Below are 69,982 nucleotides of genomic sequence, written 5' to 3' on the forward strand. Positions count from 1 at the left end.
AGGGCAATGCTTTGTGTACGGCCCCCAAGGAAGCCACTGCAGGCTCCCTACCTACAGAGCCACGCAGGCAATGTGCACAGCTGTGGAGGGTGACAAGTTATTGCCATTGCCCCAGTGCAGGAGCGCAGACTGGAGGGGGAGCCTTAGCTACACAATCAGTGAAAGCAGAGCCCACCGGGTCTTCAGTCAAACGCTCCCTGACTCTGGGGCAGCTGAGTGGTCAGCACCCTATGCCCACCTTCCCCCCCTGAACTGATGCACAGGCACTCAGAGAGGCAGCCTTTGTTCAAACACACCATTTATTGACAACTTTGTACAAAGTAAAGCGCCCAGAAGGAATGGACGCTCTCAAAGAGGCGTGGGCAGTCTAGGGGACAGAAAAACACAGCTCTGTGCAAGAGGAGCTCATTCACTGTCCGTAGAAAAGCAGTCTTAAGAGCCGATCTTGCAGTTTGTCGAATTCACGCATTGCCTTGGCGTGGGCAGCCGGGTCCTGCACCAGGTGCTGGAAGAGGTTGATCGGCTCCGCCGTTTGGAAGGCTGGGGGCAAGATGATGTCCTCGGGCATGTTCTCATTGCCAAAGAAGAAGTGGTCGAGGCTTTTCTCCTCCAGACAGTTGCGCAGGTACCAGAGGATATCCTGCAGCCGCATCAGAAATTCCCTCCTGCTCCAGCTTTCCAGGGGTATGGTGTTCAGGAGGTGCATGGCAACCGTCTTCAAGACAGAGGTAGAAAAGCCTGTGCCCCCCAGGATGCCAGCAAAGAGCTGCAGGCATTTGAGGTGTAAGCCTTCATGTGGAGCCTGCATGGCAATATGCCTGAAGAACTTCACCTCTGCCACAGCGTAGCTCTCTGCCCACATCGTGCTCGGAGTAAAGATGGCCTCTGTAAGCTGGCTGCTCAGGAAGATGTCCGAGTCGCCTTGCTGCACCCCAAACACCATCTCAATTAAGAGGCTTCTCCCGGAGGCATTGGTCAGTTGGAGCTTGCAGGAGCGTCTGGAGGGCAGCACATTCATCCCGTAGCGACAGGACTGAAGCATCTCCCCCCAGGCTGACCTCACCAGGTTCTGGAACCACTCGGCAGTTTTATGCACGTCTAGGTAGGAGCCGGTGCAGAGGGTGCCTAGGAGGGTGGCAGCCGGGTTTCTCACCACCTCCTCTGCGGGGTGGTGGAGGAAACACAGCATGTCCTCCACCAGCTGGTCTCCTGCACAGGTACACTCCAGCTCCACACGGACTCGGCAGTCCTTTGCCGGCATGTGCTCCGCAGCACCCAGCTCCGGGTGGAAGGCGTGACCACGGGGGGGCTTCAGGGGCACAAGAAGGCGGTAAACTGTGTCACGCCCATGGTGGCTCCAACCTTCAAAGACGCTGCCCACCCCGATGGCTGGCTGCAGGATGGGGAAGAAACTATTTGACAAGCGCTCTTGGAGGAGAGAGAGGAGGTCGTCCACCAGATGCTCCACCAGTCGCCTCCTGTAGGCCAGGCTCTGCACTGACCACTGGATGCGCTTTGAAAAAATCTTGAACTGACGGCTCACATCATCAGAACCTACTCCTTCACTTTCATGCTCCTCGCTCTCGGTGTTGCTGCTGGAGGTTGTCTCTTCACCGCTGCTGGCTGGTTGACGGCTCCTTTTCCAGAGCTGCCAGCAGAGCCCGAAGAGCAGGACCAGGACTCCAGCAACCGCCCACAACTGCCACTGCTGCAAGGCAGCGAAGAGCAGGTCTCTCCAGGCAGAGGAGCTCTGCTGCAGCTCCTGCAGCAGCCAAGTCACCTCCTGGCTCAGCTGCAGCGCACGCTGCTGCATGCGCTCACGCATGGCCTCATCCAGCTCATAGCCCACCTTCTGTGGGAGCTGGATGATGCTTTGCACAACCAACATGAAGAATTTGATTGCATCCATGACCTGCAGGAGGAGAGAGAGAAGGGGTTCAGTGGGGCTGGGAGGGAGGGAGGGAGATAGATGGCGGTGGGGACAGCGGAGCTGGGGACAGGTAGGAGAGGGGCCGAGGCAGCTGGTGGGCAGCAAGGCCTGCTCCAGCCCTGGCGGCGGTGGCACCGTGCCCGGCCCAAGGCGCTGCCACGAGTGGCAGGGCCCTTAATGCCGGGTGAGAACCCACCCCCCGGGGGCCCGCGATTCTGCCCCGGCCCTGGTCCAGCCCAGCCTCCCCCCGCATGTGTACTCACCTCTGGCTCAGGCCTTACTGGGGCAGCGCTGCCTGCTGGCGCCTTTCCTAGCTGCCCCCATTGTGACACGTCCCCTGTGATGTCACAGGGGTCGGAGCGCATCACAGGCACACCCGCCAACCAGCCCCACGCTGCCTCAGCGCCTCACAGCTGCCCCCGGCAACCAAAGCCCCGACACCCACAAAGTACAGACCCAGAGGGCAGGACAGGGTGCCCAGGGGCTGTCTTTACAAAGCCGACAGAAGCCCCCCCAAACCTTTACCAAGCCGCAAATGGGGCTGATATGACCCATGGATGCTTTGCTTGCTCCTGGAGATCCCATGCCATGAGATGGAAGCCGCTCCCTTGGTGCTGGCCTGTGAGCTTGTGGTCGTGGGCGTGCTCTTGGTGCCTTCATGAGACCCATGGGTGGGTGGTGGTGTATATCCTGGTGGTGGGACGGGGCCTGTCCATGGCAGGATCTCTGTTCCGGCTGTGCCACTGCGAAAGGACATTGCTTCCCAAGAGACATTTCCCAGGGGTGGTGGTGGGGGTGCGGGTGGAGATTTCCCAGTGGGCAACTCCCACTGCTGAGACAGCACCGGCTTCTCCGTGTCCAGCACGTTCTGTTCTGAGGTACCAACTCCCTGGGGAGTGTTTGGGACACAGTGAGCACACGGAGGCCCATCAGTGGTGCCTCTCGCTTGGTCCGTGCCCAGCCAGAGCTGCCAGGGAATGTCTCCACCCATGTCAAGTCGCCACCATGGTCGCGACACTGTGAAGGGAAAGCAGTGCAACAATCATCTCTGTAGCCACCACGGTCTTCACTGGCTGCTGCATTGGGGAGAACGTTGAGAGGAAGACGCTGCCGCTCTCGGCAGAGGGCTGCTGCGTGGGGATTTCCCCTTCCCTTCCCTTCCCTTCCCTTCCCTTCCCTTCCCTTCCCTTCCCTTCCCTTCCCTTCCCTTCCCTTCCCTTCCCTTCCCTTCCCTTCCCTTCCCTTCCCTTCCCTTCCCTTCCCTTCCCTTCCCTTCCCTTCCCTTCCCTTCCCTTCCCTTCCCTTCCCTTCCCTTCCCTTCCCTTCCCTTCCCTTCCCTTCCCCCACATTCTTCTCCTGTTTTTTCCTGCAGTATGGGGTCAGGTGAATGCCATCACCTTGCAACAGGCCCAGCTTCTCCAGGGTCCATCCACAATCACAGAAGCCAAAACCCTGAGTAGCAGCTAGGCAGCCAGGCATTCACCTGTTCAATCCGCCTCCTCCTTCCTGAACCCCTTCTTCTGACTGGGAGGACAGAGGAGAACACCACCTGTGCTCCTCATCCTTAGAACATTGCTGTGAGGAACATGCTGTCTCTTTGGATGGTTCTATGCTGCCTCCTCACAGTATCGTTAGACCCTACATGGCCTATTAGGACTGGATGGTAACCTGCAGGGTTCAGCAGGCTTGGCAGCCTCTCAGTGACCCCACGAGCGTGAGCTCCTGCTGGGCTGCACACTGCTCTCCAGAAATTGTCTCGACAAGAAAGAGGTGCTTTGGTGCCTCTCAGTCAGGAATGTCCAATTGCTAATTCCTTATGTGCTTTCCTGGGGGCACGGGGTCTGACACAGGTGGCTGGGTGGCCCAAGTTTGCCTGCTTGACTTTTCCTGGATCCTGTCCGTTGCTTCCGTGCTCCGAATTCTCCAATGCCGGACTATCTTGTCTGCATCCTAACCCCTCTAACACCCCTGTGTGACCCTCCAATTGAGTGGCACAGACAGGAAGCTGCAGCAAGCCCAACTCAGGGTTGTTCAGATCAAGAAAGAAGCAGATGGTTGGTGACACTACAGAATTATAGCTCCTTTGTAAATTGCAGTGTGTGTGTGTTAAGTGGTGATTGGTCAAATCGTGCTGGTCAAATTTGACGCTAGAGGAAGGTAGAGGAACCTCATGTGAGAGTGGATCCGGGGTGCCCCACTTTCAACAGGACACCTCATGCACGTAAATAAAGAATCACTCTTGTAATTCCGTGCTTTGCATCCTCACCTCTCTCCTGGGTCGGCACGGGCCAGGTGGGAAAGTTTCTGAACACTTGCCATGTTGGAAGTGGCTGCGGGGACAGCCGGGAACGCCCAGCTGCCCCAAGACCTGCCAAGCTGCTCCCAGTCCCTCCCACATACAGCCCAAGGCTGTCAGGGGCACAGAAACCCCTGAGACACACCCCAGGGCTACCTCGCAAGCCTGGTACCTCCCGGCGGCAGAGGGAACCGACTGTGCTGCTCAGAGACCTTTGCGAAGCAGTATGCCAATCGCTGTGGCAGGCTTTCAGTGGCTGAAGCCCGTCTGCGAGATGAGTTGCACGCAACGCGACTGAGTTCCAGCATGAAGCTTCATGGCGATGGCACAGACTGCTGGTTTGGGTGGCTCGTTGGTGCAAGGCAGTTGTGAAGGTGGCCACTTCTCTAGAAGGCCCATTGGCAGTGTAACACGGGCAGCGATGGCTTTGGCAGACACTCAGTGACCCACTGCACCTCTCGCTACAGACTGTAGGGTGCTACTGAGTGGTGGTGGAGCTTTGCTCTTGCATTGGTCTTGGAGGAGAGGTTATTGGCAGCTCAGAGCCCAGTGCCAGGAGAGCCAGAGAGCACGAGCGGCCCCAACTCAGACTGCTGCAAAAAAAGGCAAGAGTCAGTGTTGTAACACCAGCGCCTTTGGAGCGCCCAGAGAAGCCACGTCCCTTGGGCTGATGACGGGCGGTGGGCAACTGCTGGGCTTCTTTAGCACTCAAACACAGGCAGTTCTTTTGACGTGCCAATTATCAAAGATCTGGCAAGTCTTTGCCCATATAGCGTCATTGGATTTCCACTGGAGGTGTCCCAAATAGAGGCCTGAGTGGACCTCTCCTGCCACAGAGCTGCCGCCAGACCACTGCTTCTCATAAAGGTGGCATGGACGGCATACGTGCATGCCTTGAGTTGGAGACATCTCAAAAGCTTTCTTTAAGCTTGCTGCACGTGTTATGTCTACTGTGTTAAGGTGGAGGCAACCTGAGCTTGCAGGTCACGAGAGGGTATGGAGAATGAGTCTTGTGCTCGTACGGAAGCCAGAGCAGCCAGAGCCCCGCTCTGCAGTGGTGGCACTTGTTCCCTGTGCACGGGGCTACCCACTCACGCAGCGTCAGAGCCACCTCACCCAAGGGCAATGCTTTGTGTACGGCCCCCAAGGAAGCCACTGCAGGCTCCCTACCTACAGAGCCACGCAGGCAATGTGCACAGCTGTGGAGGGTGACAAGTTATTGCCATTGCCCCAGTGCAGGAGCGCAGACTGGAGGGGGAGCCTTAGCTACACAATCAGTGAAAGCAGAGCCCACCGGGTCTTCAGTCAAACGCTCCCTGACTCTGGGGCAGCTGAGTGGTCAGCACCCTATGCCCACCTTCCCCCCCTGAACTGATGCACAGGCACTCAGAGAGGCAGCCTTTGTTCAAACACACCATTTATTGACAACTTTGTACAAAGTAAAGCGCCCAGAAGGAATGGACGCTCTCAAAGAGGCGTGGGCAGTCTAGGGGACAGAAAAACACAGCTCTGTGCAAGAGGAGCTCATTCACTGTCCGTAGAAAAGCAGTCTTAAGAGCCGATCTTGCAGTTTGTCGAATTCACGCATTGCCTTGGCGTGGGCAGCCGGGTCCTGCACCAGGTGCTGGAAGAGGTTGATCGGCTCCGCCGTTTGGAAGGCTGGGGGCAAGATGATGTCCTCGGGCATGTTCTCATTGCCAAAGAAGAAGTGGTCGAGGCTTTTCTCCTCCAGACAGTTGCGCAGGTACCAGAGGATATCCTGCAGCCGCATCAGAAATTCCCTCCTGCTCCAGCTTTCCAGGGGTATGGTGTTCAGGAGGTGCATGGCAACCGTCTTCAAGACAGAGGTAGAAAAGCCTGTGCCCCCCAGGATGCCAGCAAAGAGCTGCAGGCATTTGAGGTGTAAGCCTTCATGTGGAGCCTGCATGGCAATATGCCTGAAGAACTTCACCTCTGCCACAGCGTAGCTCTCTGCCCACATCGTGCTCGGAGTAAAGATGGCCTCTGTAAGCTGGCTGCTCAGGAAGATGTCCGAGTCGCCTTGCTGCACCCCAAACACCATCTCAATTAAGAGGCTTCTCCTGGAGGCATTGGTCAGTTGGAGCTTGCAGGAGCGTCTGGAGGGCAGCACATTCATCCCGTAGCGACAGGACTGAAGCATCTCCCCCCAGGCTGACCTCACCAGGTTCTGGAACCACTCGGCAGTTTTATGCACGTCTAGGTAGGAGCCGGTGCAGAGGGTGCCTAGGAGGGTGGCAGCCGGGTTTCTCACCACCTCCTCTGCGGGGTGGTGGAGGAAACACAGCATGTCCTCCACCAGCTGGTCTCCTGCACAGGTACACTCCAGCTCCACACGGACTCGGCAGTCCTTTGCCGGCATGTGCTCCGCAGCACCCAGCTCCGGGTGGAAGGCGTGACCACGGGGGGGCTTCAGGGGCACAAGAAGGCGGTAAACTGTGTCACGCCCATGGTGGCTCCAACCTTCAAAGACGCTGCCCACCCCGATGGCTGGCTGCAGGATGGGGAAGAAACTATTTGACAAGCGCTCTTGGAGGAGAGAGAGGAGGTCGTCCACCAGATGCTCCACCAGTCGCCTCCTGTAGGCCAGGCTCTGCACTGACCACTGGATGCGCTTTGAAAAAATCTTGAACTGACGGCTCACATCATCAGAACCTACTCCTTCACTTTCATGCTCCTCGCTCTCGGTGTTGCTGCTGGAGGTTGTCTCTTCACCGCTGCTGGCTGGTTGACGGCTCCTTTTCCAGAGCTGCCAGCAGAGCCCGAAGAGCAGGACCAGGACTCCAGCAACCGCCCACAACTGCCACTGCTGCAAGGCAGCGAAGAGCAGGTCTCTCCAGGCAGAGGAGCTCTGCTGCAGCTCCTGCAGCAGCCAAGTCACCTCCTGGCTCAGCTGCAGCGCACGCTGCTGCATGCGCTCACGCATGGCCTCATCCAGCTCATAGCCCACCTTCTGTGGGAGCTGGATGATGCTTTGCACAACCAACATGAAGAATTTGATTGCATCCATGACCTGCAGGAGGAGAGAGAGAAGGGGTTCAGTGGGGCTGGGAGGGAGGGAGGGAGATAGATGGCGGTGGGGACAGCGGAGCTGGGGACAGGTAGGAGAGGGGCCGAGGCAGCTGGTGGGCAGCAAGGCCTGCTCCAGCCCTGGCGGCGGTGGCACCGTGCCCGGCCCAAGGCGCTGCCACGAGTGGCAGGGCCCTTAATGCCGGGTGAGAACCCACCCCCCGGGGGCCCGCGATTCTGCCCCGGCCCTGGTCCAGCCCAGCCTCCCCCCGCATGTGTACTCACCTCTGGCTCAGGCCTTACTGGGGCAGCGCTGCCTGCTGGCGCCTTTCCTAGCTGCCCCCATTGTGACACGTCCCCTGTGATGTCACAGGGGTCGGAGCGCATCACAGGCACACCCGCCAACCAGCCCCACGCTGCCTCAGCGCCTCACAGCTGCCCCCGGCAACCAAAGCCCCGACACCCACAAAGTACAGACCCAGAGGGCAGGACAGGGTGCCCAGGGGCTGTCTTTACAAAGCCGACAGAAGCCCCCCCAAACCCTTACCAAGCCGCAAATGGGGCTGATATGACCCATGGATGCTTTGCTTGCTCCTGGAGATCCCATGCCATGAGATGGAAGCCGCTCCCTTGGTGCTGGCCTGTGAGCTTGTGGTCGTGGGCGTGCTCTTGGTGCCTTCATGAGACCCATGGGTGGGTGGTGGTGTATATCCTGGTGGTGGGACGGGGCCTGTCCATGGCAGGATCTCTGTTCCGGCTGTGCCACTGCGAAAGGACATTGCTTCCCAAGAGACATTTCCCAGGGGTGGTGGTGGGGGTGCGGGTGGAGATTTCCCAGTGGGCAACTCCCACTGCTGAGACAGCACCGGCTTCTCCGTGTCCAGCACGTTCTGTTCTGAGGTACCAACTCCCTGGGGAGTGTTTGGGACACAGTGAGCACACGGAGGCCCATCAGTGGTGCCTCTCGCTTGGTCCGTGCCCAGCCAGAGCTGCCAGGGAATGTCTCCACCCATGTCAAGTCGCCACCATGGTCGCGACACTGTGAAGGGAAAGCAGTGCAACAATCATCTCTGTAGCCACCACGGTCTTCACTGGCTGCTGCATTGGGGAGAACGTTGAGAGGAAGACGCTGCCGCTCTCGGCAGAGGGCTGCTGCGTGGGGATTTCCCCTTCCCTTCCCTTCCCTTCCCTTCCCTTCCCTTCCCTTCCCTTCCCTTCCCTTCCCTTCCCTTCCCTTCCCTTCCCTTCCCTTCCCTTCCCTTCCCTTCCCTTCCCTTCCCTTCCCTTCCCTTCCCTTCCCTTCCCTTCCCTTGCCTTCCCTTCCCTTCCCTTCCCTTCCCTTCCCTTCCCTTCCCTTCCCTTCCCTTCCCTTCCCTTCCCTTCCCTTCCCTTCCCTTCCCCCACATTCTTCTCCTGTTTTTTCCTGCAGTATGGGGTCAGGTGAATGCCATCACCTTGCAACAGGCCCAGCTTCTCCAGGGTCCATCCACAATCACAGAAGCCAAAACCCTGAGTAGCAGCTAGGCAGCCAGGCATTCACCTGTTCAATCCGCCTCCTCCTTCCTGAACCCCTTCTTCTGACTGGGAGGACAGAGGAGAACACCACCTGTGCTCCTCATCCTTAGAACATTGCTGTGAGGAACATGCTGTCTCTTTGGATGGTTCTATGCTGCCTCCTCACAGTATCGTTAGACCCTACATGGCCTATTAGGACTGGATGGTAACCTGCAGGGTTCAGCAGGCTTGGCAGCCTCTCAGTGACCCCACGAGCGTGAGCTCCTGCTGGGCTGCACACTGCTCTCCAGAAATTGTCTCGACAAGAAAGAGGTGCTTTGGTGCCTCTCAGTCAGGAATGTCCAATTGCTAATTCCTTATGTGCTTTCCTGGGGGCACGGGGTCTGACACAGGTGGCTGGGTGGCCCAAGTTTGCCTGCTTGACTTTTCCTGGATCCTGTCCGTTGCTTCCGTGCTCCGAATTCTCCAATGCCGGACTATCTTGTCTGCATCCTAACCCCTCTAACACCCCTGTGTGACCCTCCAATTGAGTGGCACAGACAGGAAGCTGCAGCAAGCCCAACTCAGGGTTGTTCAGATCAAGAAAGAAGCAGATGGTTGGTGACACTACAGAATTATAGCTCCTTTGTAAATTGCAGTGTGTGTGTGTTAAGTGGTGATTGGTCAAATCGTGCTGGTCAAATTTGACGCTAGAGGAAGGTAGAGGAACCTCATGTGAAAGTGGATCCGGGGTGCCCCACTTTCAACAGGACACCTCATGCACGTAAATAAAGAATCACTCTTGTAATTCCGTGCTTTGCATCCTCACCTCTCTCCTGGGTCGGCACGGGCCAGGTGGGAAAGTTTCTGAACACTTGCCATGTTGGAAGTGGCTGCGGGGACAGCCGGGAACGCCCAGCTGCCCCAAGACCTGCCAAGCTGCTCCCAGTCCCTCCCACATACAGCCCAAGGCTGTCAGGGGCACAGAAACCCCTGAGACACACCCCAGGGCTACCTCGCAAGCCTGGTACCTCCCGGCGGCAGAGGGAACCGACTGTGCTGCTCAGAGACCTTTGCGAAGCAGTATGCCAATCGCTGTGGCAGGCTTTCAGTGGCTGAAGCCCGTCTGCGAGATGAGTTGCACGCAACGCGACTGAGTTCCAGCATGAAGCTTCATGGCGATGGCACAGACTGCTGGTTTGGGTGGCTCGTTGGTGCAAGGCAGTTGTGAAGGTGGCCACTTCTCTAGAAGGCCCATTGGCAGTGTAACACGGGCAGCGATGGCTTTGGCAGACACTCAGTGACCCACTGCACCTCTCGCTACAGACTGTAGGGTGCTACTGAGTGGTGGTGGAGCTTTGCTCTTGCATTGGTCTTGGAGGAGAGGTTATTGGCAGCTCAGAGCCCAGTGCCAGGAGAGCCAGAGAGCACGAGCGGCCCCAACTCAGACTGCTGCAAAAAAAGGCAAGAGTCAGTGTTGTAACACCAGCGCCTTTGGAGCGCCCAGAGAAGCCACGTCCCTTGGGCTGATGACGGGCGGTGGGCAACTGCTGGGCTTCTTTAGCACTCAAACACAGGCAGTTCTTTTGACGTGCCAATTATCAAAGATCTGGCAAGTCTTTGCCCATATAGCGTCATTGGATTTCCACTGGAGGTGTCCCAAATAGAGGCCTGAGTGGACCTCTCCTGCCACAGAGCTGCCGCCAGACCACTGCTTCTCATAAAGTTGGCATGGACGGCATACGTGCATGCCTTGAGTTGGAGACATCTCAAAAGCTTTCTTTAAGCTTGCTGCACGTGTTATGTCTACTGTGTTAAGGTGGAGGCAACCTGAGCTTGCAGGTCACGAGAGGGTATGGAGAATGAGTCTTGTGCTCGTACGGAAGCCAGAGCAGCCAGAGCCCCGCTCTGCAGTGGTGGCACTTGTTCCCTGTGCACGGGGCTACCCACTCACGCAGCGTCAGAGCCACCTCACCCAAGGGCAATGCTTTGTGTACGGCCCCCAAGGAAGCCACTGCAGGCTCCCTACCTACAGAGCCACGCAGGCAATGTGCACAGCTGTGGAGGGTGACAAGTTATTGCCATTGCCCCAGTGCAGGAGCGCAGACTGGAGGGGGAGCCTTAGCTACACAATCAGTGAAAGCAGAGCCCACCGGGTCTTCAGTCAAACGCTCCCTGACTCTGGGGCAGCTGAGTGGTCAGCACCCTATGCCCACCTTCCCCCCCTGAACTGATGCACAGGCACTCAGAGAGGCAGCCTTTGTTCAAACACACCATTTATTGACAACTTTGTACAAAGTAAAGCGCCCAGAAGGAATGGACGCTCTCAAAGAGGCGTGGGCAGTCTAGGGGACAGAAAAACACAGCTCTGTGCAAGAGGAGCTCATTCACTGTCCGTAGAAAAGCAGTCTTAAGAGCCGATCTTGCAGTTTGTCGAATTCACGCATTGCCTTGGCGTGGGCAGCCGGGTCCTGCACCAGGTGCTGGAAGAGGTTGATCGGCTCCGCCGTTTGGAAGGCTGGGGGCAAGATGATGTCCTCGGGCATGTTCTCATTGCCAAAGAAGAAGTGGTCGAGGCTTTTCTCCTCCAGACAGTTGCGCAGGTACCAGAGGATATCCTGCAGCCGCATCAGAAATTCCCTCCTGCTCCAGCTTTCCAGGGGTATGGTGTTCAGGAGGTGCATGGCAACCGTCTTCAAGACAGAGGTAGAAAAGCCTGTGCCCCCCAGGATGCCAGCAAAGAGCTGCAGGCATTTGAGGTGTAAGCCTTCATGTGGAGCCTGCATGGCAATATGCCTGAAGAACTTCACCTCTGCCACAGCGTAGCTCTCTGCCCACATCGTGCTCGGAGTAAAGATGGCCTCTGTAAGCTGGCTGCTCAGGAAGATGTCCGAGTCGCCTTGCTGCACCCCAAACACCATCTCAATTAAGAGGCTTCTCCTGGAGGCATTGGTCAGTTGGAGCTTGCAGGAGCGTCTGGAGGGCAGCACATTCATCCCGTAGCGACAGGACTGAAGCATCTCCCCCCAGGCTGACCTCACCAGGTTCTGGAACCACTCGGCAGTTTTATGCACGTCTAGGTAGGAGCCGGTGCAGAGGGTGCCTAGGAGGGTGGCAGCCGGGTTTCTCACCACCTCCTCTGCGGGGTGGTGGAGGAAACACAGCATGTCCTCCACCAGCTGGTCTCCTGCACAGGTACACTCCAGCTCCACACGGACTCGGCAGTCCTTTGCCGGCATGTGCTCCGCAGCACCCAGCTCCGGGTGGAAGGCGTGACCACGGGGGGGCTTCAGGGGCACAAGAAGGCGGTAAACTGTGTCACGCCCATGGTGGCTCCAACCTTCAAAGACGCTGCCCACCCCGATGGCTGGCTGCAGGATGGGGAAGAAACTATTTGACAAGCGCTCTTGGAGGAGAGAGAGGAGGTCGTCCACCAGATGCTCCACCAGTCGCCTCCTGTAGGCCAGGCTCTGCACTGACCACTGGATGCGCTTTGAAAAAATCTTGAACTGACGGCTCACATCATCAGAACCTACTCCTTCACTTTCATGCTCCTCGCTCTCGGTGTTGCTGCTGGAGGTTGTCTCTTCACCGCTGCTGGCTGGTTGACGGCTCCTTTTCCAGAGCTGCCAGCAGAGCCCGAAGAGCAGGACCAGGACTCCAGCAACCGCCCACAACTGCCACTGCTGCAAGGCAGCGAAGAGCAGGTCTCTCCAGGCAGAGGAGCTCTGCTGCAGCTCCTGCAGCAGCCAAGTCACCTCCTGGCTCAGCTGCAGCGCACGCTGCTGCATGCGCTCACGCATGGCCTCATCCAGCTCATAGCCCACCTTCTGTGGGAGCTGGATGATGCTTTGCACAACCAACATGAAGAATTTGATTGCATCCATGACCTGCAGGAGGAGAGAGAGAAGGGGTTCAGTGGGGCTGGGAGGGAGGGAGGGAGATAGATGGCGGTGGGGACAGCGGAGCTGGGGACAGGTAGGAGAGGGGCCGAGGCAGCTGGTGGGCAGCAAGGCCTGCTCCAGCCCTGGCGGCGGTGGCACCGTGCCCGGCCCAAGGCGCTGCCACGAGTGGCAGGGCCCTTAATGCCGGGTGAGAACCCACCCCCCGGGGGCCCGCGATTCTGCCCCGGCCCTGGTCCAGCCCAGCCTCCCCCCGCATGTGTACTCACCTCTGGCTCAGGCCTTACTGGGGCAGCGCTGCCTGCTGGCGCCTTTCCTAGCTGCCCCCATTGTGACACGTCCCCTGTGATGTCACAGGGGTCGGAGCACATCACAGGCACACCCGCCAACCAGCCCCACGCTGCCTCAGCGCCTCACAGCTGCCCCCGGCAACCAAAGCCCCGACACCCACAAAGTACAGACCCAGAGGGCAGGACAGGGTGCCCAGGGGCTGTCTTTACAAAGCCGACAGAAGCCCCCCCAAACCCTTACCAAGCCGCAAATGGGGCTGATATGACCCATGGATGCTTTGCTTGCTCCTGGAGATCCCATGCCATGAGATGGAAGCCGCTCCCTTGGTGCTGGCCTGTGAGCTTGTGGTCGTGGGCGTGCTCTTGGTGCCTTCATGAGACCCATGGGTGGGTGGTGGTGTATATCCTGGTGGTGGGACGGGGCCTGTCCATGGCAGGATCTCTGTTCCGGCTGTGCCACTGCGAAAGGACATTGCTTCCCAAGAGACATTTCCCAGGGGTGGTGGTGGGGGTGCGGGTGGAGATTTCCCAGTGGGCAACTCCCACTGCCGAGACAGCACCGGCTTCTCCGTGTCCAGCACGTTCTGTTCTGAGGTACCAACTCCCTGGGGAGTGTTTGGGACACAGTGAGCACACGGAGGCCCATCAGTGGTGCCTCTCGCTTGGTCCGTGCCCAGCCAGAGCTGCCAGGGAATGTCTCCACCCATGTCAAGTCGCCACCATGGTCGCGACACTGTGAAGGGAAAGCAGTGCAACAATCATCTCTGTAGCCACCACGGTCTTCACTGGCTGCTGCATTGGGGAGAACGTTGAGAGGAAGACGCTGCCGCTCTCGGCAGAGGGCTGCTGCGTGGGGATTTCCCCTTCCCTTCCCTTCCCTTCCCTTCCCTTCCCTTCCCTTCCCTTCCCTTCCCTTCCCTTCCCTTCCCTTCCCTTCCCTTCCCTTCCCTTCCCTTCCCTTCCCTTGCCTTCCCTTCCCTTCCCTTCCCTTCCCTTCCCTTCCCTTCCCTTCCCTTCCCTTCCCTTCCCCCACATTCTTCTCCTGTTTTTTCCTGCAGTATGGGGTCAGGTGAATGCCATCACCTTGCAACAGGCCCAGCTTCTCCAGGGTCCATCCACAATCACAGAAGCCAAAACCCTGAGTAGCAGCTAGGCAGCCAGGCATTCACCTGTTCAATCCGCCTCCTCCTTCCTGAACCCCTTCTTCTGACTGGGAGGACAGAGGAGAACACCACCTGTGCTCCTCATCCTTAGAACATTGCTGTGAGGAACATGCTGTCTCTTTGGATGGTTCTATGCTGCCTCCTCACAGTATCGTTAGACCCTACATGGCCTATTAGGACTGGATGGTAACCTGCAGGGTTCAGCAGGCTTGGCAGCCTCTCAGTGACCCCACGAGCGTGAGCTCCTGCTGGGCTGCACACTGCTCTCCAGAAATTGTCTCGACAAGAAAGAGGTGCTTTGGTGCCTCTCAGTCAGGAATGTCCAATTGCTAATTCCTTATGTGCTTTCCTGGGGGCACGGGGTCTGACACAGGTGGCTGGGTGGCCCAAGTTTGCCTGCTTGACTTTTCCTGGATCCTGTCCGTTGCTTCCGTGCTCCGAATTCTCCAATGCCGGACTATCTTGTCTGCATCCTAACCCCTCTAACACCCCTGTGTGACCCTCCAATTGAGTGGCACAGACAGGAAGCTGCAGCAAGCCCAACTCAGGGTTGTTCAGATCAAGAAAGAAGCAGATGGTTGGTGACACTACAGAATTATAGCTCCTTTGTAAATTGCAGTGTGTGTGTGTTAAGTGGTGATTGGTCAAATCGTGCTGGTCAAATTTGACGCTAGAGGAAGGTAGAGGAACCTCATGTGAAAGTGGATCCGGGGTGCCCCACTTTCAACAGGACACCTCATGCACGTAAATAAAGAATCACTCTTGTAATTCCGTGCTTTGCATCCTCACCTCTCTCCTGGGTCGGCACGGGCCAGGTGGGAAAGTTTCTGAACACTTGCCATGTTGGAAGTGGCTGCGGGGACAGCCGGGAACGCCCAGCTGCCCCAAGACCTGCCAAGCTGCTCCCAGTCCCTCCCACATACAGCCCAAGGCTGTCAGGGGCACAGAAACCCCTGAGACACACCCCAGGGCTACCTCGCAAGCCTGGTACCTCCCGGCGGCAGAGGGAACCGACTGTGCTGCTCAGAGACCTTTGCGAAGCAGTATGCCAATCGCTGTGGCAGGCTTTCAGTGGCTGAAGCCCGTCTGCGAGATGAGTTGCACGCAACGCGACTGAGTTCCAGCATGAAGCTTCATGGCGATGGCACAGACTGCTGGTTTGGGTGGCTCGTTGGTGCAAGGCAGTTGTGAAGGTGGCCACTTCTCTAGAAGGCCCATTGGCAGTGTAACACGGGCAGCGATGGCTTTGGCAGACACTCAGTGACCCACTGCACCTCTCGCTACAGACTGTAGGGTGCTACTGAGTGGTGGTGGAGCTTTGCTCTTGCATTGGTCTTGGAGGAGAGGTTATTGGCAGCTCAGAGCCCAGTGCCAGGAGAGCCAGAGAGCACGAGCGGCCCCAACTCAGACTGCTGCAAAAAAAGGCAAGAGTCAGTGTTGTAACACCAGCGCCTTTGGAGCGCCCAGAGAAGCCACGTCCCTTGGGCTGATGACGGGCGGTGGGCAACTGCTGGGCTTCTTTAGCACTCAAACACAGGCAGTTCTTTTGACGTGCCAATTATCAAAGATCTGGCAAGTCTTTGCCCATATAGCGTCATTGGATTTCCACTGGAGGTGTCCCAAATAGAGGCCTGAGTGGACCTCTCCTGCCACAGAGCTGCCGCCAGGCCACTGCTTCTCATAAAGGTGGCATGGACGGCATACGTGCATGCCTTGAGTTGGAGACATCTCAAAAGCTTTCTTTAAGCTTGCTGCACGTGTTATGTCTACTGTGTTAAGGTGGAGGCAACCTGAGCTTGCAGGTCACGAGAGGGTATGGAGAATGAGTCTTGTGCTCGTACGGAAGCCAGAGCAGCCAGAGCCCCGCTCTGCAGTGGTGGCACTTGTTCCCTGTGCACGGGGCTACCCACTCACGCAGCGTCAGAGCCACCTCACCCAAGGGCAATGCTTTGTGTACGGCCCCCAAGGAAGCCACTGCAGGCTCCCTACCTACAGAGCCACGCAGGCAATGTGCACAGCTGTGGAGGGTGACAAGTTATTGCCATTGCCCCAGTGCAGGAGCGCAGACTGGAGGGGGAGCCTTAGCTACACAATCAGTGAAAGCAGAGCCCACCGGGTCTTCAGTCAAACGCTCCCTGACTCTGGGGCAGCTGAGTGGTCAGCACCCTATGCCCACCTTCCCCCCCTGAACTGATGCACAGGCACTCAGAGAGGCAGCCTTTGTTCAAACACACCATTTATTGACAACTTTGTACAAAGTAAAGCGCCCAGAAGGAATGGACGCTCTCAAAGAGGCGTGGGCAGTCTAGGGGACAGAAAAACACAGCTCTGTGCAAGAGGAGCTCATTCACTGTCCGTAGAAGAGCAGTCTTAAGAGCCGATCTTGCAGTTTGTCGAATTCACGCATTGCCTTGGCGTGGGCAGCCGGGTCCTGCACCAGGTGCTGGAAGAGGTTGATCGGCTCCGCCGTTTGGAAGGCTGGGGGCAAGATGATGTCCTCGGGCATGTTCTCATTGCCAAAGAAGAAGTGGTCGAGGCTTTTCTCCTCCAGACAGTTGCGCAGGTACCAGAGGATATCCTGCAGCCGCATCAGAAATTCCCTCCTGCTCCAGCTTTCCAGGGGTATGGTGTTCAGGAGGTGCATGGCAACCGTCTTCAAGACAGAGGTAGAAAAGCCTGTGCCCCCCAGGATGCCAGCAAAGAGCTGCAGGCATTTGAGGTGTAAGCCTTCATGTGGAGCCTGCATGGCAATATGCCTGAAGAACTTCACCTCTGCCACAGCGTAGCTCTCTGCCCACATCGTGCTCGGAGTGAAGATGGCCTCTGTAAGCTGGCTGCTCAGGAAGATGTCCGAGTCGCCTTGCTGCACCCCAAACACCATCTCAATTAAGAGGCTTCTCCCGGAGGCATTGGTCAGTTGGAGCTTGCAGGAGCGTCTGGAGGGCAGCACATTCATCCCGTAGCGACAGGACTGAAGCATCTCCCCCCAGGCTGACCTCACCAGGTTCTGGAACCACTCGGCAGTTTTATGCACGTCTAGGTAGGAGCCGGTGCAGAGGGTGCCTAGGAGGGTGGCAGCCGGGTTTCTCACCACCTCCTCTGCGGGGTGGTGGAGGAAACACAGCATGTCCTCCACCAGCTGGTCTCCTGCACAGGTACACTCCAGCTCCACACGGACTCGGCAGTCCTTTGCCGGCATGTGCTCCGCAGCACCCAGCTCCGGGTGGAAGGCGTGACCACGGGGGGGCTTCAGGGGCACAAGAAGGCGGTAAACTGTGTCACGCCCATGGTGGCTCCAACCTTCAAAGACGCTGCCCACCCCGATGGCTGGCTGCAGGATGGGGAAGAAACTATTTGACAAGCGCTCTTGGAGGAGAGAGAGGAGGTCGTCCACCAGATGCTCCACCAGTCGCCTCCTGTAGGCCAGGCTCTGCACTGACCACTGGATGCGCTTTGAAAAAATCTTGAACTGACGGCTCACATCATCAGAACCTACTCCTTCACTTTCATGCTCCTCGCTCTCGGTGTTGCTGCTGGAGGTTGTCTCTTCACCGCTGCTGGCTGGTTGACGGCTCCTTTTCCAGAGCTGCCAGCAGAGCCCGAAGAGCAGGACCAGGACTCCAGCAACCGCCCACAACTGCCACTGCTGCAAGGCAGCGAAGAGCAGGTCTCTCCAGGCAGAGGAGCTCTGCTGCAGCTCCTGCAGCAGCCAAGTCACCTCCTGGCTCAGCTGCAGCGCACGCTGCTGCATGCGCTCACGCATGGCCTCATCCAGCTCATAGCCCACCTTCTGTGGGAGCTGGATGATGCTTTGCACAACCAACATGAAGAATTTGATTGCATCCATGACCTGCAGGAGGAGAGAGAGAAGGGGTTCAGTGGGGCTGGGAGGGAGGGAGGGAGATAGATGGCGGTGGGGACAGCGGAGCTGGGGACAGGTAGGAGAGGGGCCGAGGCAGCTGGTGGGCAGCAAGGCCTGCTCCAGCCCTGGCGGCGGTGGCACCGTGCCCGGCCCAAGGCGCTGCCACGAGTGGCAGGGCCCTTAATGCCGGGTGAGAACCCACCCCCCGGGGGCCCGCGATTCTGCCCCGGCCCTGGTCCAGCCCAGCCTCCCCCCGCATGTGTACTCACCTCTGGCTCAGGCCTTACTGGGGCAGCGCTGCCTGCTGGCGCCTTTCCTAGCTGCCCCCATTGTGACACGTCCCCTGTGATGTCACAGGGGTCGGAGCGCATCACAGGCACACCCGCCAACCAGCCCCACGCTGCCTCAGCGCCTCACAGCTGCCCCCGGCAACCAAAGCCCCGACACCCACAAAGTACAGACCCAGAGGGCAGGACAGGGTGCCCAGGGGCTGTCTTTACAAAGCCGACAGAAGCCCCCCCAAACCCTTACCAAGCCGCAAATGGGGCTGATATGACCCATGGATGCTTTGCTTGCTCCTGGAGATCCCATGCCATGAGATGGAAGCCGCTCCCTTGGTGCTGGCCTGTGAGCTTGTGGTCGTGGGCGTGCTCTTGGTGCCTTCATGAGACCCATGGGTGGGTGGTGGTGTATATCCTGGTGGTGGGACGGGGCCTGTCCATGGCAGGATCTCTGTTCCGGCTGTGCCACTGCGAAAGGACATTGCTTCCCAAGAGACATTTCCCAGGGGTGGTGGTGGGGGTGCGGGTGGAGATTTCCCAGTGGGCAACTCCCACTGCCGAGACAGCACCGGCTTCTCCGTGTCCAGCACGTTCTGTTCTGAGGTACCAACTCCCTGGGGAGTGTTTGGGACACAGTGAGCACACGGAGGCCCATCAGTGGTGCCTCTCGCTTGGTCCGTGCCCAGCCAGAGCTGCCAGGGAATGTCTCCACCCATGTCAAGTCGCCACCATGGTCGCGACACTGTGAAGGGAAAGCAGTGCAACAATCATCTCTGTAGCCACCACGGTCTTCACTGGCTGCTGCATTGGGGAGAACGTTGAGAGGAAGACGCTGCCGCTCTCGGCAGAGGGCTGCTGCGTGGGGATTTCCCCTTCCCTTCCCTTCCCTTCCCTTCCCTTCCCTTCCCTTCCCTTCCCTTCCCTTCCCTTCCCTTCCCTTCCCTTCCCTTCCCTTCCCTTCCCTTCCCTTCCCTTCCCTTCCCTTCCCTTCCCTTCCCTTCCCTTCCCTTCCCTTCCCTTCCCTTCCCTTCCCTTCCCCCACATTCTTCTCCTGTTTTTTCCTGCAGTATGGGGTCAGGTGAATGCCATCACCTTGCAACAGGCCCAGCTTCTCCAGGGTCCATCCACAATCACAGAAGCCAAAACCCTGAGTAGCAGCTAGGCAGCCAGGCATTCACCTGTTCAATCCGCCTCCTCCTTCCTGATCCCCTTCCTCTGACTGGGAGGACAGAGGAGAACACCACCTGTGCTCCTCATCCTTAGAACATTGCTGTGAGGAACATGCTGTCTCTTTGGATGGTTCTATGCTGCCTCCTCACAGTATCGTTAGACCCTACATGGCCTATTAGGACTGGATGGTAACCTGCAGGGTTCAGCAGGCTTGGCAGCCTCTCAGTGACCCCACGAGCGTGAGCTCCTGCTGGGCTGCACACTGCTCTCCAGAAATTGTCTCGACAAGAAAGAGGTGCTTTGGTGCCTCTCAGTCAGGAATGTCCAATTGCTAATTCCTTATGTGCTTTCCTGGGGGCACGGGGTCTGACACAGGTGGCTGGGTGGCCCAAGTTTGCCTGCTTGACTTTTCCTGGATCCTGTCCGTTGCTTCCGTGCTCCGAATTCTCCAATGCCGGACTATCTTGTCTGCATCCTAACCCCTCTAACACCCCTGTGTGACCCTCCAATTGAGTGGCACAGACAGGAAGCTGCAGCAAGCCCAACTCAGGGTTGTTCAGATCAAGAAAGAAGCAGATGGTTGGTGACACTACAGAATTATAGCTCCTTTGTAAATTGCAGTGTGTGTGTGTTAAGTGGTGATTGGTCAAATCGTGCTGGTCAAATTTGACGCTAGAGGAAGGTAGAGGAACCTCATGTGAGAGTGGATCCGGGGTGCCCCACTTTCAACAGGACACCTCATGCACGTAAATAAAGAATCACTCTTGTAATTCCGTGCTTTGCATCCTCACCTCTCTCCTGGGTCGGCACGGGCCAGGTGGGAAAGTTTCTGAACACTTGCCATGTTGGAAGTGGCTGCGGGGACAGCCGGGAACGCCCAGCTGCCCCAAGACCTGCCAAGCTGCTCCCAGTCCCTCCCACATACAGCCCAAGGCTGTCAGGGGCACAGAAACCCCTGAGACACACCCCAGGGCTACCTCGCAAGCCTGGTACCTCCCGGCGGCAGAGGGAACCGACTGTGCTGCTCAGAGACCTTTGCGAAGCAGTATGCCAATCGCTGTGGCAGGCTTTCAGTGGCTGAAGCCCGTCTGCGAGATGAGTTGCACGCAACGCGACTGAGTTCCAGCATGAAGCTTCATGGCGATGGCACAGACTGCTGGTTTGGGTGGCTCGTTGGTGCAAGGCAGTTGTGAAGGTGGCCACTTCTCTAGAAGGCCCATTGGCAGTGTAACACGGGCAGCGATGGCTTTGGCAGACACTCAGTGACCCACTGCACCTCTCGCTACAGACTGTAGGGTGCTACTGAGTGGTGGTGGAGCTTTGCTCTTGCATTGGTCTTGGAGGAGAGGTTATTGGCAGCTCAGAGCCCAGTGCCAGGAGAGCCAGAGAGCACGAGCGGCCCCAACTCAGACTGCTGCAAAAAAAGGCAAGAGTCAGTGTTGTAACACCAGCGCCTTTGGAGCGCCCAGAGAAGCCACGTCCCTTGGGCTGATGACGGGCGGTGGGCAACTGCTGGGCTTCTTTAGCACTCAAACACAGGCAGTTCTTTTGACGTGCCAATTATCAAAGATCTGGCAAGTCTTTGCCCATATAGCGTCATTGGATTTCCACTGGAGGTGTCCCAAATAGAGGCCTGAGTGGACCTCTCCTGCCACAGAGCTGCCGCCAGGCCACTGCTTCTCATAAAGGTGGCATGGACGGCATACGTGCATGCCTTGAGTTGGAGACATCTCAAAAGCTTTCTTTAAGCTTGCTGCACGTGTTATGTCTACTGTGTTAAGGTGGAGGCAACCTGAGCTTGCAGGTCACGAGAGGGTATGGAGAATGAGTCTTGTGCTCGTACGGAAGCCAGAGCAGCCAGAGCCCCGCTCTGCAGTGGTGGCACTTGTTCCCTGTGCACGGGGCTACCCACTCACGCAGCGTCAGAGCCACCTCACCCAAGGGCAATGCTTTGTGTACGGCCCCCAAGGAAGCCACTGCAGGCTCCCTACCTACAGAGCCACGCAGGCAATGTGCACAGCTGTGGAGGGTGACAAGTTATTGCCATTGCCCCAGTGCAGGAGCACAGACTGGAGGGGGAGCCTTAGCTACACAATCAGTGAAAGCAGAGCCCACCGGGTCTTCAGTCAAACGCTCCCTGACTCTGGGGCAGCTGAGTGGTCAGCACCCTATGCCCACCTTCCCCCCCTGAACTGATGCACAGGCACTCAGAGAGGCAGCCTTTGTTCAAACACACCATTTATTGACAACTTTGTACAAAGTAAAGCGCCCAGAAGGAATGGACGCTCTCAAAGAGGCGTGGGCAGTCTAGGGGACAGAAAAACACAGCTCTGTGCAAGAGGAGCTCATTCACTGTCCGTAGAAGAGCAGTCTTAAGAGCCGATCTTGCAGTTTGTCGAATTCACGCATTGCCTTGGCGTGGGCAGCCGGGTCCTGCACCAGGTGCTGGAAGAGGTTGATCGGCTCCGCCGTTTGGAAGGCTGGGGGCAAGATGATGTCCTCGGGCATGTTCTCATTGCCAAAGAAGAAGTGGTCGAGGCTTTTCTCCTCCAGACAGTTGCGCAGGTACCAGAGGATATCCTGCAGCCGCATCAGAAATTCCCTCCTGCTCCAGCTTTCCAGGGGTATGGTGTTCAGGAGGTGCATGGCAACCGTCTTCAAGACAGAGGTAGAAAAGCCTGTGCCCCCCAGGATGCCAGCAAAGAGCTGCAGGCATTTGAGGTGTAAGCCTTCATGTGGAGCCTGAGTGGCAATATGCCTGAAGAACTTCACCTCTGCCACAGCGTAGCTCTCTGCCCACATCGTGCTCGGAGTAAAGATGGCCTCTGTAAGCTGGCTGCTCAGGAAGATGTCCGAGTCGCCTTGCTGCACCCCAAACACCATCTCAATTAAGAGGCTTCTCCTGGAGGCATTGGTCAGTTGGAGCTTGCAGGAGCGTCTGGAGGGCAGCACATTCATCCCGTAGCGACAGGACTGAAGCATCTCCCCCCAGGCTGACCTCACCAGGTTCTGGAACCACTCGGCAGTTTTATGCACGTCTAGGTAGGAGCCGGTGCAGAGGGTGCCTAGGAGGGTGGCAGCCGGGTTTCTCACCACCTCCTCTGCGGGGTGGTGGAGGAAACACAGCATGTCCTCCACCAGCTGGTCTCCTGCACAGGTACACTCCAGCTCCACACGGACTCGGCAGTCCTTTGCCGGCATGTGCTCCGCAGCACCCAGCTCCGGGTGGAAGGCGTGACCACGGGGGGGCTTCAGGGGCACAAGAAGGCGGTAAACTGTGTCACGCCCATGGTGGCTCCAACCTTCAAAGACGCTGCCCACCCCGATGGCTGGCTGCAGGACGGGGAAGAAACTATTTGACAAGCGCTCTTGGAGGAGAGAGAGGAGGTCGTCCACCAGATGCTCCACCAGTCGCCTCCTGTAGGCCAGGCTCTGCACTGACCACTGGATGCGCTTTGAAAAAATCTTGAACTGACGGCTCACATCATCAGAACCTACTCCTTCACTTTCATGCTCCTCGCTCTCGGTGTTGCTGCTGGAGGTTGTCTCTTCACCGCTGCTGGCTGGTTGACGGCTCCTTTTCCAGAGACACCAGCAGAGCCTGAAGAGCAGGACCAGGACTCCAGCAACCGCCCACAACTGCCACTGCTGCAAGGCAGCGAAGAGCAGGTCTCTCCAGGCAGAGGAGCTCTGCTGCAGCTCCTGCAGCAGCCGAGTCACCTCCTGGCTCAGCTGCAGCGCACGCTGCTGCATGCGCTCACGCATGGCCTCATCCAGCTCATAGCCCACCTTCTGTGGGAGCTGGATGATGCTTTGCACAACCAACATGAAGAATTTGATTGCATCCATGACCTGCAGGAGGAGAGAGAGAAGGGGTTCAGTGGGGCTGGGAGGGAGGGAGGGAGATAGATGGCGGTGGGGACAGCGGAGCTGGGGACAGGTAGGAGAGGGGCCGAGGCAGCTGGTGGGCAGCAAGGCCTGCTCCAGCCCTGGCGGCGGTGGCACCGTGCCCGGCCCAAGGCGCTGCCACGAGTGGCAGGGCCCTTAATGCCGGGTGAGAACCCACCCCCCGGGGGCCCGCGATTCTGCCCCGGCCCTGGTCCAGCCCAGCCTCCCCCCGCATGTGTACTCACCTCTGGCTCAGGCCTTACTGGGGCAGCGCTGCCTGCTGGCGCCTTTCCTAGCTGCCCCCATTGTGACACGTCCCCTGTGATGTCACAGGGGTCGGAGCGCATCACAGGCACACCCGCCAACCAGCCCCACGCTGCCTCAGCGCCTCACAGCTGCCCCCGGCAACCAAAGCCCCGACACCCACAAAGTACAGACCCAGAGGGCAGGACAGGGTGCCCAGGGGCTGTCTTTACAAAGCCGACAGAAGCCCCCCCAAACCCTTACCAAGCCGCAAATGGGGCTGATATGACCCATGGATGCTTTGCTTGCTCCTGGAGATCCCATGCCATGAGATGGAAGCCGCTCCCTTGGTGCTGGCCTGTGAGCTTGTGGTCGTGGGTGTGCTCTTGGTGCCTTCATGAGACCCATGGGTGGGTGGTGGTGTATATCCTGGTGGTGGGACGGGGCCTGTCCATGGCAGGATCTCTGTTCCGGCTGTGCCACTGCGAGAGGACATTGCTTCCCAAGAGACATTTCCCAGGGGTGGTGGTGGGGGTGCGGGTGGAGATTTCCCAGTGGGCAACTCCCACTGCCGAGACAGCACCGGCTTCTCCGTGTCCAGCACGTTCTGTTCTGAGGTACCAACTCCCTGGGGAGTGTTTGGGACACAGTGAGCACACGGAGGCCCATCAGTGGTGCCTCTCGCTTGGTCCGTGCCCAGCCAGAGCTGCCAGGGAATGTCTCCACCCATGTCAAGTCGCCACCATGGTCGCGACACTGTGAAGGGAAAGCAGTGCAACAATCATCTCTGTAGCCACCACGGTCTTCACTGGCTGCTGCATTGGGGAGAACGTTGAGAGGAAGACGCTGCCGCTCTCGGCAGAGGGCTGCTGCGTGGGGATTTCCCCTTCCCTTCCCTTCCCTTCCCTTCCCTTCCCTTCCCTTCCCTTCCCTTCCCTTCCCTTCCCTTCCCTTCCCTTCCCTTCCCTTCCCTTCCCTTCCCTTCCCTTCCCTTCCCTTCCCTTCCCTTCCCTTCCCTTCCCTTCCCTTCCCTTCCCTTCCCTTCCCTTCCCTTCCCTCCCTTCCCTTCCCTTCCCTTCCCCCACATTCTTCTCCTGTTTTTTCCTGCAGTATGGGGTCAGGTGAATGCCATCACCTTGCAACAGGCCCAGCTTCTCCAGGGTCCATCCACAATCACAGAAGCCAAAACCCTGAGTAGCAGCTAGGCAGCCAGGCATTCACCTGTTCAATCCGCCTCCTCCTTCCTGAACCCCTTCCTCTGACTGGGAGGACAGAGGAGAACACCACCTGTGCTCCTCATCCTTAGAACATTGCTGTGAGGAACATGCTGTCTCTTTGGATGGTTCTATGCTGCCTCCTCACAGTATCGTTAGACCCTACATGGCCTATTAGGACTGGATGGTAACCTGCAGGGTTCAGCAGGCTTGGCAGCCTCTCAGTGACCCCACGAGCGTGAGCTCCTGCTGGGCTGCACACTGCTCTCCAGAAATTGTCTCGACAAGAAAGAGGTGCTTTGGTGCCTCTCAGTCAGGAATGTCCAATTGCTAATTCCTTATGTGCTTTCCTGGGGGCACGGGGTCTGACACAGGTGGCTGGGTGGCCCAAGTTTGCCTGCTTGACTTTTCCTGGATCCTGTCCGTTGCTTCCGTGCTCCGAATTCTCCAATGCCGGACTATCTTGTCTGCATCCTAACCCCTCTAACACCCCTGTGTGACCCTCCAATTGAGTGGCACAGACAGGAAGCTGCAGCAAGCCCAACTCAGGGTTGTTCAGATCAAGAAAGAAGCAGATGGTTGGTGACACTACAGAATTATAGCTCCTTTGTAAATTGCAGTGTGTGTGTGTTAAGTGGTGATTGGTCAAATCGTGCTGGTCAAATTTGACGCTAGAGGAAGGTAGAGGAACCTCATGTGAGAGTGGATCCGGGGTGCCCCACTTTCAACAGGACACCTCATGCACGTAAATAAAGAATCACTCTTGTAATTCCGTGCTTTGCATCCTCACCTCTCTCCTGGGTCGGCACGGGCCAGGTGGGAAAGTTTCTGAACACTTGCCATGTTGGAAGTGGCTGCGGGGACAGCCGGGAACGCCCAGCTGCCCCAAGACCTGCCAAGCTGCTCCCAGTCCCTCCCACATACAGCCCAAGGCTGTCAGGGGCACAGAAACCCCTGAGACACACCCCAGGGCTACCTCGCAAGCCTGGTACCTCCCGGCGGCAGAGGGAACCGACTGTGCTGCTCAGAGACCTTTGCGAAGCAGTATGCCAATCGCTGTGGCAGGCTTTCAGTGGCTGAAGCCCGTCTGCGAGATGAGTTGCACGCAACGCGACTGAGTTCCAGCATGAAGCTTCATGGCGATGGCACAGACTGCTGGTTTGGGTGGCTCGTTGGTGCAAGGCAGTTGTGAAGGTGGCCACTTCTCTAGAAGGCCCATTGGCAGTGTAACACGGGCAGCGATGGCTTTGGCAGACACTCAGTGACCCACTGCACCTCTCGCTACAGACTGTAGGGTGCTACTGAGTGGTGGTGGAGCTTTGCTCTTGCATTGGTCTTGGAGGAGAGGTTATTGGCAGCTCAGAGCCCAGTGCCAGGAGAGCCAGAGAGCACGAGCGGCCCCAACTCAGACTGCTGCAAAAAAAGGCAAGAGTCAGTGTTGTAACACCAGCGCCTTTGGAGCGCCCAGAGAAGCCACGTCCCTTGGGCTGATGACGGGCGGTGGGCAACTGCTGGGCTTCTTTAGCACTCAAACACAGGCAGTTCTTTTGACGTGCCAATTATCAAAGATCTGGCAAGTCTTTGCCCATATAGCGTCATTGGATTTCCACTGGAGGTGTCCCAAATAGAGGCCTGAGTGGACGTCTCCTGCCACAGAGCTGCCGCCAGGCCACTGCTTCTCATAAAGGTGGCATGGACGGCATACGTGCATGCCTTGAGTTGGAGACATCTCAAAAGCTTTCTTTAAGCTTGCTGCACGTGTTATGTCTACTGTGTTAAGGTGGAGGCAACCTGAGCTTGCAGGTCACGAGAGGGTATGGAGAATGAGTCTTGTGCTCGTACGGAAGCCAGAGCAGCCAGAGCCCCGCTCTGCAGTGGTGGCACTTGTTCCCTGTGCACGGGGCTACCCACTCACGCAGCGTCAGAGCCACCTCACCCAAGGGCAATGCTTTGTGTACGGCCCCCAAGGAAGCCACTGCAGGCTCCCTACCTACAGAGCCACGCAGGCAATGTGCACAGCTGTGGAGGGTGACAAGTTATTGCCATTGCCCCAGTGCAGGAGCACAGACTGGAGGGGGAGCCTTAGCTACACAATCAGTGAAAGCAGAGCCCACCGGGTCTTCAGTCAAACGCTCCCTGACTCTGGGGCAGCTGAGTGGTCAGCACCCTATGCCCACCTTCCCCCCCTGAACTGATGCACAGGCACTCAGAGAGGCAGCCTTTGTTCAAACACACCATTTATTGACAACTTTGTACAAAGTAAAGCGCCCAGAAGGAATGGACGCTCTCAAAGAGGCGTGGGCAGTCTAGGGGACAGAAAAACACAGCTCTGTGCAAGAGGAGCTCATTCACTGTCCGTAGAAGAGCAGTCTTAAGAGCCGATCTTGCAGTTTGTCGAATTCACGCATTGCCTTGGCGTGGGCAGCCGGGTCCTGCACCAGGTGCTGGAAGAGGTTGATCGGCTCCGCCGTTTGGAAGGCTGGGGGCAAGATGATGTCCTCGGGCATGTTCTCATTGCCAAAGAAGAAGTGGTCGAGGCTTTTCTCCTCCAGACAGTTGCGCAGGTACCAGAGGATATCCTGCAGCCGCATCAGAAATTCCCTCCTGCTCCAGCTTTCCAGGGGTATGGTGTTCAGGAGGTGCATGGCAACCGTCTTCAAGACAGAGGTAGAAAAGCCTGTGCCCCCCAGGATGCCAGCAAAGAGCTGCAGGCATTTGAGGTGTAAGCCTTCATGTGGAGCCTGCATGGCAATATGCCTGAAGAACTTCACCTCTGCCACAGCGTAGCTCTCTGCCCACATCGTGCTCGGAGTGAAGATGGCCTCTGTAAGCTGGCTGCTCAGGAAGATGTCCGAGTCGCCTTGCTGCACCCCAAACACCATCTCAATTAAGAGGCTTCTCCCGGAGGCATTGGTCAGTTGGAGCTTGCAGGAGCGTCTGGAGGGCAGCACATTCATCCCGTAGCGACAGGACTGAAGCATCTCCCCCCAGGCTGACCTCACCAGGTTCTGGAACCACTCGGCAGTTTTATGCACGTCTAGGTAGGAGCCGGTGCAGAGGGTGCCTAGGAGGGTGGCAGCCGGGTTTCTCACCACCTCCTCTGCGGGGTGGTGGAGGAAACACAGCATGTCCTCCACCAGCTGGTCTCCTGCACAGGTACACTCCAGCTCCACACGGACTCGGCAGTCCTTTGCCGGCATGTGCTCCGCAGCACCCAGCTCCGGGTGGAAGGCGTGACCACGGGGGGGCTTCAGGGGCACAAGAAGGCGGTAAACTGTGTCACGCCCATGGTGGCTCCAACCTTCAAAGACACTGCCCACCCCGATGGCTGGCTGCAGGATGGGGAAGAAACTATTTGACAAGCGCTCTTGGAGGAGAGAGAGGAGGTCGTCCACCAGATGCTCCACCAGTCGCCTCCTGTAGGCCAGGCTCTGCACTGACCACTGGATGCGCTTTGAAAAAATCTTGAACTGACGGCTCACATCATCAGAACCTACTCCTTCACTTTCATGCTCCTCGCTCTCGGTGTTGCTGCTGGAGGTTGTCTCTTCACCGCTGCTGGCTGGTTGACGGCTCCTTTTCCAGAGCTGCCAGCAGAGCCCGAAGAGCAGGACCAGGACTCCAGCAACCGCCCACAACTGCCACTGCTGCAAGGCAGCGAAGAGCAGGTCTCTCCAGGCAGAGGAGCTCTGCTGCAGCTCCTGCAGCAGCCAAGTCACCTCCTGGCTCAGCTGCAGCGCACGCTGCTGCATGCGCTCACGCATGGCCTCATCCAGCTCATAGCCCACCTTCTGTGGGAGCTGGATGATGCTTTGCACAACCAACATGAAGAATTTGATTGCATCCATGACCTGCAGGAGGAGAGAGAGAAGGGGTTCAGTGGGGCTGGGAGGGAGGGAGGGAGATAGATGGCGGTGGGGACAGCGGAGCTGGGGACAGGTAGGAGAGGGGCCGAGGCAGCTGGTGGGCAGCAAGGCTTGCTCCAGCCCTGGCGGCGGTGGCACCGTGCCCGGCCCAAGGCGCTGCCACGAGTGGCAGGGCCCTTAATGCCGGGTGAGAACCCACCCCCCGGGGGCCCGCGATTCTGCCCCGGCCCTGGTCCAGCCCAGCCTCCCCCCGCATGTGTACTCACCTCTGGCTCAGGCCTTACTGGGGCAGCGCTGCCTGCTGGCGCCTTTCCTAGCTGCCCCCATTGTGACACGTCCCCTGTGATGTCACAGGGGTCGGAGCGCATCACAGGCACACCCGCCAACCAGCCCCACGCTGCCTCAGCGCCTCACAGCTGCCCCCGGCAACCAAAGCCCCGACACCCACAAAGTACAGACCCAGAGGGCAGGACAGGGTGCCCAGGGGCTGTCTTTACAAAGCCGACAGAAGCCCCCCCAAACCCTTACCAAGCCGCAAATGGGGCTGATATGACCCATGGATGCTTTGCTTGCTCCTGGAGATCCCATGCCATGAGATGGAAGCCGCTCCCTTGGTGCTGGCCTGTGAGCTTGTGGTCGTGGGTGTGCTCTTGGTGCCTTCATGAGACCCATGGGTGGGTGGTGGTGTATATCCTGGTGGTGGGACGGGGCCTGTCCATGGCAGGATCTCTGTTCCGGCTGTGCCACTGCGAGAGGACATTGCTTCCCAAGAGACATTTCCCAGGGGTGGTGGTGGGGGTGCGGGTGGAGATTTCCCAGTGGGCAACTCCCACTGCCGAGACAGCACCGGCTTCTCCGTGTCCAGCACGTTCTGTTCTGAGGTACCAACTCCCTGGGGAGTGTTTGGGACACAGTGAGCACACGGAGGCCCATCAGTGGTGCCTCTCGCTTGGTCCGTGCCCAGCCAGAGCTGCCAGGGAATGTCTCCACCCATGTCAAGTCGCCACCATGGTCGCGACACTGTGAAGGGAAAGCAGTGCAACAATCATCTCTGTAGCCACCACGGTCTTCACTGGCTGCTGCATTGGGGAGAACGTTGAGAGGAAGACGCTGCCGCTCTCGGCAGAGGGCTGCTGCGTGGGGATTTCCCCTTCCCTTCCCTTCCCTTCCCTTCCCTTCCCTTCCCTTCCCTTCCCTTCCCTTCCCTTCCCTTCCCTTCCCTTCCCTTCCCTTCCCTTCCCTTCCCTTCCCTTCCCTTCCCTTCCCTTCCCTTCCCTTCCCTTCCCTTCCCTTCCCTTCCCTTCCCTTCCCTTCCCTTCCCCCACATTCTTCTCCTGTTTTTTCCTGCAGTATGGGGTCAGGTGAATGCCATCACCTTGCAACAGGCCCAGCTTCTCCAGGGTCCATCCACAATCACAGAAGCCAAAACCCTGAGTAGCAGCTAGGCAGCCAGGCATTCACCTGTTCAATCCGCCTCCTCCTTCCTGATCCCCTTCCTCTGACTGGGAGGACAGAGGAGAACACCACCTGTGCTCCTCATCCTTAGAACATTGCTGTGAGGAACATGCTGTCTCTTTGGATGGTTCTATGCTGCCTCCTCACAGTATCGTTAGACCCTACATGGCCTATTAGGACTGGATGGTAACCTGCAGGGTTCAGCAGGCTTGGCAGCCTCTCAGTGACCCCACGAGCGTGAGCTCCTGCTGGGCTGCACACTGCTCTCCAGAAATTGTCTCGACAAGAAAGAGGTGCTTTGGTGCCTCTCAGTCAGGAATGTCCAATTGCTAATTCCTTATGTGCTTTCCTGGGGGCACGGGGTCTGACACAGGTGGCTGGGTGGCCCAAGTTTGCCTGCTTGACTTTTCCTGGATCCTGTCCGTTGCTTCCGTGCTCCGAATTCTCCAATGCCGGACTATCTTGTCTGCATCCTAACCCCTCTAACACCCCTGTGTGACCCTCCAATTGAGTGGCACAGACAGGAAGCTGCAGCAAGCCCAACTCAGGGTTGTTCAGATCAAGAAAGAAGCAGATGGTTGGTGACACTACAGAATTATAGCTCCTTTGTAAATTGCAGTGTGTGTGTGTTAAGTGGTGATTGGTCAAATCGTGCTGGTCAAATTTGACGCTAGAGGAAGGTAGAGGAACCTCATGTGAGAGTGGATCCGGGGTGCCCCACTTTCAACAGGACACCTCATGCACGTAAATAAAGAATCACTCTTGTAATTCCGTGCTTTGCATCCTCACCTCTCTCCTGGGTCGGCACGGGCCAGGTGGGAAAGTTTCTGAACACTTGCCATGTTGGAAGTGGCTGCGGGGACAGCCGGGAACGCCCAGCTGCCCCAAGACCTGCCAAGCTGCTCCCAGTCCCTCCCACATACAGCCCAAGGCTGTCAGGGGCACAGAAACCCCTGAGACACACCCCAGGGCTACCTCACAAGCCTGGTACCTCCCGGCGGCAGAGGGAACCGACTGTGCTGCTCAGAGACCTTTGCGAAGCAGTATGCCAATCGCTGTGGCAGGCTTTCAGTGGCTGAAGCCCGTCTGCGAGATGAGTTGCACGCAACGCGACTGAGTTCCAGCATGAAGCTTCATGGCGATGGCACAGACTGCTGGTTTGGGTGGCTCGTTGGTGCAAGGCAGTTGTGAAGGTGGCCACTTCTCTAGAAGGCCCATTGGCAGTGTAACACGGGCAGCGATGGCTTTGGCAGACACTCAGTGACCCACTGCACCTCTCGCTACAGACTGTAGGGTGCTACTGAGTGGTGGTGGAGCTTTGCTCTTGCATTGGTCTTGGAGGAGAGGTTATTGGCAGCTCAGAGCCCAGTGCCAGGAGAGCCAGAGAGCACGAGCGGCCCCAACTCAGACTGCTGCAAAAAAAGGCAAGAGTCAGTGTTGTAACACCAGCGCCTTTGGAGCGCCCAGAGAAGCCACGTCCCTTGGGCTGATGACGGGCGGTGGGCAACTGCTGGGCTTCTTTAGCACTCAAACACAGGCAGTTCTTTTGACGTGCCAATTATCAAAGATCTGGCAAGTCTTTGCCCATATAGCGTCATTGGATTTCCACTGGAGGTGTCCCAAATAGAGGCCTGAGTGGACGTCTCCTGCCACAGAGCTGCCGCCAGGCCACTGCTTCTCATAAAGGTGGCATGGACGGCATACGTGCATGCCTTGAGTTGGAGACATCTCAAAAGCTTTCTTTAAGCTTGCTGCACGTGTTATGTCTACTGTGTTAAGGTGGAGGCAACCTGAGCTTGCAGGTCACGAGAGGGTATGGAGAATGAGTCTTGTGCTCGTACGGAAGCCAGAGCAGCCAGAGCCCCGCTCTGCAGTGGTGGCACTTGTTCCCTGTGCACGGGGCTACCCACTCACGCAGCGTCAGAGCCACCTCACCCAAGGGCAATGCTTTGTGTACGGCCCCCAAGGAAGCCACTGCAGGCTCCCTACCTACAGAGCCACGCAGGCAATGTGCACAGCTGTGGAGGGTGACAAGTTATTGCCATTGCCCCAGTGCAGGAGCGCAGACTGGAGGGGGAGCCTTAGCTACACAATCAGTGAAAGCAGAGCCCACCGGGTCTTCAGTCAAACGCTCCCTGACTCTGGGGCAGCTGAGTGGTCAGCACCCTATGCCCACCTTCCCCCCCTGAACTGATGCACAGGCACTCAGAGAGGCAGCCTTTGTTCAAACACACCATTTATTGACAACTTTGTACAAAGTAAAGCGCCCAGAAGGAATGGACGCTCTCAAAGAGGCGTGGGCAGTCTAGGGGACAGAAAAACACAGCTCTGTGCAAGAGGAGCTCATTCACTGTCCGTAGAAGAGCAGTCTTAAGAGCCGATCTTGCAGTTTGTCGAATTCACGCATTGCCTTGGCGTGGGCAGCCGGGTCCTGCACCAGGTGCTGGAAGAGGTTGATCGGCTCCGCCGTTTGGAAGGCTGGGGGCAAGATGATGTCCTCGGGCATGTTCTCATTGCCAAAGAAGAAGTGGTCGAGGCTTTTCTCCTCCAGACAGTTGCGCAGGTACCAGAGGATATCCTGCAGCCGCATCAGAAATTCCCTCCTGCTCCAGCTTTCCAGGGGTATGGTGTTCAGGAGGTGCATGGCAACCGTCTTCAAGACAGAGGTAGAAAAGCCTGTGTCCCCCAGGATGCCAGCAAAGAGCTGCAGGCATTTGAGGTGTAAGCCTTCATGTGGAGCCTGCATGGCAATATGCCTGAAGAACTTCACCTCTGCCACAGCGTAGCTCTCTGCCCACATCGTGCTCGGAGTGAAGATGGCCTCTGTAAGCTGGCTGCTCAGGAAGATGTCCGAGTCGCCTTGCTGCACCCCAAACACCATCTCAATTAAGAGGCTTCTCCCGGAGGCATTGGTCAGTTGGAGCTTGCAGGAGCGTCTGGAGGGCAGCACATTCATCCCGTAGCGACAGGACTGAAGCATCTCCCCCCAGGCTGACCTCACCAGGTTCTGGAACCACTCGGCAGTTTTATGCACGTCTAGGTAGGAGCCGGTGCAGAGGGTGCCTAGGAGGGTGGCAGCCGGGTTTCTCACCACCTCCTCTGCGGGGTGGTGGAGGAAACACAGCATGTCCTCCACCAGCTGGTCTCCTGCACAGGTACACTCCAGCTCCACACGGACTCGGCAGTCCTTTGCCGGCATGTGCTCCGCAGCACCCAGCTCCGGGTGGAAGGCGTGACCACGGGGGGGCTTCAGGGGCACAAGCAGGCGGTAAACCGTGTCATGCCCACGGTGGCTCCAACCTTCAAAGGCGCTGCCCACCCCGATGGCTGGCTGCAGGACGGGGAAGAAACTATTTGACAAGCGCTCTTGGAGGAGAGAGAGGAGGTCGTCCACCAGATGCTCCACCAGTCGCCTCCTGTAGGCCAGGCTCTGCACTGACCACTGGATGCGCTTTGAAAAAATCTTGAACTGACGGCTCACATCATCAGAACCTACTCCTTCACTTTCATGCTCCTCGCTCTCGGTGTTGCTGCTGGAGGTTGTCTCTTCACCGCTGCTGCCAGTTGTCTCTTCACCACTTCTGGCTGGTTGACGGCTCCTTTTCCAGAGCTGCCAGCAGAGCCCGAAGAGCAGGACTAGGACTCCAGCAACCGCCCACAACTGCCACTGCTGCAAGGCAGCGAAGAGCAGGTCTCCCCAGGCAGAGGAGCTCTGCTGCAGCTCCTGCAGCAGCCGAGTCATCTCCCGGCTCAGCTGCAGCGCACGCTGCTGCATGCGCTCACGCATGGCCTCATCCAGCTCATAGCCCACCTTCTGTGGGAGCTGGATGATGCTTTGCACAACCAACATGAAGAATTTGATTGCATCCATGACCTGCAGGAGGAGAGAGAGAAGGGGTTCAGTGGGCCTGGGAGGGAGGGAGGGAGATAGATGGCGGTGGGGACAGCGGAGCTGGGGACAGGTAGGAGAGGGGCCGAGGCAGCTGGTGGGCAGCAAGGCCTGCTCCAGCCCTGGCGGCGGTGGCACCGTGCCCGGCCCAAGGCGCTGCCACGAGTGGCAGGGCCCTTAATGCCGGGTGAGAACCCACCCCCCGGGGGCCCGCGATTCTGCCCCGGCCCTGGTCCAGCCCAGCCTCCCCCCGCATGTGTACTCACCTCTGGCTCAGGCCTTACTGGGGCAGCGCTGCCTGCTGGCGCCTTTCCTAGCTGCCCCCATTGTGACACGTCCCCTGTGATGTCACAGGGGTCGGAGCGCATCACAGGCACACCCGCCAACCAGCCCCACGCTGCCTCAGCGCCTCACAGCTGCCCCCGGCAACCAAAGCCCCGACACCCACAAAGTACAGACCCAGAGGGCAGGACAGGGTGCCCAGGGGCTGTCTTTACAAAGCCGACAGAAGCCCCCCCAAACCCTTACCAAGCCGCAAATGGGGCTGATATGACCCATGGATGCTTTGCTTGCTCCTGGAGATCCCATGCCATGAGATGGAAGCCGCTCCCTTGGTGCTGGCCTGTGAGCTTGTGGTCGTGGGTGTGCTCTTGGTGCCTTCATGAGACCCATGGGTGGGTGGTGGTGTATATCCTGGTGGTGGGACGGGGCCTGTCCATGGCAGGATCTCTGTTCCGGCTGTGCCACTGCGAGAGGACATTGCTTCCCAAGAGACATTTCCCAGGGGTGGTGGTGGGGGTGCGGGTGGAGATTTCCCAGTGGGCAACTCCCACTGCCGAGACAGCACCGGCTTCTCCGTGTCCAGCACGTTCTGTTCTGAGGTACCAACTCCCTGGGGAGTGTTTGGGACACAGTGAGCACACGGAGGCCCATCAGTGGTGCCTCTCGCTTGGTCCGTGCCCAGCCAGAGCTGCCAGGGAATGTCTCCACCCATGTCAAGTCGCCACCATGGTCGCGACACTGTGAAGGGAAAGCAGTGCAACAATCATCTCTGTAGCCACCACGGTCTTCACTGGCTGCTGCATTGGGGAGAACGTTGAGAGGAAGACGCTGCCGCTCTCGGCAGAGGGCTGCTGCGTGGGGATTTCCCCTTCCCTTCCCTTCCCTTCCCTTCCCTTCCCTTCCTTTCCCTTCCCTTCCCTTCCCTTCCCTTCCCTTCCCTTCCCTTCCCTTCCCTTCCCTTCCCTTCCCTTCCCTTCCCTTCCCTTCCCTTCCCTTCCCTTCCCTTCCCTTCCCTTCCCTTCCCTTCCCTTCCCTTCCCTTCCCTTCCCTTCCCCCACATTCTTCTCCTGTTTTTTCCTGCAGTATGGGGTCAGGTGAATGCCATCACCTTGCAACAGGCCCAGCTTCTCCAGGGTCCATCCACAATCACAGAAGCCAAAACCCTGAGTAGCAGCTAGGCAGCCAGGCATTCACCTGTTCAATCCGCCTCCTCCTTCCTGAACCCCTTCTTCTGACTGGGAGGACAGAGGAGAACACCACCTGTGCTCCTCATCCTTAGAACATTGCTGTGAGGAACATGCTGTCTCTTTGGATGGTTCTATGCTGCCTCCTCACAGTATCGTTAGACCCTACATGGCCTATTAGGACTGGATGGTAACCTGCAGGGTTCAGCAGGCTTGGCAGCCTCTCAGTGACCTCACGAGCGTGAGCTCCTGCTGGGCTGCGCACTGCTCTCAAGAAATTGTCTGGATGGCAAACAAACCTTTCCATGAATTATAGCAGCTTGGGCAGCACCTTGCAATATTTCCAGGTATGTCAATCCAGGGACCAGTTTTTTTTTAGTTTTCTGTGAACTGGAAATGAGGGTCCTTTTGACCAGAATGCGAAGTTTTCTGAGCTCTTGGTGGTGTGTGTAGCCACATCTCAATCGCAACCCTAAAATCATAGAGGGAAACTACAGGAATAGAGAAGCAGTATGATTGTAGCTGTAGAAGTTGTTTTTTTGGCAGAAACCATTACCCTTAACAGTGTTAACGTGAAAAGTCGGGCACACAAAGTAGCGTCCCAGGGGGACAGCGAGGTCATAATCTACAGGAAAACAGCATGAGCTCAGCAATCCTATCCATGATCTAAGGAGTTGCACACATTAACTTCCAGACACTGCATTTTATATCACCTTTTCAGCAAAAAATGTCTATTTGCCAGAGACAGGAGCCATCCAACTGACAAAGATTAGCACATCCTGCAAGGAATGCCTGCTTTAATGATGAGAATCACAGTATTTAATGCCAACACCTCTACAGCTAGGATCTCAGTTATCGACGGGAAAATCTCAGCGCTGAAGACAGCGCTAAAGTTTCCAGGCTTGGTAGCTGCTGGGGAAAGCATGGAAATACATCCCCTCAAAACCTGAAAAGAATGAAATAATCCAATTTCAAAATAAATGTAAAACTTGTGATCACCTGGTTTTTTGGGTCCTCCGTATGTCGTGTTCTGAGTGATTCTAGTTTGTAATACTATCTGCCGAGTTTTGTAATTTATATTTGTGCATAATCTCCATGCACATGTATGCCAGAGGGAGAGAGCTTTGTTCTCTCTGCTTCTTCCCACGGGATGATTCCAAGTTTCACAGTCAAGGATGAAAAGTAAATTAACAGGACGTTCTATGATTTGCCATAAAAAATGCAGTGTGGTGATATTTGAAGCACAGCAGGCTTGTTCTTCACAGAGATGCTATGTGGGGTATCTAAGGTAGCACAGGGTGGTAATTGTAGAGAAAAGTTAACTTGCTAATAGCAATCATTTTATCTTGTTTGTCAGTGATTAGTTATGTAAATTTGTTCTCCCCTTCAATTCCATAGCAGTGTGTCAAGGTGACATGCCACATGTGCATAATTACTGCCAGTGTTATTTCCGGACCTTGATCTACAAAATGGAAAGTGCCACTTATTAGAAAGTCCACACAATAAAAGCGGCTTCTTTCATTTCTCTACATGTGTTTGCTGTTCTCTTTTGATAGGCATAGTATGTAAGAAGCCAGTGGGAAGCAAACATTGCATTCACAATGTGGCTTCTCCTTTGTTAATTAGCTAAATCAGGTGCATAACATTGTCTGTGTAACTCAGAGTCTGGGACGTTATTGCTCTTACAACACAGAAATGCTGCTTCATTGAAGTCTGTAAGGCAATAAAAATTAAAAGGAAAATGAAACTTTATTTATTATTTATACAGTACCATGGCACTTCACAGGCGAATGATATGAGATCTCAACCCCTGAGAAATCAATAATCCATGGGCCAAATTCAAGCTGTGTCACTCTTTACACCTTGTGTTGCCCCTCTGACTCCGGATGGATTCAACAGAAGTAACACATCAGGATCTGGCTTTATTTAAAGAAAACTTCAGAGACTAATAACCAGGATTAAATAAAATGATGTCGCCTCAGCCCTAACTAATTTAAATGAGAATGAAAAAAACCCACAAAACAACAAAACCCAAAATCATCAAAGAGCTTTTAGCTGCAGCCATGTTTTAGTCCTTGATATGCAGAGTCTTCATGGCTGGGACCATCTTGCAGAGTTAGGCAATGAGTTTGGTGCCCACCATGTCTAGCTATAATAAATCCGAGCTGCTGATGACTTAAAATCTCATATTAGCATACACTTCTGAAGAACCACATGCCATTGCTGATACTCAGTAACAGGATTGAGAGTCCCATCCAGCTCACAGAAAGAGATGGACTTCATCCAAAAACATTCCAGTATTTGCTCTCCAGCCCTTTGTCTCATCATGTATCAGCTCCTACTTCCAGAATCCACAGACAAGGCAGCAGCAGTCCCGGCTCTTCTCTCTACCAACAGCCCACTGGAGAGGCCACCCTTGACCCTGTGCAGCAAGGTTTGGCCAGGAGGAACACAGTCTCCACGACTGGCAGTGGACAAGGTGCTGTAGACCAGCACCAGCTGTTGCTGTATTATGCAAGGACCCAAATTCCAGCTGGGATCTGTTTGTTGAAGTCAAGCAGGAGACAGCAGCTGAACCCATAGGGTTGGGACTGTCTCCTTTAGACCGGGTCCAAGTGCATATACATTTCAAGCCAGAAAGAGCTTCTTTGGAAAAGTTACTCAACAGCAAGATTATTTAATCGGAGCCACAGTTCTGCCACAGTTGACGCTACGTGTGGCAGAGAGGAGCAGCTTTGGGGGAAGTCCATTCTAATTTGATTTAAAAAATGGTGTGTGCACAGAGATTTAGAGCTCAGCCCCACACCATATTGCAGCGTAAGAAAGCAAGAGGCAGAAAAGTTAGCGTGGTAACAATAACATTGCACTAGTCTAAACAAAGGCAGCCTCACAAATAAAGTGGCCTTACTCTAAAAAAAGCTAGAGACAGGGCAGAGACAGGGAAGGGGCAATAAGCTTATTTAAGAAAACACACGGTGTGCTCTGTCCTAATCCAGGCAATCTGGGGCATGTCTGAGTCCCTTAGTGCTTTTATTTGCAAAAAAAATGCTGAAGAGGAAGGAAAGTGCTATTAATCCAAGGAGGGAAATGAGGCATGGTGCAGCTGACTGACCCCCCATCAGTGATACCTCCTGCCTCTGAAGGATCTGAAGTTAAGATAAGAAAGTGTTTTACTAAAACAAGTGCACAGGGCCATGTGGCCCTCAGCTGCTTGGTCAAGTGTCCAGTTTGGTGCAGGGAGGGACAACAGACTAATTGGCAAGGTGGCTGGTACTTGTCTCCCCCTCAGCTCTGCCTGGCTGGGGAGGAGCAGCATCTTGCCTAGCATGCTAACATCAGTGGAGAAAAAAAGTCCCCCCTCTTTTCTTCCTTAGCTGCTCTGCCAGGCAGACCCCCCACTCCAGAGCAGTGAGCCAGAGGAGGCTGTTGGTGTCGAGAGCTGCCAAGGGCTGGGGAGCTGCAGGGCAGCAGAGCAAGGGGCTGCGTAGGCAGCTATTGACCGCCACATTCTGCCTCTCTCCCTGAGCAGGGGGAAAGGGGCAATTGAGGGCAAGGAGCAAATGAGACAGGCCAAAGGCTTCAGTGAAGAAGTTGCCTTCCTCTTACAGACCGATTCAATTAGAAACATCTTAATGGAGATCCGTTTTGTAACTCCCACTCAGCCAGACAGGACTAAAGGGGCATATACGACTTGCTGCCACATTACAAGTTAGGGGTCTTCACCCTGGTTGCCAGCAGGTCTCCAGTCGAAAGCAAGAGTGAAAGCTGAATAAATGGGCTGCTGCCAAAAGGATGGTTTAATAACTGATTTGGAGAGACGGCAAACCTTTGCTCCGACCTGGTACACCTTCTAACCCCAATTCCACTCTGTCCCTACTAACAGAACTAATTGAAATATCAGGAGACGATCAGAGCCCTGAAGGGTAACACAGCAAAAACGCCTCTCCTTTTAGATGTGAACTTCTCCTGCCCCTATGTGCATCATCAGGGAAATACATACATGTTTGCGAGCTTTAGAGAGTGTATGCTTTTCCCTGTTTAAAGCCCTACAGAAATGCTCCAGTTGAGATAAGGAATGCCTTGGAGAAAGAGGATTTTTGGCCTGTTGAATACATTCTAGTTTTTTTTCCCAAAGACTATTATTAGGCTGTAATTAAAAAAAAAAATACAGTAAACCCCTTAAGGTGGTTTGATAGCAAGCAAAGACATATAAGAGCTGAGCAAACTGTCTTGTCCAAACTTTTTCACCCTTCTCTAGATGAATGCTTTTATTGTTCTCTGCAAAGTGCTTGCAGACAAAGTTGCAGCGGAGCTGGGAAGTATTATTAGTAAGGTTTAATATAGCATCTCTCCTTGAATGGCTGCAGTGAGGGAATCCCCACTGGGTGACCCAGGGTGCAGATGAGTATAGAAGCTGTGTGATTCATTGTGCACAGCGCAGCGTGAAATACTCAGAGCAAATCATTTGCCTGGGGAAGAACTGGGCCTTTTTCTGTCTTAGGGGACCTGTAATCTAGCTGGAGTTTCCTGGGGTTTGTTGCTCAAATTACACTTCATGACCCTGTTTCCCAAACATATTTTTACCTTTTAAAAGTGTGTGTGGTGAGATGACCTAACACCCCAGGCTCAAGCTTTAAACTGAATTGCTTAATAGGGAAGGTAGGTCAGGTAGCACTATTTTTGTTCCTCAACTACATAATCAAGTACTTCTAGGACATAGAGTACATCTAGAGCATTCATTCATGTAAATGCGTTTTCAAATACTTTTCTAAGAATTTTTACATTTTTCCATTTGTAGTGTCTTCAGGAGTGATTTAAAACTGGGTAGACTGTATCCTTTCTCTGATGGACAGAGCTTGCACCAAACCTGCTGTATTTGCTCAGAGCTAAAGCCAGTCATTTAACTGCTCAAAAAGTCAGGCCCACTGAGATTACTTGCTCACTAAGTTGGTGTATTAGCGGAGAGTAATTGTTATCACCTCTAGTTTAAAAATATAAGGCCCAGATAAGGGGTAGACTGCAATCTGATCAGTTTTATCAAGACTGAGGTGCTTCTGAATATATCACAAGAATAAAGTTTAGGCACCTTTGAAATGTTAATGTCAAAAACAATGGTAGTTTTGGAAAATGGGCACCTCCAGAGACAAGCAGTAAGAAGGAAGGGGTTTCAAGGTCTGATTTTGATCTTAGAGGCACTAATTCCAGAGTTAGCTTCTCAGTCCGCTTCAGAACATGGCCACAGGAGCCTTTCCAGAGAATCATGTGTGCTTTAAAGCTGACCCTAAAATACATCTGAAGAAATGACAACGGGTAGGAATTGCCAGTGGCAGTGTGGAAAGGAAAATAGAAAGGAGCAAATTTAAAGAAAAATAGAGCAAAGCATAAAACTATTCTGGAAAGGAAGGTCTTTCTTTCCATGGTCCTGCCTTTCACAAAGCTTATCTGGGCAAAGTTACTGGTCCTCCAGCCAACAATGCAAGGCAAGGCCTGTGAGGGATGTGTACATCAGCTTGAGTGGATTTGTTCTCACATTGCGTGTTGTCTGTAAGGAGAAATCAAGCTCTCAGTGGAAGGGGAAGAAGTCACTGGTGCTTCATCACTTTGATTGAGGTTATGGAGTCTTCCCATGAGCTCACAGGCTGGCTGGAAGGAGGAGGGAAGAAAGAATACCTTAGAAGACAGGAAAGTACTGTAGGCTGGGTGTAAGTGGGCAAAGGTGTTGGTCATGTTGGGTGGTCCATTGAGGGCTTCTTGTGTCACTGATAATTTCAGGCTTTGAGATGAGAAAGTAAAGAAAAATTTTGCTTAGGACAGGACTTACATCATTGCAATGGCTTCCGCTTACGTGACACAGGGCTAGATCTGTTGCCTACCACATAGAATATGAAGGGACAAATCGAGGACTGTAAAGTAACACTCCCCCATCCTAAAAAACACTAGGGGCAACCCCGAGGGCATTGATGGCTGAGAAATATACCCCTCAACTCACATGCAACCACCTATCAGTACCTAGTGCAATGTCCCAAAAGTACAAGAGAGATAGAGGCACCCTGGAGGCACTCAGCCTGTGAAAGAACCCTTCTCCTAACGTGGCCTTCCCAAACTACTACCTGTATCAGCCAAAAGGGCAAACCTTTGGGGCCCCAGAGATGCTCCTGAGCAGGTTCTGCATTTCCTCCTGACCACAGTGCATTCAAGGTGTGTGGACTAGACTCTTGCTGTCTCCATGAGAGACAACAGCACAATCAATGCCACCCCCACCAAGTTTCTTTCCTTTATGGAGAAATAGATGCCAAAGTTGTCCATAATTACCATGTAGGCAGTTCAGTCATTGCAGGAGTTGTTTTCCTCTCCTATCAGGTAAAAATACCTAAAATTGGCTATAACTGGCTCTGTCTTTCCTAACACTAAAAATCATTAAAGAAAGGGACCAAAGCAAGAATGACATCCTGAGAGCAGAGCAAAACACCCAGACAGTCCTTTCCTTTTTTCTGCGACCTCCCTGTCTGCTCGTAAGCTTTATTGCAACTACTTGTCTCAGGTTGAAGTGCTCCATTTCCTTCCTAAAATCTCTTTCTTGAGCTAGTAATCAGGGCAATATAAAATGTTCCTTTTAGACCATCTGGAAGCCACAGGAAACATCAATTAACTGCATATATTTGAATCATAAGTACATTAGGCTAGAAATTTCTACATATTCTGAAAATTAAATCCTATAAGGATTTTAAGCTGTGCAATATTTAATTGAATGATGGCCCCAGAGCATGGGGATCAGAATCACGTTCCTGGACTATGGTGCAGAGTTTACCACAAATCCATACAAGCCAGTCCCCACCAGAAGTATAACTGTAAAGTTTTTTTCACATAGTGAGCTCCCTGTCTAGGGGGTGCAGCCACATCACAAGCATTTCATTTATAGCCTCTTTTGAAATGCAGAGGAGTTTATTTGGTATGTCCAGCAGAGCTGCTGAAAAAATAAAGGAAGCATGTTCCCTACTGACTAGAAAACCCCAAAGCAGAACCTGACAGTTTGATTCAAGCACACTGGTCTAAAATACCAGCAACAGTATAAAATTTAAGGCAACTCCTTTATTTTTATGCCTGCAACATGCCAGGATGTGTATGCACCGCAGCCTAGCTCTCAGCTGGAGTAACCCAGTTGCAGTCAACCCAACCACACCTCATGGTGCAGTCCTTGGGTGGCCTCACTTTGCAGTGAGAAGGTGTAGGAGAAGGAAGCCTGCCATTCCCACTCTTTCTGTAGGGAGCACTGGCTTTAGCTTTGATTCTTGCCTTTGTTTGATGACCTCAAGCAAGTATCTCACTTTCCCCTCCTTTGGGATCAAAGCAGGACTTGAATGCTGTTACTAGTGCACGATACCGTAATCACTCCTGAAACTCTGACTGTACATGAGCAAAGAGATTTCCCTGCCAGTGAGGGTAGCACAGGGCCCAGCACATTAGTTACTGGCTGCTGCATTTCCTGGCTCTCAGGAGAGCAGTGGGGAGCTGGGAAGGAAGGGTTGACCACTCCACCATCACTTCCCTGGCAAAGCCCTTCAGAGCTCTGACCTGCTCTGCTTGGAGGGCAACTGTGGTAACAGCATAAATTGCACAGAAAACAAAATGGTTTCCTGGAATGGCTCTGGCCACTTTTAAACTGGCACCAGGCCTGTCACTCCATAGGGCATCCAGCAGATATTACCTCCTGGCAGCCAAGGTCCCTGGTCCCAGAGCAGAGAGGTGTGAGGCATGCAGTCCTGCGGCAGCTGAGAAGCTGCTCATGCACCACAGCAGAGGAGAGACACTGCTATTTTTCCAGCTATCCTCTTAGGGAGCACCAAATAAATCAGAAAAACCTAACGGTGTGGTTGAGGGCCAGCCTTGGATACCTGAGTGCGCTCTCTATTCTGGGCATTAGTGCAGTTTCCACCACCTAGCCAGGAACAGAATGAGGGCAACTTCACTCTGCGGGCAGTTTCATCCTGGGCAATCCCAGCCCAGGGCTCTCCTGTGGATGCTCCTTCTGGGATTTCAAATAAATGAATAATGAAAGACACTAAAGTGGAGACTGGATTTGCTGAGTGTAGGTCCTGGCAAATTCACCTGACACTGGCCTAGTCAAAAGTGGGGTGGCAGGTCACCTCTTTTTCACTTAATTTCTTTTGGGAGCGAGCCACAAGAGACTCTAACAGTAGGGAACTGTATGGTAGATCAGGAGTTGGCTAAGGGGATGTGGCAATTGCTGATGTTAAGGTGGGAAATACCTATAGAGTATTTCTCTAAATAGAGAACAGTTGTTAATGGAGACCATCAGAGATGGTAGTGATTAATGTTTGCATTAGTGATAGGAAATAAATATTAAGGGCATTATTAATGGCATCTGTTGATGACACAAAGGTAGTACTCATCATCCATAGAGAAAAGAATTGGCAATGCAGTCTCAGAAGAGCTAAGTGAGCTTGAGGATTGGAGTATTCATAAAAATATGATGAAATTCAGTAGTACAATGTTCAGGGTCTTGCAATAAGGAACTGATGACAAAACGTTTTCTATAAGCTGGGAACTCATCTGCTAGAATTGAGCGAAGCAGAGAAAGACCTGTGCATATGAGGTGATTATGGGATGATTATATGCTGCCAAAGTGATGTAGCTGTGTAAAAAGACAATGCGGTCTTAAGCAGTGTCAGGAGAGATAGTAACTGTTGTACAAAGTGACAGTGAAACGTCATCCCTGTGGTATACAACAGTCCCTGTTGAAGACAGATGAACTGCACTGGGAAGGAGGCAGCGATCAAGGGGGAGGAAAGGCTGTCTTCTCAGGGGAGGCTCTGAACATTTTGCCTTGTACAGCCTGGCACAATGAAGGGAATACAACTCTATCTGTACGTAACACAGGCACACAATACCAAATATGGAGAGGAGCTATTTAGGCCCATGCAAAATGTTGTTTCAAGAGAGAACGGGTGCAAAATGGCCATTAATAAAGTGAAACTGGAAGTTAGGAGGTCAGAGCTCTCAGAATGAGCTGATGGTGCAGATGTGTGTGCGTGGCAGCAGAAAGAGAGGAAAGGCGATGCTGGAGTGCCATCATCTGCCCGTTTACAGCATTTCAAGGATCTCAGGAGGAGGATCAGCGCTGCAAGGATCAAGCAGGACTTCTTTTGGAATTGGTTAAAAAAATCCCCATGTGTGTCCTATGTTTTGTACCAAACCAGTGCAATAAGTCCTGACTCTCCCCTGACAGAACACCTGGACGTGCAGGTCTCCCAGGCAAACACACTGTTACATGCCAAAGAAGCAGAGGGACAATGCACGCAGCCTCCTCTGCTGGATGGAAGAGTCCACATCACAGTCCAAATGCAGCAGAGAAATAATAGCAGAATAGGTACAACCTCCCCGAGAAGAAATCTAGGAAAAAAAGGGATAAATAAGCCAAACTCACTTATGAACTCTAACATGAACTTAAAAAACATGTAGTGTCTGAGTTGGTTGTTTTGCAGCAGACCATCACACCAACTGTGTTACCTTTTGTAGTGATAGTGGGGTTAGTGCAGACTGAATGTCTTTCTGCCACTCATCCCTTTTGTAGCTATCTTACACAAGGCTCTGTGACATGTTAAAGAAAAACTGCAAACATTTTCACTTGAAGTACATGCTTTGGCTCATTAGTCCTCAACAGTATTGATTTTCTGTCTTGTTTTCTCAGTTAATTGTTCCAAACAGAGAGGGGCTGCCAAGGCTGTAGTACTGATACGTATCCTCCTAATCGCACACCTCAGAAGAGGGTGGAATGACCATTTTTAAGCTACTGAGTGTAACTGCGACACAACTCAAAACCAGATGTCTCTGCAAAAAATATTTTGCAGTGCAGGTTGGTGTCAGGGCCTGCCATCATCTGCAGCAATGCTGCCAGCCAGCCAGCTTATTAACAGGCCCATTGTCTATGCAGTGGTTACACCAGAGCCTAGATGGCTCTGCAATTAGAGCATCCATTTTCAACATCCTTTGCATATATTTATATTTCCTACTTATAAAGTGCTCTGCTACTCTTCTGTTAAATGCTGCATCAACCATTTGGTGGAGAAAAGCATTGAGGATTAAGAGAACTGTCACTCAGTACCACATTTCTGAAAGGAAACCCGTATGTGATTGATTCTTACTTAGCACTGCCACCAAGTTTGTGTGAAAGGAGTGCACATCCCAGGCAGAGCTTTGTGGGATGTGCCAGGTGAGGAGATCAAAACCCCCTGAGACCTCCGGTCCTCTCACACTGCATACAGCACTGACAGCCTTGGCAAGGATGAGGTGGGCAACCTGGTCTAGTGGGAGGTGTCCCTGTCTATGGCAGGGGGGTTGGAACTCGATGATCTTCAAGGTCCTTTCCAACCTAAACCATTCTATGATTCTATGATATGTCCCTTCTTGCAGAAATCATGGGAAGACTGGGATGTTAAAGAGCTCACAACAGCATGCAGGACCAGCCCAGAAAAAGGATGGTGTGTGAGGTCCTCCTACAGCGAGTGGCCAGCTGGCAGGAGCAGTGGAAGTGCTCAGACGCATCTGTATGCTTTTGATACCTCATACCAACAGTACCTCAGAGTTCCTGGGCCTCACTGCAGCTGGCAAATGAGTGCTGTTGTTCAGAGCAGCAGTGCTATCCAGCAGGTCTGCAGGAGAGAAGCCAGACCGTTTCATAGCGTTTGGTCTGCATTCATGGCCAGGGCTCACTTTGAATGTTACTATCTCCCTCTGAGCACAGGCAGTGCCTCTACTCCTGCCTGTCCACTGTCCCTGCATGCTGATGCTGCTTCTCCTCACCTCTACAGCCTCTCCTGCCCTGCTGTCATGGTTTTGCCTGGAGCGAAGTTGACTTTCTTACTTGCAGCTGGTATAGTGCTATGTTTTGGGTTTGGGATGAAAATAGTGTTGGTAAAATCCTGATGGTTTGGGTTGTTGCTAAGCAATCAAGGCCTTTTCTGCTCCTCATATTGTCCCACCAGTGAGCAGGCTGGGGGTGCACGAGAAGATGGGAGAGGACACAGCCGGGACAGCTGACTCCAACTGACCAAAGGGATATCCCATACCATGTGATGTCATGCTCAGTATATAAAGCTGTGGGAAGAAGGGGGGGTGGGGTGGGGGGGTGGGTGTTTAGAGTAATGGTGTTTGGCTTCCCAAGTAACCATTACGTGTGGTGGAGCCCTGCTTTCCTGGAGATGGCTGAACACCTGCCTGCCAATGGGAAGCAGTGAATGAAGTCCTTGTGTTGTGTTTGCATGCGCAGTTTTGCTTTACCTAATAAACTGTCATTTTCTCAACCCACAAGTTTTTCCTCACTTTTACTCTTCCAGTTCTCTCCCCCATCCAAACTGAGGGGGAGTGAGCAAGCGGATGAATGGTTCTAGCTGCCAGGCGGGATTAAACCACAACACCCGCCCATCAGGCAAGCACCAGCAACAGCAGCAGAACCTGCATGAGCACCTAGGCAGACTTCTGGGGCTAGTGTCAAAAAGTGTGATTTAAAAAAAAACAAAACCACAAACCCCATGAAGTGGCCACCTCATGCTGATGGCACCTAGACCCCCTGAGCGTGAGAGGAGCTGGGCTGCAGCCGGGCTGAGGGGGACACCCCGGTGCTGCAGACCATCGGTAAAGTGACATCCCCAACACCGACCCCCCCAGCTCTGCAGTGAGCTGCCTGCAGTGCCATGCCCACCTCCCCTCCGTGAGACAAGGGAGAACAGCCCCGGCTGACCTGACAGGAGGGACAGATGTCTCCATGAGAAGCACACGCCTCCCTTGGACATTTTAAATATTGCCTCCTGCGCTGCATGCTACAGACAATTCCCCTTAATTTCACATGTTTTTGCAAAGGAGAAGTAATAATGCCAGTGCCTTTATTACCTGCCAAGAGCCTTATTACTGTCATGGGATGTGGCCCTGCATGTCGGTCGGGGAGTGAGGAGAGGCAGCAAGGCCTGTGGTGCAGGGGCAGGCTGCCGGGACAGGCAATACGGCCTTACCTCTGCACGCCCTCCCCTTTCTCCATGGCTGTCGGCTTGTGGGGACCAACTGTGTCAAATCACCCACACAGGGCTGTCCTGAGGTACCCCTGGGCCAGCAGCCCTGCAAAGATGGCAAAGGTTTTGCCACCAGGCCTGTGCCTGGAGCCACCAGCGCAGGAGCGGGCCGTGTTTTCAGTCAGTAAACTGAGGACTTTCTCCAAAGCATCAAAACTGAACAACTTCTGATGGTGTAGGAAAGAGTGCTGTAGGACATCCCTTCCAAGTGTGTGCACAGGAGAAGGGCTCCACATGTTTGTTCACAGTGCTGAAGATGTACGAGCATACACAGTGGCCCCTTTATCTCACCTGAATGCAAATACCCCACAGGCGTGAATCTAAAGACATCAGTGCTGTTCCACACACCTCGTTCCTTCTGGATCCCGCATAAGAGGTACAGGGTTTTGTGCCCCTCAGCACATAAAGAAATGAGAGGAATTCAGATTTTCCACAGTTCTTAAATCTTTTTCTCCATCTGTTACTCACCTTTTACACCAATCCATCCTCTCCAACCTACTAAGCATTCCTGTTGATCTCTTCCCTCCACAACAGCCCCACACTCTCTTCCAACTCTTACTCCCGGTTCTTTGCCTGTTAATCTGCTTTCTGTTCTCTCACCTTCTCATCCATGACAGTTCAGGTCATGATAGATGTGAACAAAATGCGGGAACCTTTAATTATTCTTTGGCCATCAGAATGGATCAGCAAACAGGAAGCCAAAAATGTTCCACAGGTACTTTTCTCGATCTTAGTTTCATTGCTTGAGATAGAATGACCAGCCATTACTATATTCCCGGCTGACCTGAATTGTATCTCCACTGAGGAGAAGCTACACAGGATTGCATCTTGCTTTCCTGTGACCTCAGTCTACCTGAAGCTTCCCCAGCAGAAAATGGCCTGCACTGGAGGAAAACTACTGAGCAAAACTAAATATGTGTTTCTTGATGGTCACCACCAACAGCCCATACTATTGCAGAGTATGTAGAGTTCACCCAACAGCAGTGTGGATATAAACAAATGCATTTTACTAATTCTGCTATGGCTACTGAAGGGGATACACACACACACACACACACACACACACACTCTCTCACTTACTTTCCAAGTTAAATTTCTGTAGTTCACTCCTGATGACTTCACTGAACTAAATGTCCCTAGGGCTTTACAGGTCTTTTTCCTTGCTTCCTGGCTCTTACAGGACATCTGTCTCTAAACTAATTAACATAACCGTACCAGAAAAAACATAAATACAGTCTTACCATGGCCACCCAAAGCTCTGTCTTGCCTGGTGCCCTCTTCCAATAGGCAATGTTTAGGGAAGGGCGAAAAACAGATCAAGCATGCAGTGATCCTTCCCTGGAGACTGTCCTACTCTGCACTTGTCTATGGTGGCTGAGATACTTCCTGAGTCAGAGATGGTTTCTTTGTGGTAGGACTCAGCTGCCAAGGAGGTAGTTGTACCGAGTCCTGTTTCTTACATTAATTACTCTGCGCTTTAAGTAGAACAGGCATGTCACCTCCATTTTAGTTTTTTAACTGTGTTCCAAAAAATATGTTGATTACAATAAGTTAACATTTTCCAGAATTTGTCCTCTTTGCTTGACCTTGGTTACACTTTCAGGTATGTATCATTTCTGGAAAAACCTAGCTTTAGATCAGCTGGAACATTTAGCAACTTTACATCAACTGGAGTTAACTGTTTTATCAAAACCAGTGTATAATTAATTGCTAATACATAGACAGTCTCTAGGTGGGGCCTGATCTCTGCAGACAGCACACATAGCTCCATTGACATCATACAGCTGAGGGTATGTGAACCACGCTTGAGCAGGATTATCAGGCAATAAGCAGGGGATACAGTCAGCTTCACAAATCCTGTGGTACCTACTGCCCTGCAGTACAGTCTACAAGAAGCGCTGTAGGATGCCACGCACAGGCATGCAGTCATGTCATATGTGAGCACTGCCAAATGTTCAATGTTTGATATTCCTGCTCAGAAAATTAAAACAACTAAGATTCATTCACATTGCTAATACTGTGTAACAGTATGACCAATCAAAAGGAAAGATGGGTAACAGATGTGCCAACCTACGTAAAGTGCTGTCATGCAGAGAATACATTTCCACTGTATTGGGTGGCTCAGTTTTTCTGATTGTTCATGATCATTAGTGACATTACTCTCCAAACTTGATGTTTCCCATTCTATATAAGAAGGCATCTTTTTACAAGAGGGATACCTATTTTTCTTTCCATTGTTAAAACAGTTTTTTCACCAATTGAAAAATGTGATGTTTTGCTGCAAGCTGGCTGAAAAAGAATACTTATTGAAAGGACGCGTCAAAGATTCCAAATAATTTTCCAAATATATTTGTGTATGGTGGTGCATGCTCTGCACTTAGAGGACTTGGCAGTCTATCAGACCTTTTTATTGTTAATGTTGAGACTGGATAAGAGTACTTCTAAGCTGTGGAAAACAGTTCTCTGCTGTCTCTGACAACTTTAAGATTCTTTCTAGTAACAAGTGAATAAAGTATTCTCTCATTATTTTGAGTTCAATGACAGTCACTTATTTGCTAATGTTGTGAGAGAGTGGCAAAAGAGGTTAAAAATACAGTGAAACTACTCTTTAATATGCTTTTTTATTATCTTTTGTCTGAAGGTGTATCATATTATGCATGTTAGGAGATACTTGGGTCTTACCTGCCATGAATAACAGAAAAAACCTCAATCGCAAGGTGAAAAAATACACTGAAATTGGCAACCAGACATGTTCACTACACAAGGGATCCAGTGTTGCAATATCTGGACAAAGAATTGGGGTCTTTATGTAGCCTGTGTTTACCGCTCAGCCCAACAAGTTGCTGAGATCTGTGGCTCTGATCCAGCAAAGCACATGTTTAACTCTAAGCATGTGAGTAATCCCATTCACTTCATTTGTACTACTTACACACTTCAAGATAAACAAATATTTGTGTGACTTGTTGGATGTGGCTTTTACTGAGCCAGAAGGAAAGAAAGATAGGTGGTTATGCAATTCCATGGGGAAGAATGCTTTAATCTTTTTTTTCCTTGTTCCTTCCAAAGGATGCCGCATGAATGACAACCCCAATAAATGCTCACTTAGTGTTTGTGGATACTGCCACTGAGTCTCTTTTGGATGACAGTGACAGCAGGCTTTAGGGATTGTCTCATCTGTTTTTCTGAATGTTTGCAGCGTTGTGTTTCCTTTAGTTTAATAGATAGCAAGACTGGAAGAAGTTTCCATGGATGCTTTTTATGGTGCTCTGTCACTCTTATAATTAAGGAAGCCCTTCTTGTGCCTTTATGCTGAGCTGGTCCTTATATAATGAGGCATTTTTTTCCCATTAATATGGTGTCTGTGTCCATATGCAATACAGCTGTAGCTGGTGTGTGTGTGTGTTTATGCACATAGGTATTTTGAGCTGGGAGAAGCTTCTGTTGAGTGCACACTTGATCTCGCCACTGAAATGAATGATGTGAGGTGCTGTAAGCCACATTATTCCCATTCTTGCAGCAGGGTGAGCTTGCCAACGTTCATATTACAGGGATACCACTTGACCCATCTCCACTTACAACGTGCAAACAAAATACATTTCATGATTTTACTACAGAGTGTCTGATTGCCTCCATGGGTCAACATATCATCTTTCATGAATTCTAAAAAGAACAACACCTTCTGGGCAGCAGCCAAAATAAGGACTGCTGAGGAATCTGATATTTGTTTCATGTTTATATCAGGAGGAATCAAGCAGTGATAGATCTTCTGTCACTTCACTCAAGTTTCTTACCCTGGGTTATGAGACGAGAAGTCAGTTGCTCTGAGCAAAGCTGTGTAAACTTGTAGAAGACAGTAAAGATAGAACATACCAGAATATAAAGCATTTTTAGACATCTCCTTCTGCAATTGGTCTTTATGCTTAAAACTGGATAGTATCTCTTTCATTTGTCTATCTGCTTATTTCAGGGAAAACCAAAAATTCATAAAACCAGATTTTAACATTTTTTGTGTTCAATTCTATGTAACAGAGTTCATTGCAGAGACTTGTTGGGGTCTCCTGACTTCTGTGTTTCTTGTGAAAAGGTTCTTTACACTCTGCAATTTACAATTAACTTTTTCTCCATAGATACACCATGTTTCAGTGTTTGCCCTAAAGACTAAGGAAGACTGCAAGACAGCTGTATCCTGATAATAGCTTTGCTACCTACTGCAGCTGCAGCTGGCGTAATAAGAAATTATTTCTTCTGGGGTATAAAAGATAATTTTTCTATAAGAGCTCAGTGATGTACAATTAAACACATGGTTTAATGACACAGAGAAGGTGGTAAGAAATGTCATATCATTCCCATGAATTAGAAAGGTATAAAGCACTTCCCAACAGGCCAAGTCAAACTTATGAAATTTTAAATTAACTGTCATTATACTGCAGAACTTATCATGGATTGTCCTTCTAAGACCTGTTAAAACTAAGATTTAAAAGATCACATAAATAAGATCATGTGCACAGTTTTAATCCCTAAATTTTAGGCCAATAGAAGGCCCCAGATGAAATTTAATTAGATGCATGGGTTGCAAGGAAAATGCAAAACCCAAGTCATTTCAGTGGAGTCAAAATTCCAGTTAGAAACTCAGACACTTTGGTCCTTATAAAAAACCCCTCATTTTATTTAAAAAATTTCTTCATTTATTCATGGTCTAGTCTAACTGTCTTATATAACCTGGACCGTTCTGTTACGCAAACATGCCTAATGGCCATGATCATGCCAGGTTCTTGATTGAAGAATATCTGGTACAGTAAGTACCACAGGCCAATCATATAGTGCATAAAAAATATTTTTACCAACTTGGAACATCTGATCAAGTGAAATTTTGCTTATAAAATGTCTTCTGTGTTAATTTGAAATTGTTTGAGCCTCTACATAGAAAGCATAATTGACATATTAACTGCCAAAGTAGGTAAGAAGAATGGTCATAACAGGGTTTTTTTGTTATTTCATAGAGATTTGTTTGCATTACTCATACATCAATTTCCTTTTCATGTCTTCTAACAACTTATTAATCTATTGTTAGTCTTCAGATCTCGTAAACACTCTTTGTAATGCTTTTGTTCAAAGGCAGCCCTACATCAGTCAGTGTATTTCAGTTCACCCTAACCATCACCAAAAACTCTGTGGACAATATTGACTTTTAGCTCTTTTCATAGCTGGATAGATATTATCATCATATTACAGATGGGAAAACTAAGTCTCTGGCATTTTTCTTTGTCTTTTTGCTTTGCTTTAATCTACGATTTGTTGCCCAGAGAGGTTGTTGAGGCCCCATCCCCGGAGGTGTTCAAGGCCAGGCTGGACATGGCCTTGGGCAACCTGGTCTAGTGAGAGGTGTCCCTGCCTATGGCAGGGGGGTTGGAACTCGATGATCTTCAAGGTCCTTTCCAAACTAAACCATCTATGATTCTATGTTTTCACATGTACAATCTGCAGTTTTGCTGCCAAAAATGTAATTATTTCAGGAGCAGTGAGAGTTAAATATTGAGTACTATAAGTGGAAATAGGCAACTAAGATGATTAAGAGCTTGGAGCATCTGCCTTATGAGGAAAGGCTGAGAGAGCTGGGACTCTTTAGCCTGGAGAAAAGAAGGCTGAGGGGAGACCTTATTATGGCGTACAAGTATCTAAAGGGTGGGTTGAAGGAGGATGGAGCCAGGCTGTTCTCAATGGTTCCAAGCAACAGGACGAGGGGCAATGGGCACAAGTTAGAACACAGGAAGTTCCGTTCAAATACACGGAAAAACTTCTTTACGGTGAGGGTGACAGAGCACTGGCACAGGCTGCCCAGAGGGGTTGTGGAGTCCCCTTCTCTGGAGATTTTCAAGCCCCGCCTGGATGCAGTCCTGAGTAATGTGCTCTGGGCAATCCTGCTTTAGCAGGGGAGTTGGACTAGATGATCTCTAGAGGTCCCTTCCAACTCTGAAAATTCTGTGATTCTGTGATTCTGTGAAACTTAACCTAGAGCCTTCTTCCTTGACATCCCACCAGTCTCTGCTTCTCACATGAACTGCTGCTTCTCTCCTGTTATCCCAACATTACTCATCTCTGACCTGTTCCCACCCCAGATTCCTTCAGCAGGTAGTTTCCACCATGACCCGGGGAATTTGTGGGCTATGCAACCACCCCATGATAGAGAGAGTGAGTCAGCTGAGAAGTATCTGAGGGAAAATTAATTTTCAAGATACAGTACTTCTCAAAGGATAGATACGGGTTATCTGAATCATAGGTTATACCTATAAAAATATGGCATCAAAGAAGCTCCCTTAACAAACATTGTCTCCACCTCTGCTTGAACCCTTTATCTGACTGAGAAGTAAATTAAGTTGTAGCAGCAAGAACAAGCAAGAGAGCTGTTAGCACAACACTGAGCACCCCTGAATCATGATGAGCCGAAAGCCCTGAGGACCACTGCAGTGTAAATGCTCAACAGGAACAGTAAAAATTCCAGATGAGATGTGCTGTGTTTCCCTTTTTGGAGCCTGCATAGGAGATCTTCAACAGTCTCTTAAGATCTCTGGGCTAACAAATTCCCTGGACCAGATCTGTCGTTGGTGTAATGTGGATCAGCTTTCCTCACATTAATGGAGATTAGGCACATAGGAATAATCAGACCTCCTAGGTTACTTATTCCATTTCCTTGCCATTACTGGTAACCTTGTCATCCAATAACCGACATAAGCTTATCACAATCCATTTTAAAAGTACTTACTTCATTTGGGAGAATATTCCAATTCTTTAAAGAAACTGGATTTTTTTTTTCTTTTATAAATTCCCACTATCTCAATTCTTCCCTTCTGAGAGATCCCCTACATGCAGATTACGGTTTCTTAAAATGTTTTCCAACCACTTTCCTTTTTTTTTTTTAATTTAGGAAACATTATCCCTAGCTCTTTAATTAACCACACTGCCCATCTGCTCTGAGCTCTCATCAAATAACACCATTCTTTCGGCTGTGCTCTTCATCTAGTGTTCAGGGCTATCACACTATCTGGCCTCCACGATAGCCAACCTTCTGTTCCAGGCCAAGGAATCATCTCTGCTTCCATTCCCATGACTGTATTACTCGCAGACGCTTTGCTATTAAAAGCCTGCTTTCTATATCGAATCATTATTTTCCTCATTAGCACAGTCAGGATGCAGCCTGGTTCTGAGGACTCTTCAGAAGCAGAGGCAGGTAAATTAATGTAATAATAGCTGCGAGTCAGTAGATGGCTCTATTACAAGCCATTGCAACAGCTTTGGGTCTGTGTAGCAGGGGTGATATTTGCAGTCCTGCATCTTCCGTTTTGGAAACTGGGCTCATACCCGAATCAGTTTCTCCTCTGCATGTGTTAGCTGTAGATAAGATGTCCAAAGAATACAGCCCATCAAATCCAAAACAAATCGAATATGTCAAAATGTGACGATCTCCATATACTTTTAAGTCAAATGCTAAGAAAAAGTGTTGTGGCACCCCTGATAATTTGGTCATCAAGATGACACAATTAACATTAATTACCTCCAGTTTCCCTCAGCTTGTCCTTGCTGATGTTGCTTAGAGTTTGAAGGTGTTAGGAGAGGCCACAGCTTTTTAGTATCAAACTGGAGCCACTGATCTGCCTTTGTTGCATAATAATGTTGAATTGCACTTAACCATAAGAATGGCCATAGCGGATTAGATCCAGTATACTGTTTCCAACAGTGACCAACAGTGAATGCTAAGGAGGACTATAGGAACATGTCAAGTAACTATGAGATCCCGTGGGTATCCCAGCCCTCAGCCACTCATAGTTCAGCGATATTCTAAATTGAGGTAGTGTTTACATATTCAGTGATCTTCAACAGGTTTCTCTTGCATGACCTTGTACAGCTTCATCCTGCACCCATTTATAGCTTTCACACCAACAATATCCCACATCAAGAAGTTCCATAGCTTGTCTACACAGCCTGAGGTGTGCCTCCTTTCATTTCTTCAGAGCCTTTCCCTGCTGTTTTTGTATGACATTCCTAGCTCCTGGATTAGAAAACCGAGTGAACAGAAAGACCCTGCTCCCCTTCTTTTTGTAGCTCATCATTTAAGAGGCTTCTATTGCCTTTTCTTAAGTCAATGTACTCTCTGTTCATGTCCAGGTTCAGTATTATGGCTAGTGACATACCCTGGCCAGGCAATTTACATCCCCATGTGCCTTGCTCACTTCATGCAGCTCAGTAATCAGGATGTGCTACAGCTTTGCCAAAAGGCTAAGGGGAAGTGTGGTGCAGTTCATGACATGTCTGATGAACCCACTCCCGACAGCACTACTGCACTGTCTAGCCCTAATAATGTTTTTTTCTCATTTTCTGTCTCAAGCACTTGTTCAATTTAATTTTGGCCCATCAGCAAGAACAACTTTCACCACAAGCAGGAAGCGGGTCTTGGACTATATTTCTTTTTAGACCTAAATGACATTTAGTGCCATCAAAAGGCAATGGTAGTTCAGGGAGTTCCCGCTGAGTAATCATAGGCATCAGGCACTCGGCTGTCTCTTGTACCGTTGGAAATGTCTCACTAATAGTAACATGGGGAAGGAAGGGTGTTGTCTGCAGACCCTGGTCCATCGCTAATACAAGTATGATTAAGTCCACCTGTCCATCCGAGCCCCGTTCCCTGCTCTGTGTCCTTCTCACTCCTCTGGCTTTGCCTGCTCCTTCCCGTCTTTGGGTTTGTGCTTGACTCTGCTCCTGGCTGTCGTTCTGCCCTTTGAGACACATGCATCTTTCCTACCTCAAGCCCTCTGGATTTCTTTCCATGGTGTATTGATAAATTACCCAGTAACTGTCCTAGATCTGCCTTTAGTAAGAGAGATAGTTAGCTCCGTGAAGCTAATCTTCTGGATGGTAAAAAGCTTATCCAAACAGATACGGTTCCTTCAAAATCACTCCATGAAGTGGTCAAACTAATACTTAAATACCTGGAAGGAGGGGACATGGGCATTGGGCACATTGTATGTGTTTCAGTTCTTGTCATTTACATGGGAAACATGCAAAAGCTGGCAAGAGACCTTCATTAAAAACTGTTTCAGCTCCTCTGGATGTTTTGTTATGTGGACAAAACCTGTGAGGCTTTGTGCTGAACTGCAATAAACAGGAAGCGTTAACAATAGCTCTGAGACAAGAAATCTCCCCTGAAAGTCTGTGGCCCAGATCTTTGGCTGGTGCTAATCAGAGTCATTCAACGGGGTTTCAGGGAACTGCATTGGTTACATCAAAACTAGTCCCAGCTCACATGTCTGTTGTGGAAAGAGCAAGTGACAGCAATAGAAAATGGTTGAGAAGTATTTTATTGTCCAGATGAGTGTTTCTCATAGGTCAGAAAAGATCTCGCTCTCCAATGTCTTTTCAGTCTACACAGTAAATATCCCCTGTTTTGTTGGCATTTTTGGATCACCCAGAGGAGATGCTAGCCTGGTGTATCCTCTGAAAGGCTGGATCACCCAAATAGTCATTTTACCACAGGAAAATTATTCTCTTCTGTGACAGTTCCCCCAAAACATCTGATTCATAGTCTGCAAAACAAACCAAAGTAGCCTGGTACCCACGGACAGCTTTGGACAGGAGTATGAGTGCAAAAGTGCAAGGCAGAAAAAAAACTAATTACTAAAGTAGGGTGAATAAACATACGTTTCCACTTCCCATGTGTCACCTTGCTCAGTTCAGCCACCGCTTGTCCCCACATCTTCGTTTTATTTTCCATCTACTCGTCTTAGAGGCCAGGGATATTTTTTCTTTAGGTAAGTGCTGGTACCTGTCACAGACTGGCTCAGGCTCTTGGCTGCCCTTAGGTGCCGCTACAGCACAAGCAAATATATCTGGGTTTAGCTTGGTCGTCTTCCTCATGTGTGAAACCTCCCCTTTGCACAAGCTGTCCTGCACGTTAGAGTTATGGGTGGAAAGCACTGAGTTCATCACAATTACACCAAACAAGAGTCATAAAATTCTCACAGCTCCCCATGGAACAGGCTGCCGTTTTGGGGTTCCAAATTGTTAAATACAAGTGCCTCCGTATTCCTCAGTCTGATAATTTCCAAGCTATTCCTATACTAGGTGCTTCCATACTTAAGACATTTTGATTGTCTCTCCTTCCTAGAAAGGGGCCCTCCCAATTCATCTGTCCTGTTCCTTGTACGGACAGCCATATAGACATCCAGTTGCTTGATCAAACGCTTCCTTACCTCCAGCTTTGCAGGCGCTGCAGGTTACAGCTTACTCTTTCAGAGAAGTGCAAAAGTGCAGAATACTCCTGACTTTATAAAGGATGCTAAATGTAGTTGCCCTTCACTTTCACTAGTGCAAGAAACACACAGATCAAGGTGAAACAGTAAAAGAAGCAGTACAGAGCTTCATGCCAAAGTTCACCGCCCCTGAGTCTTCTGTGGGTTTTGGTCAGTGATCCCGAGATGGCTCTCACTGCAGCTTACAGCTTCTACTGTGGATCAGGGGATCTCACTTTCTCCATCCTGCACAGCCAGCTTTCTCTGATCCTCAGATGTGAAAATAGCTCCTTTGCTATAAAAGTTTGCCCTCCTGATTCTGTCTTCTGCCCCAGTTTCCTCTCCCTTTTTACATTTTTTAAGGTGAGAACATCCTGGTTTCTTTGTTTCCCCATCTGAGAATTCTCTTCAGCCCACAGAGTTTCAGATCCCAGGCTAGATTCATCCTCTGAAGCACTGGTGTCCAAGCAGACACCAGAATAACAGCTTATTTTCCATGCTGTGTGGCATTTTGCAGCATTATGGGCAGGAAGAGTGAAAGTGTCTCAAGGATGCTTCCAGACTGCAACAGGCTCAACTGCAGCATTCAGTGATGCAGCAATTTCATGTAAATAACCCAAATTCATCAGTTACGCAGAGCATCTTCACAGCACTCCAGTGACTAAATTAATGAGGTTAAACCAGAACAAAACTCTGTCCCTGGGATAGGCAGTGACTTGCCCACAGCACCGGAAAAACAGAGCTAGATTTGTTTCATGCCCAAGGATATGCAATTTCTGCCTTTGAAATCATTTCCTAGAAGGAAAGAGATAAATTAGAGGCCCTGCTTTCCTCTCACTATGGGAAAAATTCTGATCTTGTTTTGCCTGAGGCACGCTTGTGAGCTAGGTTAAAATTGTTTACGTGGGCATCTCCTGCTTGCCTGTGGGACCACTCCAGATCATAGGAGCTGCCAACTAGGACCAGGCCAGGACAATCTAGGTAGCAGCAGTGGCCAGAGCCAGACACCTCAGTACATAAGACCGTGCCAGACACGTATGGCAGAAACCGACCCTATGTAGTGCTTTTTCCTATGTGTTCAGTCCTCTGGGTTTATCCCCATGCAACTGATGCCAGAACTATGGCAATAGGACCTGTGGGCGTGGAAGGAGCCTCTCTAGGGATCCAAGTACGAAGTCTTGGTGCCTAATGTTGTGCATCCAACTCTGTAAACTGTGGCCAAAGTATTTTAACTAGGCTGGGTAAGGGCTTGCTTCTCATATTGCTTCCTGTGCTTTTGTGCATTGTTACTTCTAAAGTTATTCAAAACATCTAAAGGAGGCTGAAGCAATTACATTGCAACTAAAATAAAGTCCTAATTTTGTAATCCACTTCCCCCCTCACCCACACAGAAAAAATCCACAATGAAATATAGTGCATGAGAAAATACAGAATATTCCACCCACCCTTCAACAGCGCATGTATGAGCACAGCCCTATCACAGCCAGCACCGGGGTAGAGTGCTTTTCATTAACTCAAAATATATATGGGCAGAAGCTTGATAAGCAAATAGTAGCGTTCCCAGCACACCAGCCAAGCCCTATGAAAACTAAAAACAATAAATTTATTGAAAGCTTTTTTAAAATAGGAGGAAATTATTACTCATTTGAATTCTGTTCATGTTAAGGTCAATGGTCTTTTTTTCAGATTCTGATTGTTAATATTAGATGAAAGGACATTTCCTTTACATTGTATTTATGAACTCTAATGGCACAAGGAGGATAACAGCCACATACATTACACACCAGAAACATTTCTGAATTTTGCATTGTTTAAGAATTAGTTCATTACTCATTTTCCTTTGACCTTTAAGTTAAAGCCAGGGTTATTTAAATACATTGGGTCTGATTCTGTTTTGGGATGCAAAAAGAAATGATACTTTTTTACCTTCTAGAAGTTTAGTGTGTGAGAATATGTGGTTACCATTCAGTCAACGTGTCCTTAGGCTATTCACATGGATAAGAATATGGTTTGAAAAACATCGGTCTGAGGGGATTCAGTTCTCTCACATTCTGTGTGATGGAGACAAAATTTTCAACAGGTTGTAGGATGGGGACAGAACTTCCATATCATCTGTTGATTTTAACAGAAAAATCCCTGGTTATGCCCCCAAGGTTGAGCACCACAGCATTCAGCTGAATGTGCCTAGCTTTGCATGCTAAAAGATACCTGTGTTACATAATTTTGTGGGTATTCAGAAGTAAATTTTGATTGCTCAGGTGAGAGCTTCAAAACGTTGCACAAGCACAAAATTATGGTCTTAGATTTGCTGTGGCTTTCTGCTAACAGCAAACATTATTTGACAACCGAAGGTAGCCCCAGAGTCATTTATGTGGTCTATATTATGGAGTATCCTTGGTGGTATTTCCATTGCCCAATAAATTGCCACCTTTCACTCTGCTGATGTTGCTGTCATTTCATATCCTCATTAATGACATTCAAAACCTTTCTGTTCCTGTGGAGGAAAAAAAGAAGCAGAACCCTCAGATTTGCCTGTATTGGATGTCGGTCAAAATACATCGTTGCACTAGGTGATTGCTAACAGGGACCAAAGGGTTATAAACCGTGTCAAACCTTCATTCAGCTGTGGAGTCATTTGAGATTTACCCTTACCCTGGTGTCTGTGAGAACAGGGCTTGGCTGTGGGTATTCCCAAACACTCCTTCCCTTTGCACCAGCTGCCAACGCTATATCTTTGTCAGCGAGATAATCCAACCGTGTGCTTCACTCCAACATTGCCGTCAGCTCTGCGACTTCCACAAAACACCTGTGAGCTGGTAGCTTCCTACGTGAGGTTGTGCCCATCTTTTCTTGGGCTTGCAGCACACCCACTCCAGACTAGGGAAGGGTAGAGGGGCGGCCAAGGCCTTGGAGCTAGCAGCCCCTGCTTCATCCCCTCACTGGTGCTTATCTCTGCCTTCCACCCCATCCTCATGGCTGGTGCCTGATGCAGTTGCACTGTTTGCTCCAGCATTGGTTGTACCTCTTTTCCGGGCTGCTGAGACATTGCTCTTATTTTTCTGCTGAGGGTGATACCAGAGTATGTCCTCTTCCTCCTGAAGGCACAACAGCCTGCAAGCAGCACGGCTGCAACTCCGTGAAATGAGAATCCAACTCCTTGTCCCTCTGTCTTTTCCTTTACTTGTAATGACAGGATAAACTGTGGCCTTCTCTTGCCATGAAGGGCAAGCTAGATCCTGGCAGGGTGTTCTCATTCTCACTCACCTCCACCAGAGCCTTTGTGGTTCTGATGAAAATAGACAATATTTTGACGTTTGTAAGTGGTTTAGAAAGATTTAGAAGTTTCAGAACCATTTTCCATCATAGCTGATATCAACACAGTAGCAGTTCAGTTTATATCCTCCTGCAGTACTTGTTCAAGGCTTCCAGAAAATACATGAAATTAGTAAAGGCATTTTCAGGTTAGATTCAAAAAACTTTTTTATTCTCAGATTCAGAGTTGAGCAATTAAGTCTATGTCCAGGTATCACTGAGAAACCTTAAAATATGCAAAAAAAAATAATTACCAGCACTCTAACAGAATGAGACAACCTCCTCCTTTCACTTTCTAATCCCCTCTGCTCACACATGATGTACAACAGCAAAGCTGCACAGCAGTTTTTTGAACAATTCTAGTTCATGGAGAACTCCACTAAAGTTTTAGTTTCAAGTAAAGTTTTAGGACAGATTTTAGAGTTTTGCACTAAAGAAAACATGGGCTGATACATTATTAGTGATGTTCTAGATACCCACAGCTCATTTCAAACTAGTAATACTATATCCTTTGTGGTAAACAGTCATAGATTTTGTTTAATTTAAAATTCTCAGAAAAGACATTTGAGGGATGCTTTGCAGCCTTTTGAAACAGGGCAAAGAACACTATTTTTCCCGTTAGTGTTCCAAACTCACATATCTAAGGGCAGCTTAAAGTGAAAGATGTTGTGAGGGTGTCACAAGGCTGCCCCTGCTCCAAAATAACAATAATACACAAATAGTTCAGCCTACTGAATAGGATTGGGTAATCCTTTGTACTTTTAGTATTTCACCATCTGCCATGTCTAAAAAGAAGTACATGTAGCCAGAAGCACTGTGAAAGATAGGCAGGCGAGGGATCATGACCCCTGCTTTTGACCTTGATGCTGAGAACTCACATCTCAAAAGAGATCTAGGACTGCAAACCTGTCACTAGTCCTGCCCTTCAGAGGTAGACAATTGGCAGGGCACAGATTCATCTCTGTAAAAATGAGAAACTGTTGTGGGGGGCTTAAGGGGGATGGGAGAACAACAGAAAACAACAACTGCATTTCAAAGTACCCAACTTACTCCTCTCAACCCTCCTATCAGCATTTCCCTTCTCTCATTTCCATACCGAAGGCAGATATAAAGCTGTGTAACATGTTCAAGATGTGGCATCCATTTGGAAACTTCCCAGGCAGTTGTACTAACATGTTTTTAAAGACTGCCTGTAGGTCTTTCATCTGGATTAGCTGCACATTCTTTCCTTGGCTCTTTTTTTTTTTTTGTACTGAAGAGCTCACTAGCTTTTATCCGCTGCAGGACAAAGTTCCCCTTAAATCCCCACCTTAGAACTAGCTAATTTACACAATAGAAGAGACTTGCTTACCACTGCTTTTGCATCTGTATTTACACACGAAGGGCACCTGGATCCAAGTGAAGCTTCTTTTGGGGACTGACTTCCCTTTGCAAATCAGGAATACATTCCAGAGCTTCACTCACTTTAAGTTCACACCAAATATGCAAGTTCAGCTGGCTTATTCTCAGGAGTAAAGCAAGCAAGAGCTGGCCTCCTACTTGACTTCACATATGAGTAAGGTCTGTCTTTTTTTTTTTTTTTCTTTCCCTTTTTTAAGTGTTAGAACAAGTAAGCAGAGGTTTCTGCTTTCAAAGAAAGGACTGGTGGATGCATCACATCAATCTTGTTGTCCTGGGCTACATCTCTTTCATTAGGTTGGGGTTTTTTTTATTATTGAAGAGGAAAATAACACTGATGGTAAAAAATTCAGGAAGACCTATGCCAAACACATAAAGCTGGGGTGTTTGTGTTTTGCAAATTGTTTCTTCTCCTGTCTGCTGGTTGATAATGGAGATTTTGACACTGGGCCACAGAAAAACAAAACCCCCTTTGTCTGCCTTGGCCAATTTACTGAAATAAATCATCCCCTCTTTCCAGTCCCCTCATTAATCCTTCTTTCCTGCCCAGCTTTACTCTCCCATCCTGTTGTCTTTACTCAGTGATGTTTCACCCAAGACAAGGGTGATGCCTACCATACTCAATTCCTCCAAGACACCTGGCAAAAAGAGAACATGACAAGAATCTGCAGGTAGACAGAAACCTGAATGACTGGCCTTAAGCAATATTGATATTTCTGTAGTGATATATAAAGGAACTGCAATAAAAAGCTAGACCTTTGGCTCAGTAGGGCCAGTTACTTGTTTTTAGATGTGGCTGCTAATTAGTCTTTCAAAGGAAGATGAAAAGTCACTGTATTACACTGAGCCACAGTGTAATGCTACACAGAGGAAATTTTTCCTCGACCTCACAAAATAAGCAAGATATGTCATGCTTATTCTGGTATTGTCTTAATCCAAATACCTACAAATGTTATCAATCAACATCAAATAACTGAGTCCTACTCCAGGTCAACAAATCTGTGTATGAGACTATGTAATTGTGTCATTGGTCATGATATGTTGCCCTTTAAAAATGTTAATTTCCCTTCATTTTGGAAAGGTTGAAATAATTGATCCGATTGTCTTTGACCTAGCAAAGGGAAATGAAATATGAACAGCTGGGTAGGTCAAGAAGGAGATGAGTCATATAAGAGTCAACTCATCAGGAAGGGCCAGAGATCTGGACTACAGGAATTAGGACAGCTGAGTGGGAGTAAAGCAATTGCAAGTGTATTAGACTCTTATCCAAATTGCTAAAATGGGCTTTGGTTCTCACAAAGACAGACCAAATAGAAGTCAGCAGAAAACTGGTAAAATTTTGTTGGAAACATTTGACCGAAGTGGAAAAGAAATTGCTTTTAACACAATGTTCAATGGAAAATGTCAATCCTTTATTGGAAAATATGGGCTGTGGTCTGAAAACCTGGGAAATTGTTGCAGCAAAGTCCAAACTAATTTAGGTGAAATCAACAATCTATTAGAAACATTCTCAAAAGATTTCCTACCCTGACTTGATGCTAACTTTTTGGATTTTTTTATTCCTGAAGTATGTTATACAGACCTAAATCAATACACTGAAATACTGGCAGATATTACAAATAATACATATGCTTTCATTTAACTATTAATGGTATTAATGCTAAAAAGAGCAAACTCTGCTCTTTTACATGTATCTTCCACTTTGCTTTAGAGTGATCTTCTAGAACAGGACACACCCTTGAATGCTTCACACTTTTCCCCCTATAAATCATGTGTAAACTCTTTCCCCTGGCCAAAATCATCTCTCTAATACACTGCTCCTGATCGCTTCCACCATTTCTGCTTCTTATCCACTCACTTGATACTACAGTGTCCACAAGTAATGTCCTAGTGATGTCTCAAACCAAAACAAAGACATCGTGGATGAGCGAAAAAAGCTCTGAGTCCACAGGACCTCAGATAACGCTCTAAATACAAAGGTTCAGCATGCCAGTGGAATAACTGAAAACTCTTCAGGTCAATGAAGATCAGGTAAAATTGGAGGCAAGCAAAGGCAGGCAAACAGTCTTTGGATTAAGCACACAGTTTTTTTGCTCTACGATTTTGCCTCAGGTTCATTTTGAAGTTTTTAAGTTTTTTTAATTATAGCTCCAGTGTTTAAGGTTTTATTGGGACTTTTGGGGTTTCTTTTTTTTCTGGGTAAAACGAATATCGAAATATGATAAATGCTCAGACAAACTGGCAGGAAATATTTCCTGAAACCAAGAGAATCAAAGATGAAGATGAAAGTACCAGCAACTCACGTTGCCCTTACTAGTCACTCCAGTGCTGAGAGTAATTTTTTTTTTTTTTTCACGAGGAACAAGAAAGAATGTACATGCAGCAGCAACATCTCCGAAGGACCAAGGACTAGCGCTGTATTGCCCAGTGCATGAACTCCCATTAGCTCACTGCTAAATAGCTGCATGGTGGGATGTATTTAAGTATCACACAGCTTAAAGAGAGCAATGAGTGCTTCAGATCATTCACTGTTGTGGAGTCTTCATCCTTGGAGATACTCCAGACTCAGCTGGATATGACCCTGAGCAACCTGATCTGACTTTGAAGTTGCATCTGACTTTGAAGTTGGCTCTGCTGTGAGTGGGTGGTGGACCAGGTGACACTGAGAGGTCCCTTCCAGCCTAAGTTGTTCTATGATCCTCTCTAAAGCTGCTCAAATTAGTTACTTGTATCACTAGAGTGACATAAAGACAGTGATAATGCTTTAGTACAGAAGCCATAGGCAGCAAAGTCTCTCTTTCCAAAGGTGAAGGCAAGATGTGAGTTGCTAAAGTCCTGATGAACTAACGATATAAACTAGGCAGTTGTTTGGAAGGTAAGATAGTATCTTTTTATTAAGCCAACTGATAAGGGTGGAAAAACAAAGATAAGGTTTGGGGCATGTAAGCCTTTTTCAGGTCTGCTTTTCATGTCAGGTCATCTTCAGTTGATCTTGTAAATAATCATAATTACTGCAGTGCTAAACTATGGAGAGACAGTGACTCTATGCATATAATTACTGAAGAAAATGAAGAATGTAAGATTAAGTTTTAAAATGTATATTAAGGAGATGTACAGCCTGAAGCAAAAGGAACACTTTTTTTTTGAACACAGTTTGTTTTGAAACAAAATACAGTGTAAAGGTAAATTCTACAAGTTAGATTTCAAAAGTCTTTTTAATTTACAGGTTTATGTTTAATTTCCTTGGCATACTCTGTTTTGCACACTGTAAAACTACTGTTCAGTTCACTGAAAATGGTGGTGTCTGCTGCAGAGAAGCCCTTGTCTGTGACAGCAGAGGACATTTCAGGTCAGAAGTAGAAAAGCTCCTTGCTAGCTGTGATGGCCTTCAAAGAGCTTCTTAGAGTTGTGCTTACCTTGTGCCAGCCCTGTGAGTCACCCTTTTACACAAGCAATAAATGTATCTAGATTATATATACTCAAAGCAAGAAGCCACGCTTTATACCTTGTTTTTTTTAGAGATGTCTTATTTCTTCAACTGTTCAACAGTAAGACATCTCCCAAGTGCTGTGTGACAGCTGTGTATATCCTACATTCAGAGAGCTGTCTGACCTGGTCAGGACAGGTCTGCAGCTTGGAAAAATCCGAACCTCCTTTATTTTTGCCCTGAGACTACCCTCTAGATTATTTGTCAAAAAAGTCCCTGCTATTCAGCAGTAGAATTAGTTACTTGTTTAGAGTCTGAGAAGAACCCTAAAACCCCCTTTCTTCTGGTTCCTGACTGTCTCCAACTCCACGCAGCTCAGCACCCGCCTTCTGCTGCCTCTCACCCTGTGTGGATTAACTAAGGGTGAAGTTATCTTGGTGGGGGGTGTGGGGCCCCTCTTGGGACTTGCATCCAAGTGCTGGCATTTTTAAATAATCCAAGGTTATACGAGGGGTGGGCTATACATGTCCAAAGTAAGGTAGCAATTCTGAGAAAAGTCACAACGTGCTGGTTGGAAAAGGTACAAAGGACCCACATCCAAAGCCCACCGGATCAATGGAAGGATGTGCAACAACCTAATCTGATGAAGCACAGGGCAATGAGACGTTCAGAAGCTGAAGCCTTTGATACATGAGCCCTGTAGCAAAGATTCCCTGGATGCCATGAAGGTGAATTGAGGTTAGCAGGGAGCAGATAAACACAGAAGGGCTCAGACTTCCATCCACCTGATGAGGGAGCACAGTTTGCTTTCATCTAAGTGGGGCCCTGTGTTTTCTAAACATTTCAGATGCTGCATTCTTGTTTTGGTTTGGTTTTCATTATTAAAAATGCAGCAAATGAAACCCCCAGAAAAAAAGCGGGAGGGAGAGCTGCTCCCACATTTTCACCTCTAGGTGGTTTGCTTGACCCTGCCCACAGCCCCACCTCGAGTGACTAACAAAAACATAAATCCCTGAGGGACACGGGAAGATACTGTTTTTATGTACCAGCAGAGCGTGCCTCAGGAAAAGGTATGAAATCATCGCCAAGGAATCTCAGCATTTGTATGCAGCTCCAAAGTAATCGCCATCTTCTGTTTATTGCCTGGGTAAAACACTTTATTTCTTGGGTGCTGCATATTTGAGTTCCTACCTATCGCAGACAAAACAGACATTTTGTTCTTCTTGCAGCTGCATCCTGTATACTCAGATGTGCCCCACGCTCTCTCAGATTTTCCCTTCTTTTCTCTTTATTGGCATCATTTTCCTTATTGAAGAACTACAGCAATATTTTGTTTGTGCAGGAAACAATGACATATACCAGAGCTACCATGAACATCCTGTTATCTGTAAGCAATGCTCCCTACCCTTATTTTTCACAAAGAACATTTCAAAATGTCCAGACAAAAAAGGCTTGAAAACTCATTAGTTAACATGAAACTTTCCAGTCTTTAGCAGGCCTGATATTTCTCCGAGTACGATAAGGGTCTGAAATCCACCTTGAGTGGATTATGTCTACAGGGCATCAAGGGGCCTATAGGGAGGGAGACAAGTTCCCCATACCTCGCAGCTCATGATTTAGGCAGGGACACCTGTACCAGGTGCTCTGCCTGGAGAGCAGAGGCCACTCAGGCAGCATAAACCACTCCATTCCATGTGTATATCTATTACATGCATAGTTGCTTTAGTGATGGACCGGGTTCAGCACATGTTTTCTGCAAAGCAACAGCTGATGGAGAAGAACACCCTTTTGACACCTACAGAACCTTTAAAAACATGGTCTTTTCAGTATGAGATGAGAAACAGCATCTTAACTGACATATGACTTGTGCCTAGCTTCTTGTGATTATCAATCCTGGGATGCCAAGGCAAGACACACACAGGTTAGGAAGATGTGTCCATGTCCAGATGCTGCAGACACCCTCAGTCCGGGCAATGACAGATTAACTGAGTTGAGGACATCGCAGGGAGAGTATCTATTCCTGGGAACTACCCAAGGCAGACCTGAGCAGGGGTCGGCACAAAATACAATCGACCTTGGAGGTTTACCTGAGCAACAAACCCTGGTCTTATCACAAGCAAGTTTTGTCCCAGACGGTGCTTTAAGAAACTCAGATCCACCCATGAGGCTAGTGCCTCCTGAACAGCTTAGGTAAAGTCCATTCACACGTGGGCTTATACACACTGTTGTCATGACTCAAGCTGCTCAAGAAGTTTGTTGACGAATTTCTGCGTGCCAGCTGATAACAAACCACTGGCTGGGTGCAGGTGATGGGTGCATTTGCTCAGACTCTAGCACTCCGAGGGTGACTTGGATCACCCTTTCAGCAGCTTGTTGTGATGGGAATACTGTAAAACACGTTGGCAAACATGAGTGCCTGCAGTGTGAATGTTATAACCATCAAATGTGTTTTGGGTCCTTGTGACTAGCCAGAGGTCTAAGATTTCAGCAGGGATTGTATTTTGTAGCATGTCCCAGGGAAATGTGGGAAAGTCGTCCTTGGTAAAATTCCTCAGACCTCGGGGTGAATTGAGACTTCTGTAAGTATTAATCCCGGGTAATTCTTCTGTAAGATTTTGCTAGAAGAAGGTAGAGAGATTTGATACTCGAGCACTCTAGGGCTAAGGAGAGCTGGGTTTAGTGCCCAGTCTTCCACAGACCCTTTTCCATGGGTCACATAGGGCTGGGGACTGTTGGGTGACAGACACCATCTCTTCTCTAGCTATACCCCAGCTGACTGGCAGGAATTATATGGCATCCCCTCTCTGCTTAACCCCTTCTTCCTCTCCTCCATCCTCCACCTTTCCAGTCCAGTGCTTGCTGTCTGCAGCCGGCAGTCCCAGGAGCTGCGGCACAGCCTGCATGCTTCATGGCTGTACTCCTGGACACGCTCCTGTTTTTAGGTGGCATGGCTGCAAAACGCTGCTCTTCCAAATTGATGTCGCTTGCAGCCTCCCCCTCTGGCTGCGCCTGTTCCAAGGCGCAAAGATAGGTTTGTTAACACTGCGCTAGCTACCGTGATTTTTTAAAAAAATCACACCTTGTGTTGGGAAATCTGTGGGCGTTGGAGAGAGAGCAATATATACATACACACATATGTGTGTGTGTATGTATGTTATATATATTCTGTATATCTATCTGTATACATCTGTATCTAATTACATATATGTGTATATGTATAGCTTAAGCCTTATCTGCAAAAGCAGGCTAATATGCCCCTTTTTTTTGAAAAACAAACATTTATTGCTGACTTGTCAGGCATATTCCTTTTTGTTGTTTTTTTAACTTGGCCGGTTCTTAGAGTACAATAGTACATTGGCCATCTGTGCAGAGGAGAAGAGGGGTTTAATGAATAGACAAAGCAGGGAATGATTGACTGATTGGGACTGTTTCCCAGTCTCATTCATACCAGCCATACAATGGAATCACTCCCCATTTACACCGCCAGAAGTGAAAGGAGAATCACGTCTGTTTTGAGTTCATTCCTCAGAAGCTCGGATCATCCTCCTGGGCAAAAGACTTTAAAGCACGTGCTGCTGAAGCCAGGCTATCTAGTTTATTCAGAGCATGCCCAAGCCTTTTATACGTGCTAGTAAAATTAGCTTCTCCTCGGCCTCTCTGATGGTGTCACGCAGCAGACGTGGCCTTTGTATAGGGCTAGGACAGTTTGTGTCCGGACAAACTTGTTTATGCAACCCAGTATGCCCCTTCCTTTTTTTGTCCCCATGTATAATGACAAAGTTCTAGGCACGTGGGCAGATCACTTTCTTTCCCCTTTTGTCAGAGTACAAATTTACAACAGCCTGTTTGCATACCGTGCGCTGGATTTTAATCAAGTTCACTGTAAGGAGAGATAATAAAAATGAGAACCATGATTACTTCACAGTTGATTTCATTTGAATAAAGAGCCGCTCAATGACAGATGGTTTCTAGAGCTGCTCTATATGTGAGCTGCCATGATGTTGAATAGTAAGAAGCACAAGAAAGTATGCTGCTGTGGTCTTCGG

At 50.7% G+C, this 69,982-nt stretch overlaps 6 protein-coding genes across 6 annotated transcripts; all 6 read right to left on the reverse strand.

Moving 5' to 3' along the window:
* Nucleotides 1–409: 409 nt before the first annotated feature.
* LOC309673887 (inositol 1,4,5-trisphosphate receptor-interacting protein-like 1) lies at nt 410–1,909 on the reverse strand (the record flags this gene model as incomplete). Its single annotated transcript, XM_082485769.1, has 1 exon — nt 410–1,909. One exon carries the CDS (start codon nt 1,907–1,909, stop codon nt 410–412), a length of 1,500 nt encoding a protein of 499 aa, XP_082341895.1.
* Nucleotides 1,910–5,754: 3,845 nt separating this feature from the next.
* On the reverse strand, nt 5,755–7,254 carry LOC309673888 (inositol 1,4,5-trisphosphate receptor-interacting protein-like 1; the record flags this gene model as incomplete). The annotated part of the gene is made up of 1 exon (XM_082485770.1): nt 5,755–7,254. The coding sequence occupies one exon, from the start codon at nt 7,252–7,254 to the stop codon at nt 5,755–5,757; it is 1,500 nt and encodes a 499-aa protein (XP_082341896.1).
* A 3,880-nt stretch (nt 7,255–11,134) lies between these two features.
* Nucleotides 11,135–12,634, reverse strand: LOC309673889 (inositol 1,4,5-trisphosphate receptor-interacting protein-like 1; the record flags this gene model as incomplete). The annotated part of the gene is made up of 1 exon (XM_082485771.1): nt 11,135–12,634. The coding sequence occupies one exon, from the start codon at nt 12,632–12,634 to the stop codon at nt 11,135–11,137; it is 1,500 nt and encodes a 499-aa protein (XP_082341897.1).
* A 3,815-nt stretch (nt 12,635–16,449) lies between these two features.
* LOC309673890 (inositol 1,4,5-trisphosphate receptor-interacting protein-like 1) lies at nt 16,450–23,264 on the reverse strand (the record flags this gene model as incomplete). Its single annotated transcript, XM_082485772.1, has 5 exons — nt 16,450–17,763; nt 17,821–17,911; nt 20,207–20,270; nt 22,577–22,748; nt 23,118–23,264. The coding sequence occupies 5 exons, from the start codon at nt 23,262–23,264 to the stop codon at nt 16,450–16,452; spliced, it is 1,788 nt and encodes a 595-aa protein (XP_082341898.1).
* Nucleotides 23,265–27,108: 3,844 nt separating this feature from the next.
* Nucleotides 27,109–30,923, reverse strand: LOC309673891 (inositol 1,4,5-trisphosphate receptor-interacting protein-like 1; the record flags this gene model as incomplete). The annotated part of the gene is made up of 3 exons (XM_082485773.1): nt 27,109–28,125; nt 28,480–28,570; nt 30,871–30,923. The coding sequence occupies 3 exons, from the start codon at nt 30,921–30,923 to the stop codon at nt 27,109–27,111; spliced, it is 1,161 nt and encodes a 386-aa protein (XP_082341899.1).
* Nucleotides 30,924–32,428: 1,505 nt separating this feature from the next.
* On the reverse strand, nt 32,429–33,952 carry LOC309673892 (inositol 1,4,5-trisphosphate receptor-interacting protein-like 1; the record flags this gene model as incomplete). Its single annotated transcript, XM_082485774.1, has 1 exon — nt 32,429–33,952. One exon carries the CDS (start codon nt 33,950–33,952, stop codon nt 32,429–32,431), a length of 1,524 nt encoding a protein of 507 aa, XP_082341900.1.
* Nucleotides 33,953–69,982: the final 36,030 nt, after the last annotated feature.

The sequence above is a fragment of the Vanellus vanellus genome (genome assembly GCF_965231255.1).
Source record: "Vanellus vanellus genome assembly, chromosome: 6".
NCBI classification, from domain to species: Eukaryota; Metazoa; Chordata; class Aves; order Charadriiformes; family Charadriidae; genus Vanellus; species Vanellus vanellus.